This window comes from Ammospiza caudacuta, chromosome 16 (genome assembly GCF_027887145.1).
Source record: "Ammospiza caudacuta isolate bAmmCau1 chromosome 16, bAmmCau1.pri, whole genome shotgun sequence".
Taxonomy (NCBI): Eukaryota; Metazoa; Chordata; class Aves; order Passeriformes; family Passerellidae; genus Ammospiza; species Ammospiza caudacuta.
The window spans coordinates 508,438-579,699 of NC_080608.1; the positions used below are offsets into that span (position 1 = coordinate 508,438).

At 45.8% G+C, this 71,262-nt stretch overlaps 1 protein-coding gene and 1 long non-coding RNA gene across 3 annotated transcripts; both read left to right on the forward strand.

Annotated features, from left to right (window-relative positions):
* The first annotated feature begins 20,243 nt into the window (after positions 1-20,243).
* LOC131564877 (uncharacterized) lies at positions 20,244-58,533 on the forward strand. 2 transcript variants are annotated; one of them, XR_009275416.1, is made up of 4 exons: positions 20,244-20,321; positions 23,786-23,901; positions 38,768-38,926; positions 57,366-58,533. It is a non-coding gene; the product is annotated as an uncharacterized LOC131564877 (long non-coding RNA). The 2 variants fall into 2 exon arrangements; XR_009275417.1 differs by lacking the exon at positions 57,366-58,533 and adding an exon at positions 52,515-53,175.
* A 7,560-nt stretch (positions 58,534-66,093) lies between these two features.
* Positions 66,094-67,929, forward strand: TLX3 (T cell leukemia homeobox 3). Its single transcript, XM_058815495.1, has 3 exons — positions 66,094-66,523; positions 66,906-67,149; positions 67,719-67,929. Exons 1-3 carry the CDS (start codon positions 66,094-66,096, stop codon positions 67,927-67,929), a joined length of 885 nt encoding a protein of 294 aa, XP_058671478.1.
* Positions 67,930-71,262: the final 3,333 nt, after the last annotated feature.

A 71,262-nucleotide genomic window follows, 5' to 3' on the forward strand; every position in this document is an offset into this window, starting at 1 on the left:
ACAGCAAACAAAAATTCAGTACTTTTACTCATGATAGAACGTGCAGTTTTTAACTATTCACCTTTGTCCAGCTCTAATGAAAAGTATATACCCATTGCTGTCTGAGCCACCGAGAGCTTTCAGGGTAAGTGATGATAATCTATCAGAAATAATTAAAACCCGACTGTACAGAGCTTTCTTGCCTCTGTGTTTTTACTGAAATTTCAGCACCACATAAGGAACAGATTTTCAGTGTCTTTTCAAGGATTTTGGAAGCCCATTTTTCTTTACACTGTAATGGGAATTGGATAGCAACTTTGAAAGTTTTGTTTAAAATGTAGGAGTTGTTTTCCATCTTTTCTGTAATGCAACTACGCTTGTAATATCCTTAATTTGTGACCAAGACTGTTCATAAATTTACATTCCCAATTCATGTAATTCTTAGATAAGCTTAAAAGGTTTTCACTCTTTAATTATTTAACAGGCAAACAAAGCCCCAAAACAGCCACCTCAGCCAAATTTGGTGCTTTATGGCAGTCATCCCCTCTTCTGGCTGGTAGCAGCTTAACTCTTGCAACTGCTTCTTTGGCATATTCCCAGCTCCCCTGTGCATGGGGGATTCAGCAACCCATGTGTGAGCAGAAATTCCTGTGTTCCTGCAATTCCTCTGCACTGTGATGGTAAACCTGCCATTGCCTTTCAGAAAAGAGGTTCAGGGCCTCCTGGAAAGAGGATGGCTCATCTGAAATTTCATGGTTATCTCCTTTGACTCTGTAACTTTTAGTTCATCTTTTAACTCACTAAATCACTTGAGTGACAAAGATAGAGGGACCATGGCCCCTGGATTTAAGAGCTGTCTTGCTGTGATTTCTCTGAGATCTGTAAATTTTTCTGCTCTTTTATTCCTTGCTTCTCTTCCTTACATACTGGAAAACTGCTTTTTGTATTATGAGATTGAGCTCTACATCTTTAGAAGCTTTCTCAGATACTTATATAAAGTTTTGCGAATGTTTCTTAAAAAACTATATTTTATGTGTGTTTCATCTTACCTGATACTGGCAAGGCCAAACAGAAATGGGAATTTCTGTGATTGCCTGTGTTCACTCCAGAGTTCTCTCCAGCTTTTATAGTGTTGTTCCATCTTTCAGCATCCAGATACAACCCTGAACCAAAAGAACAGATGCAGACAAAAGTACCCTGAATGTTGGATGAGGAGACTTTCTTCCTTTAATTTTCCCTTCAAGCTGTCACCATGGCTTCTTGTTTTTCTTTAAATGTCTTGTAACTGAAGGATAAAGATTCTGCTCTTTTGCAAAATAGCCTTTTTATGGTTTTGATATTGGTGTCAAATCTAGGTAGTTCAAGTTCCTTTCTATTGCTTTGTATGGTATATACTTGTTAAGGATTTAATGCAACTATAAACATCTCCAGAACTCTCCATAGTAGGGATAAACTGTGAATTATGGATTTGCTTGAAGGGGCTATTTCTTTAGGGCAATCTGAACCCATATAGCTCTTCATAGAGATTTTATAAAGTAAATCAATGTCCATCTGTAAATTTAAATTGAGGAATTGCTTTGGTAATTGCATTGTTATGTGTATTTTCCTGAGCAAATAATACTAAACATTTAGATGCTTGAAACTCTGTTGAGCGTAAAACTTCCTGAAAAAAATAGTTTATGTGTTGTATACATTCCGTAGCCTGTGACTCTGTAAATTCAATAATCAGTGCTGATTTTAAGGTGTTTTCCATCTCTTCTTCAGGTTCTCTTCTCTCAAAACTGAAATCCTACTGCATCACAGTATAAATAGCTGGTGCTGATGATGTCTCTTACTTCACAGTCTGTCATCAATGGATGTGCCAGCTGAAAGTGAGAATCATGGTGCACATTCCACAGCCAGGGAAAGTGAGCAGACAAAGCTGGGCTGCCTCATTTCCCTGACACCTTGGGGCACACCTGGCTCCCAGGGCAGTGGGCACAGCACACCCTGGCAGAGTCCTGGGGGGTTTGGACAATGCTCTCAGTCACGGGATGTGACTTTTGGGGATGTTCTGTCCAGGACTTGGACTCAGTGATCCTGTGGTCCCTTCTGTGATTCTGTGGGTTTGATGTCATGGTCAGGAATAGGTGCCAGGGCTCCCAAGCCAGGAGATCATGGGGCCCTTTTTTTTGAGCAGGCTGGTATCCAAATGCAGGGTGTTAGAGAATGGACCAAGCTCTGCTCACTGGTGCCAAAATCAGGACAAGAGTCAATAGGCACAAACGGATTCCCAGGAGTTCCACCTGCCCAGGGGGCAGAACTTCGATGTGCAGGGGCTGTGCAGTGTCCCTGCCTGGAGACATTGCAGAGCTGTGAGCACACCCTGCTGTGCCCTGAGCTCTGGCATGGCCCTGCTGGGGCACGAGGTGACACAGCTGAGCCCTGGGGTCCCTCAGCCTGACCCACTCTGGGATTCTGTAACCTCACTAGAAAAATTACATTCCTACAATTCACTGGCAGCAGTTTTCCACTTCCATCCCAAGGCCAATGCCACCTCTTCCCCTCCTGCTGGGTGGAGCAGGTGAGCACAGGAGGTTCCCTCCCAGCTCCCTGGGGTCCTGCAGCTGTGCAGGTTCTGCAGCTGTGCAGGTCCTGCCTCTGCCCCACCTCTCACCCTGAACCTGCTGAAGGCAGTGGGGCTGCAGGGTGTCAAAGGCACTTGACATGTCTTTTCATTCCTGGTTTGGGGTTCCTCAGTGTCACTGATGAAGCAATCGTGACTTTTCATGTGCATTTTCATCTGGGTTCAGATATTTTTGTGAAATTTTTGTCCAGTCATGGATGCTAACTTGCTCTCTGTTGGAGCCTTTTGTAGCTTATTCTAATTAATATTCACTTACCATAAGTTGCAGAAGAATGTTTGTTCCTGGAGTGTTCAGTCAGACAAGCAAGAAGATAGAAAAAAAACCAAAAAACCCTGGTAGCAGTGTTTGATATGACACAATATTTAAAGGTGTATGACAGATAATAAACCACCAGGGCTCACGAAAGCAACTTTTCAGTAATTTTCTAGAGGGGGTTGTTACACAAACAGAGGGGAAGGCACCTGGAATATGACAATTGGTATCATTTTATTTCTCCATAGAACTCTAATACTGTAGGAATAATTTTAATATATTTCCTTGGGTTGAAAGATGAGTGTGGGTTTTCACATTCCATAAGTGAATTTTGTTTAATGAAAACCATACAAGGTGTACTTCCATATGCTGACTTGAAATACCATTAAGCAGCTAACTTGATATTTTAAATATGCATGTGTTTATTTTCTCATGGCATCACAGAAATCAGACTGGAAAGGACTTGAAACATTGCTAAGGAATTCAACAGAACCAGAATGAGAGACATTTATTTCATTAACAAGATTTATGAAGGAACTAATGAGCTCTCTCCTCTTTTCTACTGGATACTTATTGCTTCTGTAGGGTTCAGAACACTTTCAGAATCCCCATGAAATGTAGCTCAGGGCCCGTGACTGCGGGTGCTTGCCTTGTTATTCCTGTGCTTCCCGACAGAATCACCTCACATTGCTGCACAGCCAGCAAGCATTCAGCATCTCCTGCTGTCTTCTGGAGGCTTGGAAAGGAATGGATTCTCATGGGAGCTCTCCAGAAGAAGGGTCAAGATACCCTGTTGGTGCAAATAATCCTTTCCAAGGCTGAGAAGTCAGGGTAGCTTTCAGATTGCTCACATTATATTTGCAATAAATGAGTTTCTGCTCGTGAAATAGACGCAATAATATCAGGACCTAGAAAGGATGAAAAAGGAGATATTTAATAGTCTAAGTTCTCTTGAAGATAGGCATTGGGGTTTTTCTTTGCAGAAACTGGAAAACTGTTGTGAGAGCGGTTTCAGACCCTGCTGTGTGCTCAGGCTGTCCAGCAGCACTGTCCTCTTCTTTTAAATGAATAAACTTCTTTATCAGCAGTGTAAAGTGTTGAAAGACCAGCAAAAAGAGAGATCAGCTGAAGAAACAAATACCCCCAATGAGTTCCATTAGAATGATTCCAGGAGGAACTCTGAGAATGGTTGCTCTGCTGCTTGGAGGGGTGGGGTTGAGCCCAGGCAGCTTCAATGCTGCTTCACTTCACCCTGAGCTTGTATTAGTTAAGTTTAAAATTGTGTTCCCTGGCAAACCATAAAAGATTTCAAAAGTATTAGACACCCACTTTTGTGCTGGAATTTAATATGCAACTTTTTATTGGAAAATAATCGTCCTTGTCTGGCGAAATCCACCATGCAATATTTCTGTTAGTAGGCATAATGCAATAAAGACAGGGAGGGCTATTTATCACTACAAATTTTGAGGATTTCAGGATTCTTTTTATTATTTTAATATATTTCTTTGGTATTAAATCAGAAAAATGATAAATTACACCTGTCGAGGCTGTTTTTCCTTTTTCCCAGAATATGATGTACAACCTAATTTCACTGGTCATTTTGGCTTTTAAAGATATGTATTTTTTCCTATTAAAAACTCTACCAATAGGGTTTTTTTTAATAATAATACTGAAGTACTTTTTATTTCAAACATACGAAGTAGTTTATAACTACTTCCTGGCATTGCAAACTTTGGCCTTTTCACGTTATATTTGGAGTTTTTTTAAAGGCTTTAAGTATATATTACTTTGAAAGAAATAGTGTATTGTTAAGATGCTAGATCCAGTGGATCAATTTTCAGTATTTGAAATAGATTAAATTGTGGCTCTTCTGAAAGGTTAAAGTAATAATTTATTTCATTTCAGTACTTTCCTGTACACCAGTCAGCTTTTACACAGTCTCAGAAGTTGGTATTTTTCTTTTTTGATGTGTATTATAATCTTTTTCTAAAGGATAAAGTAGAATTAAAAGCAAACCATAATTTCAGCAACACCACTACTGAAAAAAAGGAAGAAAAACCATAAGAAGGTATCAACAAAGGCAACAAATGATTAGGGTTAGTATCAGGGTTTCCATTACTTTCACAATTATCCCAGGTTTGCATATTTCGAAATATATTAGTCCAATTTGATTTCAAAGCTCAGTTATTTGAATTATAAATCATTATGTCCCTCCTAGCTGATCAGTTGTGAAATATCTTTGAATTCATTTACATAATGGAATATGTTAGTCTTTCCTTTATGTTTGTGAAGCCAAGTGCTCTCTCATACATGTTTAGTTCTTTCTGATAATTAACTTTTCCACTCTCTGTTTTTGTAGCAAAATAACTGCAGTTTTATTATCACTGTGTGTGTAACTTAGACTGAAATAATTTTAGTCTCTCAAATGTTCTCAGTCCCTGTGTTTGTTAGCCTCATGTTATTAAAGACTCTGCCCTATAATTGGGGGGAACCAACTATGAAGCTTTGCAAAATAAAACCCTGTTGGATGTTATAGATTGGCAGAGAAACAACCCTTAAAACTAAGTTAGGAGATTTTCCAATAGCTGGCAGCTATAAAACCTATTCTTACAATGTTACCTGTTTCAAAAAGAGTTTAATCTACTTAAAATTGAAAGGAAAATTGTTTATTCTTATAAAAGTTAGCGAAGTCTTTGGTCAGTGATGTGCAGGGATGCACAGTGAAAGCACTCAGAAGAGCCCAGTGGCAGCAGTGAGTGTGCTGGGGGTTTGTGGAGCATCTGTGAGTTCTGGGTGTTCTGGGACACAGTGCCAAAGACCTTGCTGAAGTCAAAGTAATCAACCTCCACGGCTCTGTTTCAGCTTTGGTGAAGTGTTTGACATGGCTTAGTATGGATGGGATGTATTTTTATCTCTTGTAACTGAAACAAGTGAGATAAAAGTAAGTGGGTTCACGTGTCTCTTTTGTGTCTAGAATATATACCATGAAACGTAATTGCTTTAATTAATAACAGATGACAGTCTTTAATGTCCTAAGGAATATCTCTGTTGTATATATTTCTAGATGAAATTCAGATTGGGTTTGCCCAAAGTCCATCAGACCCTTTGCTGCCAGCAGCAGCTTTGGGACCCAGCACAAAGCCCCTCTCGCCCTGGGGTTCGGTGCAGGATGCAGCTCACAGATTTTGTCAGACCCTTCAGCAGGTTAAGGAAGTCCTTGAGCACAGATTGTACTTTGAGGGCTCTGTAACTGAGCTGACCAGTGAGCAGCAGTAAGTTATTGAATGTATTTCCTTTGCTTTAAGAAAAATCTGGAAAGGCCTGTATTAGAGCAGAGCAGTTCAGGTTACAAAGCTGGGTATTAGGGACTGAGGAAATGGCAGGGCTTGGATTGCCAGTGCAACTGTAAATACTGGCATTGTTACAGAGCAGTTTTAATTGCAGGATCACAATTACTTCTCTCAGAGGATATTTGGCTCTTTCAGTTCAGAAGATGTGTCATCCTAGCTTCAAGAAAAGCTACTGCTTACTATGATTTTTTCTTTCCAGGGTGTTGTCTGAATTTGTCAGTCCCTGTGACTGCTCTTCTGGCATTTTCTGTCATTCCTACTGTTGCACTGGGGTGAGTGATCTGGTCTGGGCAGTATCCCTAAAGGTAAGGGGCTGGAATTAGGCCTGTGTTACAGATGGCTGTGTGAAGTGTGGAAACTGAACTGTAAAACTCACACTAACTCTGCACAACCAGTTTAACACACAAAAGACTCCTCCTAATTCCATTTGTCACTTACCTTCCCAGAGTTTGCCCATGAAGAGAGAAGGGAGAGAAGCCCTATAGCCAAGAGCCCTTTAAAGAACATAAATTAAATTCCTACTTTGAATTAGTCTCAAGGGGAATGAACGTGGGAGAAGCCTGCTGGCCTCATTAGGGCCTAAAGATGAGTAGGTGAGGGCTGATCCTTGTGCAGATTCCCATTTCTAAAGAGTTGTCCACAGTTACTTGTTTGGGATCACAACAAAACAAAATCAATCCAGACTTGCAGGATACCTTTCAGCTGTTGATCTCTTTCCCTTCTCACAGCATCTTGTGTCTCCTAAACTCACATATTCTGGAACAAGTGAGGCAGTTACACATAATCCCAATGCAGCCCAGGTTCATTTCCAGGGCAGCTTCATTCTTTATCCCAAATAGGTAGAGGCAGGAAAAAACAGTAAATGAACGGAAAAGATTACCATTTAAATGTCATAAACTAGACATGTGAAAGCATCTATTTTAATATTGTTGTTTTAAATTTACCATTTTCTAGCTGTTGAATCTGGATTTTCTTATGTGAATATTCTTGTAGGGCAGTGAACAAATGCTGCAGGTTAACAGAGGAAATATCAAAAGGAGAAAGATGTGAAATGTGGACATGAACCAGTCTTAGATACAAGTCGTTTGAAATCAATGATTTGTGGTGTCTGTAGCTCAGTAAAAATGTGTCCTAGCTCAGGTTTTTGTTGCTGTAGGTCCCATGAAGTTCTCATGATGTGAGATTTCTCTGTGAAAGCCTCAGAGCCTGACCCTTCTGAACACGTGCAGAGATGAGGCCTTTGCTGGTTTGTTCTGGTTTCTTTTCCTGTAGGTGAGGATGAGGATGAGTCTGAGAATTTCCTGCTCCCCCTCACAGTTTGATTTAAGGCACCACTCAAATACTCAGCAGTAGTTTTGAACAAGAAGAAACAAAGGCAGGTTTATTTCTATTGCAGGGGAAGAAACAACGTGTGGGACGAGCTGAGAGTGGGGCAAACATTCAGCAGCAGCCTGGCACCTCTGCACACCTGTGCATGTGTGTGGCTGTCTGTTCCTGAGTACATCTGTTTTACTGGGAATTCACACAGCACAGGTACAAAGGCTGTGAATACTATCCTAGATAAACTTGGTACAAAGATTTTCAAAGGCATTGGGATTTCTCCAGTGTTTTGCAGATCAGGGGACCCCATTTAAGGCTCATTTATAATCAGAGACAGATTTTTCTTCAGTGATAGATTATCTGTTCCATATTCCCCTTTTCTATGCAAGTATCCTCTTTGTGTATATTAACATATTTATTTGGGGGTATGAGGAGACATGTAACACACTTGATAAAACACTGCTGGTTTAAAGTATTTTTTTTCCAAACAAGAATTTATTATATAAATCAAGACTTTATTAAATGGCTGGGCATATATGTATAAATTGGAACGGGTCTTGAAGTATTGCACCCTTAAACTGAACCAAGTGATTAGGATAACTGATAGCTAAATAAGGTTTTTATGTGCCTGTGGGAGCCATATTAGGATTGATTTGACAAGGCAGTTCAGCTGTGGCAACAGTCATAATATCTAACACAACATTATGTTTTATTAGTAAAATCCTTAAGTGTAGCAAGCTGTTTGTGTCAAAACAACAGTATATTTTAGGGAAGAAAAAGACTTACTGGATACAAGGTGCATCATCAGGAATGATAATATATTGGAGCACTCTTGCATTAAAGAGACCTTCTTCTGCCATCACTGAATCAATAGTTAACTGCACACTGGAGTGCTCACTTCAGCTAAACAGGGTCATTTTGAAGAAATCCTAACAGTTCTTTTTAATTTGCTATTTTAAAATATGGTGGCAACTCAAATACTGCTTCATAATATTTATCTGCTTTTTTCACAAGGAAATAAACAGTTGTGCTGGAAGTATTGGTAAATAATTGGCTGCAGTATGTGGCTGGCAGTACCAGAAGATGTGCAGTTCATAGTCATTGCTTGAACTAGGTTTTTAATCGTACTAAAGGTTATTTCAACAGTTACTTAATTCTGGTTTCCTCTTTGTTGTTGCTTTATGTATTTAATTGTAATCCCTTTCCATGTATAAAATAGACTCAGTTCACCTGTCCTGGATTCACCTCTCCTGTGTTCAAGTTATAAATCCTCGAAATTAGAACAAGCAGGTCATTTGGTGACATAACCATTTCTGTAAAAACTGGATTCCTCTTGTGTGAGGATTCAATTTATTAAAATAATTTTGCCATTGTCCTGTCTGGATTGCTTGAAACTGTCTTAGTAGAGAAATTTTAATGGAGTGCCAGTGATATATTCCTAAACTAGCAAGTTCTTAACGACCCTGGAAAGTGACTGCTTGATTACACTTTAACGGTATTTGCAAATAAAATCACAAGTAATTAAGGAGAAATCTCCAGGCTTTTGAGCAAGTTTGATGCATGATAACTGCCTGATTCAGCTTCATCTAGAGTAATGCTGTGTAGACAAGAGCTACTGAGATCAATAGCAACATAATGATAGTGGCAGAATTAAGTGAGTAACCTGAGAACTGTGTCTCCACAATGCATGCAGCTGCCACCAGCCAGGGCCACACAGTGCACTCCTGCTTCCGTCCTAAATGTTCATCAAAAGACGCCCTGCAGGAAAATGGAGTTAGATGCTCTTTATTGCTGATCGTGTCTCTTGCCACATTTATCAGGGAAATTGGATTAGCAGTTGGCAGCTGCAGGTAGACAAGGTTCTGCAGTGATTAAATATGCAGCTTGGCTGCATTTGTTGTGACAGACCTTTAGTAAATTCTACTGTAAGCACCATCTGTCTAATTTGTATAAAGAAAACTTGGTGCTTTAAGCTACTGATAAAGAACTAAATGCTTTATCATAAACAAAACTTTTGCTCTAAATTATCTTAAACGCAATTTATTAGGTTAAAGCTATTTTTTCCTATCATAATAAATAAATAATACATGCAAAAGTGCTTTCAGGTACTTCATTTTGCAAGTACTGAAAACAAAAACAGTTCAGTTCTTCAATAAAATGCTTAGTATTGCAATCCATGGGGAGATGACACTGTTAAAATATCACTATGAAAATGGTCCAGGACTGCCAAATTCATTTAATTTGTGGGTTTTACTAGGACTTTTTAACTGGCTAGGGGTTTTTTTTAGGTTTTTAATATTTCTGAAATACACCACTGAAAAACAGTTGTAACAAGAGATCTTTCTTTATAAAATACATTTGTAATCATTATATCTGCATACTAAGCATATGGTTAGGTTTCCTTTTCAGGGATATCAAGTGTAATTGAAGATGGCTGAAGTCATTATGCATGTTGCTTTCCTTTTTTCTTTTTCCTTTTTTTTTTTCCTTTGTTTTGTTTTGCTACTTTCTTCTTCGTGTTTTTTATACTAATAGGAAAAACTTCCCGTATTAAAACAGTGCCTAATTTTCTCCTAAGAATGTCAAGATTTCTCCTGACAATATGGCTAAGGAATGTATTGCCTGGGCAGTTAGAATCTCAGTAGTACTTTGTTTATAGTTGTGACATCATCAGATTTGCTACAAATGCATGGAAAAGGGATCTGAAGAAAAAGCAGTTAAATAGCAACATGCTATCTTTAGCTGGTTTGTAGAAACTCCATGCTGTTAAATTATTTAAAATCGTTGATTTTCAGCTTGCACACATTAAAAGTTTTCACACTAAGTGCCAAATGTTGCAAACAGCACTTTAACAGAATGATTTTGCTTTGATCCCTGTAGCAGTTCCTGAATAATTTATCACAGGTTATTGCCTTAATTCTGGAGAGGGATAGAGCAATAAAGGCAGATGAAAACACTCCAGTTGAAACACCTTGGGGCCTGCTCATTCCTCTGACACGGCTCTTTTGTTGGAACTATTTAGAGGTTATTAAGATGTGTCTCCAGAATTAAGAGTATGCTGTAAGGATGAAGACAGCCATCTTAATTCTAAAGACAAAGCACAATGACCCTTCACCTTTTTTTCCTTTGTTGTTATTATATAGTAGAATTATGAGGGTAATATTATAGCTGCACCCAGTAGTGCCACTATAGTTAAGGGTCTGTCAGACTTTCCATTACCAGCCCTGTTTTGGGGGTGGTGGGTGTGAGCAGACTCATGTGTTTTAGATGGCCTCAGTCAGACACTTGGCACATGTTGGCAAGTCAGAGGGGCTTTTCTGGGAATATTTACATCTCCAGCTCCTTTCCCTTGAAAAAAATTCATTGAGAAACAGGCTTCAGGACTCTGAAACCAAGTACCTGAATTTATTTTAAAAATAGCTTTGTTATAATTAAATCTTAAGGAAACCTGTCACTGACATTCAGGGAAGGATATTCTGAAACAGAAATCTGCACAAAATTGCCTCATTATCAAGAAGAGGACTGTATAAACCCCCAGAATGCTGACAAGCTCTTTTTGCTGGGTTTCCTGTATTTGCTGTTCTCTTCTCCTCCTCTCACTCTTTGGGCACCGCTGGTGAGGCCATTTGCTGTCCCATTGCCCCAGGAAGGGCTGGGAAAGGAGCAGCAGCCTCAGCTCTTGCTGCCATCACTGGGAAGTTTGCAGGACACCCGGGATCCCACGGGATGGCACACAAAAAGCAGATGTAAAAGTATGTAATCTTGTTTGTCATTAATACATTTTATGCACGTAAGTACTACTTGATTACTTACAATGGACTAAAACTAGATTCTCTTGGGATTTTAGGAGATTGGGGGATAGGTTCTTACTCTGTGTGAGGTAAGAAAACATGGAATCTAGGGTGATTTTTGTTTCTATTAGAGTTTAAGGGTATTTTGTACCAGTGACTTAACTGGATCAGGATGCATCTTGGGATTGTGGAGGCTGTTCTGTGGGCTGTTTATCTGGTGCTGGCTGTGGCAGTGTGATCTCACACAACTGAGTTCTGATGGAATAATAAATCTATATCTTAGATCTTGCAGATTGAGGTAATTTATTAAGAAGTGTGGTTATGGGCTTTTTGATAACAATATCTCAATTTTAATAATAGAAAACAAAAAAATGTGGTTTATGTAGTAGTTGTTGTTCTTTCACTGGAATTTGGGGTGTCTGAAGCTGCCCAGTGTTCCTGTAGGTTTCCAGAAACCTGGGGCTGCAGTTCAAACAAAATTTGGTATCTACTTTAATTAGTCTTTTTTTAAGTCTCACAGCCAAACTGTTTCTTAAATAGATTTGCAAAAGAGCATTTTCTTAAACTATTTTTTGTGGAGACAGAATAAACCAGGTGGTGGCCTGTGGGTTGGGCTGTCCTTCTCTCGCCCCATCCCACAAAGGCACACCAAGGGAGCTCTTTGTCCCCAGCAGTGCCTGAACAAAGGTGAGTTCTTGTCTTGCCAGGGGCTGTGGTGGCTCCCCTCCTCCCGTGCCCCAGACTTGCATCGTGCAGCCTTGTAATCTCCTTTTTCTGTGGCTGGCATGGGCAAGGGAACCAAAATCAGAGTGGACTATTTCCACTCCTTGTATCTGTTGCTGCATCCCTGGCTGCCTTCAGAGAGATGTATAAATAATTGCTGCCAAGTTCTTTTCATTCTTGATGTTTTGGCCACCTTGTCTGCTGAACAGTGATTTTCTGTGCAGACAAAGCAGCACACCAAGTATGAAAATACAGATGACTATAAAGTTACAATTTTATATTGCATCTTCTCAGTATTGAACACTTCCTCTCTAGTGATTTCAGAGTCCCATTAAAGTTAATGAGAGTGGAGACCTCTGAGCATCTTTGTGAGTTCAGGCCATTTCAATGCACAACAGAAAGGAAATGCAAATATTAAAATCCTCTCAGCAACCTCAGTAGTCTTTGGTAAAGAACTCCATTTGTCCTGGGACAAATCTGTGTCTATGCCACCCAGGTCAGCCAGGCTGATGAGTCTGTATATGAAAAGTAGAAATTAGGCCTGCTCTGAGCTCACATGGAGCATTTTACAAGGCATCAGACATAATTTGTTCTTTATGTGATCAAGTAAAATGAATATGTAACTCTTATGTTTTGTATTTGTCAACACTATAAATATTGCAATGGTAGTACCAAGCAGTACATTACTGAAAACCTTGGGTTTAAAAAGGAAACTCCTTACTTTTTTCCATGGTTCTGTGATTGTTTTTTTTCCCAGACTCTGTAGAATGGTGACCTTTTTTTGTAAAAAGAAAAGTACAATCCCACCTGCAATTTAGAGAAGAATACTTATGTGTGAGTAAATCAAAAAGTTTGTTTTTGTTGTTAAAATATTTTTCCTTCACCGGTGTTTCTTATTGATGTCTATTAATTATCCTGAAAACATCCCCTTGGTAGGGGCTAATTGTCTGCACACAGCGTGGCCTGCAGGGGAGCAGGTAGGATTCTGCAGCCACACTTCATCAAAGGGCAAAAAGTGCATCTCAGAACTAATGTTAACACAGGCAGAGCTTTGCATTGTTTCCTCTAAAGTAAGAAATCATTTTTTGAAGAAAACTTACTTGGAAAATTACTTAAAAAAACCCCAAGAAAACAACAAAAGATATGTTAAAATAACAGTACAATGGGAGTCTCAATGCAGCCTTAATTGGAGTTTGTTATGAGTATCAGTTAGTCTTACACCATTCAAAATATTACAAACTTAAATTAACATTTTATTGTTATTATCCCTTTAAATATATTAATACAGGAAGCACTTTTAAGCGTTAATACATAGTGTTCATATATAATGTTTTCATTTGCATTATTCATTGTGAGAGCATATTGAATAATCCAAGGCATTTCCTAAGCATTTTCCTAATATCAGCACTAGAAAACTTGTGGAAATCTTTTTTTATCCGAGGACCTTTGTGTTTTTTCTGAAGAAAAAAAAAAAAAGCAGATTGGAGCAAGACATTTAAGCTAATGAATCAAAATCAGATATGTGCCCATTATTGGCTGATTATTGCTCCATCTGCTCAGCGCTAACGTGAAAATCAATTAGGGAGTCTGCTCCCGCTGGCAGCGGCGCTGGGCACGGAGCGGCCCCGCGGGGCGGGATCGGCGCTGGAGCCCCGCACACGGCGGGCTGGGCCGGGCTGGGCAGGGCCGGGCTGGGCTGGGCCGGGCTGGGCTGGACTGGGCAGAGCTGGGCAGGGCCGGGCTGGGCCGGGCTGGGCCGGGCTGGGCCGGGCTGGGCCGGGCCGGGCTGGACTGGGCAGAGCTGGGCAGGGCCGGGCTGGGCTGGGCAGGGCCGGGCTGGGCTGGGCCGGGCTGGGCCGGGCTGGGCCGGGCCGGGCTGGGCAGGGCAGGGCCGGGCTGGGCAGGGCTGGGCTTGGCTGGACTGGGCCGGGCAGGGCCGGGCTGGGCAGAGCTGGGCTGGGCAGAGCAAGGCTGGGCAAGGCCGGGCTGGGCCGGGCAGGGCAGGGCCGGGCTGGGCTGGGCCGGGCGGAGCAGAGCAAAGCAGAGCAGGGCGCTTTCCTCGCCCTCACACCGCCAGCCTAGAACACATCCAGGGCACTTCCTTTCCTGTAGGAGCGATGAGCGGTAGAACGGTCGGGACGGACGGAGAGCAGAGATCTCTGAACCAGCTCCTGGAACTTGGGGTTTATTGCAAAGGGCCTGGGGGCAGGGCCCTGCTTGGAGCTGCCAAACACAGCTCAGAGCAGGCCCCAGAGAAGTGAAGAGAGTGGGAAAGAGGAGGAGAGAGAGAGAGTAAAGGAGGATAAGAGGGCAATGTTCCCGTTGCAATACAACAAATCTTCTTCTGTGTTGAATATTCTGATTCTCACTAACCAATCTGGTACAATATACAAATCCTATAGCATTTACATACAGCCTATAAGAATCATTACATTACCACACTGTGTTACATTTTAAACCCTAAAACCTCCTCTTTGGGCCCCTCCTGCCAAGCTGCAGGGTCTGCTCTGACCCTTGGGTCTGTCTGCAAGCAGAGGGTGTTGTTCCATCAAAAGGGGATCACCTTCAGCAGCCACACCATTGTTTTCCAGTTGTTCAGTAACTGAGGTATTCAAACTTGCTTTCATGCCAATCTTGCATATAATTTCTATATTCTCAAAATCATAAGGCTTTCCTGTTCCACTGTTCCATCTTCCCCAACACTTCCCTTTGTACATCCCTAATGTTGTCATAGAAAAAAAACTCCAAACCCGTGTCTTTCGTTGCAAACACAATGTACCTACATTTGGTTTAACATCAAAAATGCTTAAAAACACCATACAAGTGCTATCTGGGGAGATTTCTTTCTCTGGTATGAGTCATGTCTTTAATTTAGTCAGTTACTTTCTATTTATGTCAAGTCTATTAATAGCCCAACACCTGCAGTTGTCTTGATCCAGAAGAAAATGGACTTTTGCATACAAAATCAAAACCTTTACATTGTAATTTTCTTCAATAAGTAATGATAATGAACTCTGCTTGCTTTAAATATTGTGTGCATTTTTAAACTAGCACATACAATATTGCCCCAGGGTGTTTTCTTAACCCTACAGAGAAATGCTTTGTATTTTTATAAATACAGTAGCTGTAGCTCTTTCTCAGGCACACAGTCATGTTGGAAATAAACTGCTGAAATATGTAGTGAGGGATTATGAAAATACTTGATTTATAATTTAGATCTCACAAAATTATGAAAATTAATTATGTATTTGTTTTATGGAAAAAATAACATTTAAGAACAATTACATTATCTACAAGAAACAAAGCTTTAAAAAATATTTTTATTTAAAGTCAGTTGTGAAGCTCTACTTTTCACTAATAATCTTCTTGGTTAAGAAAGGAAAATGCATCAATATTAAGTCACAAGTAGGGAATTATCCTTTCAGGACTGCCAGGCTGTACAGGAGCCCCGAAGATCTGAGCCCCTGCCATGCCTGGATGCTGGGGAGTAGGATCCTGATGGCCACTCAGAAAATCCCTGTTTAAGACCCTTACAATCCTGCAGGGATTTTGTCTGTGGAGGCTCAGTAGTAAGAAAGTAAATTCAAAACAGAAAGCAGTGTAAGCTTTATTTCTCCTAAAATCAGTGGAAGGCATTCCTTATTTTCAGTTTTAGAAGACTGGAGGGGGAAAAAAACCCACAACAACAAAAACAACAACGAGCCACCCAACTCCTGAGGCCAACTGTGAATTAGCATCTCATTTTCTAGTGGGCACCACTGGGTACATTTGTTAGTGCTATTTGTGCTTGTGTTACCCTGAAACTTCATAAAATCAGGAGCACGTGTAAAAGCAGATCAGTGCTGCTTCCATCCCAGATTGGTTTGACTTTGTTTTGCTTTGTGTACCACGAGTGTCATGCTCCTGTGCAGAACTGCAAACCTCCAGCTGTGGTAGGAGTAATCTTACCATCTTACCTCTGCTCCTCTGGAAAGAAAGGGATGCACCCATGGAGATGGCTTTCTGTGGAAGGCTCCAGGACATACAGTCCTCAGAACCCTTTCTTGATATTTAAAAATTAATTGAGTCCTTCCACTTCATGGATTAAGCTCATTTCAAATAAATAAAAACAGAATCCAACTTTTGGATTTCAGTATTCCACATTCTCAGTAACAATACGTGGACATGTAGCTTTGTGTGCAATTCAAGGCTCAGGCCTTCCCAGTTTCTTTTCCTTTGCACAGGTTCAAAATGTTTTTCTTCATCCCCTTCAGCTGTCAAGGAGAAGTGCATGGTTCTGTTCAGTGGATTTCTCCTCATTCAGACAAGTCCAGCTGCATCCAGGTATTGATCCCAAGCATTGCAGCACAATGAGCTGCTATGATCACAACTCTTATTTGCTGTAGTTAAAACAAAAAGGTAAATGGGAAAAGAAGGGAGGGTCAGGTACCAATTTTATTGTATTAAGTTTAAATATCCTTGATATTAGCATGTTTCTTTTTTAGTTTCAAATATATCATCAGAAAATGGGCTTAATAGCAAAGAAAAACTGTTTTACAAAGAGTTTTCTGTTATGTTTGAAGCCCCAGTATTTCAATATTGAAAATGGAAAACAGTATTATAAAAAAAAGTCTGTTTACTTACATTTGTCCAATTAATAAACAATACAAAGAGGCAAGAGGTAAAAGACTAAGCTTTTAATATATTTTAAGGTGATGTTTATTCTGTACTGAGTACTACCAGAAAAAGTCACTTAAAAATCATTGTTAGAAGAATGTCTTGATAAACTTTTCAAGTGATTGTAGGAAATACTTTGGGTCTAAGGCCTGTCTGTAAGAAAACAAATGACACTGGGTAATCTCTCACCTGATCACAGTGTTTAGGATTTAAGCTTTGTCCAGTAGATGGCAAAAATGAGCAGAAATGATTTCTTTGAAGTCCTTTTGGTCCATGGAAGAGAGAGGGGGAAGGCAGGGTCACTGTTGTATTTTAGCACCAGGATGGAGTTGTCTGGCTCCTGGCTCAGAGGAGCATTGCAAGTACACCAGGGCTGTGCTGGGCTGCCAAACAGGGCTGCTCTGTAGCAGCCTTGCTTATACTAATTGAGTTTCTCCAGCAAATCAGGCTCCTTGGAAAAAGGCCAAAGGCTTTTCATAATTGTATTGACAAGAAAATGAATATGATAAATGGTGTTCATTCAGCTGAGACAAGATTTATAGTTTTCCTCTGGCAAGGGATGAAGAGAAAATATTTATAATAATAGTAAAATTTGTTTTTAAGTTGTGTTAGGTGATCTCTCAAAAGACTTCATTAAAATATTTCCAAATATTTTAAGCAGCTTCAGGTGTTAAGTGTAGCATCCTCCGAAGTATCCAGTAATGAACAATAAAAAAAAAAACCAAAACAAAAAACAACACACAAACAACCAAACCAAGAAAACCAACCCCCTGGATATGAAAGTCATTTATTCTTCCTGAAATATTGATATGTCAAGCTGTCAATGACGATTGCAGTACCACAGCTTGGGAAAGTTTATTTGTCTTTTGTATTCAGAACATGTGGGCTCTGTAGTTTGTGGGTCAGGTCTGAATGAGCAGGTGTGGCCTTGGCAAACCCTGAGTACCCACAGGTAGACAGGCAAAACCTGGTTTTCCCCAACAGTGGTGATTCTCCTTAGGTATTTTAGTCTACTTCCAGGCTGCCTGGGTAAGACGTTGAGTGTTTAATCTGTTTTTTCCATACTAATACCAGAATGCAGTCTAAGGTCCTTAGCCTGGAGTCAGATGCATCCATGAAAATTCAGTTATAAGTTCAGGGAAATATCCGTATTTTTGTTTTTTCACTTAGTGTTTCTTAGTTAGGTGGGAACCCAGAGCAGTCCATTCCTGTGCTCCTCGCAGCTGATGCTTGGGTTTAAGGATTTCTGTTCTCTCTAAAAGAAAGAGGTTGCAATAAGAAAATGGGTCAGAAGAATGAAATCATTAGGTTTACTCAGAGCTGCAGTCAGCTCAGTCACACCTGATGTCTGTGGGTGAGTGCATGAAGCTGCCTATAGAAAATATCTGAGTGTACACAGACTCTGAGCTCACAGAAAAATGACCTGCCATGGACAGGGGTCATCTCATGCTCATTTCAAACTTGCAGTTGAGCTGGATACTGGGCTGGCTGATCCTGTGCTGCTCCAATTGTGGATTACTGGGACAAGCAGGACAATCTTTTCACCAAACTGACAGTGTTACATATTTGTCCAAATTCCAATCATATTTCTAACCAAATAAAACCATAAACAGTAGTAAGATGGCTTCTTCAACATTATTCTGATTTTGAAGAACTAAATTTTTGATTATGTGTTTTAACTATTCAGGTTTAGGTGCAAGCTTGAAAGAGCCAAACTGCTGCAGAGACTGAAGTTTCCTAATCACAAGAAGAGAATGCATTTCTCATGAGGCAGTAATCTCTTTGTAAGAGCAGTTATTGCCCACTTACAGGGACTTAAACTTCAGTATTGTTTTTTGCAGCTTGAATTCCTTTGAGCTTGAACTGACTGCTCAGGTTAAGTTCATGCCTTAGCCAGATTCCTTGAAGCTTGTGGTTAGAAACGCTTAAAAATAATACTCTGCTTAAAACCAATTTATTCCATCTTATTGGATTTATAAAAGAAGCAATAAATTGCCAAAGCCTTTCTGTTGACCCTGACTTTTATAAAATTTGACTGTAGTTTCCAGTCTTTCCTGGTCAATGAATATGGACTCAATGCTTCAAGTTTCTGAATTAAGAAGTATCCTGGATGTATCAGCAGCCTTTGCTGCTGGCTTACATTTTGCTTGGAGGGTTTGCTGTCAATTTACTCTCCTTGCCATGAAATCTGAAAAGGTGATTGCTTTCTATGCCATGAAGTTGCACAGTGAGGCTGTGCAGCGTGGCAGCCTCTCCCTGCAGTGCCATGGGGGTGCTCACAAGGCCGAGGAATGGGGATGGCTTAGGAGAAGCTGTAACACAGCTCAGTTCTGTAGCTTACCTGGCATCTGCTGCATTTGGAGAATGACCACCCTCTCCTGAGAGTGAGCTGTATTGGAAGTTTACCTCTAAAAATGCAGCTGCCTTTAGTGAGCTTTCAGAGGTATGAGATGATGTGGGTCATCTGCGCCCTTTGAGAATATCTTGGGTAAGTGAGATTTGAATTTAAATCCCAGTTTATTGCTAGACAGCTCTCCATGGTGTGCTTAACTTGTTTGTTGGATTCCAAACGTGAGGAACTCCATAAAGGAGAGAGAAGCAAGGTCTAAAGTACATTTATCATGTCAGCCTCTTCCCCTGTATAGCTCAGCTGCAGAGCCTGGGGCAGGTGGCTGCAGGACGCAGCAGTGTGGAGCTGCCTCAGGCAGCAGCAGTCCATCCATCCATCCATCCATCCATCCATCCATCCATCCATCCATCCATCCATCCCTCCATCAATCCATCCATCCATCCATCCATCCATCCATCCATCCATCCATCCCTCCATCAATCCATCCATCCATCCATCCATCCATCCATCCATCCATCCATCCCTCCATCAATCCATCCATCCATCCATCCATCCATCCATCCATCCATCCATCATCCATCCATCCATCCATCCATCCATCCATCCATCCCTCCATCCATCCATCCATCCATCCCTTCATCCATCCATCCATCCATCCATCCATCCATCCATCCATCCATCCATCCATCCCTCCATCCATCCATCCATCCCTCCATCCATCCATCCATCCATCCATCCATCCATCCATCCATCCATCCATCCATCCCTCCATCCATCCATCCATCCATCCCTCCATCCATCCATCCCTCCATCCATCCATCCATCCATCCATCCATCCATCCATCCATCCATCCATCCCTCCATCCATCCATCCATCCATCCATCCATCCATCCCTCCATCCATCCATCCATCCATCCATCCATCCATCCATCCGTCCGTCCATCTGTCCATGCAGTGCTGCCGTTGATTGGCAGGGCTGTGGCTGGGCTTCATCTCCACCCCAGAGCAGAGCTGGGGCTGCATGGCCTGGAGGTGTGAAACCCTTCCTGTATGTATATATATGTAAATCCATTGAATTGTACTGTGTGATCAGCAAATGTGTGTGTTTCTTTCTTTCTTTCTTTTAGAAGTGAATCCATTGTTGTGTTCAGCTCTGATGAAGATCTGAATATTTTTCTGTTATTTTTAAAATCACAGCATTTAAGTGTTGATGGATCATCTCCAAACAGAATTCTTCCCTTCAGAGAAACCAGGAAAGTGATGTGTCCGTTGGTAGGTATTCATTAATGGTTCCTCTGCAGTGTAATCCTTTGCCTGGCTTGTGATGTACAAGTTCTGTGAGTTGTTACTGCTGAGCAGGGCTGGATTTGGGGAATGCCCAGCAGGACTGGGAGGTGCTGCAGCCAGAGCCACCTTGGCAGTGCAGGGCTCAGGCCTTGGGAGCTCTTGGTCCCTGGCCTGGGGTTCGCCCATCTACCAGGGCTGCTCGTGTCCCCTTCACCCCAGGGCTGCTCGTGTCCCCTTCACCCCAGGGCTGCTCGTGTCCCTTCACCCCAGGGCTGCTCATGTCCCTTCACCCCAGGGCTGCTCGTGTCCCTTCACCCCAGGGCTGCTCATGTCCCTTTACCCCAGGGCTGCTCGTGTCCCTTCACCCCAGGGCTGCTCGTGTCCCCTTTACCCCAGGGCTGCTCGTGTCCCCTTTAACCCAAGGCTCTCTGGCAGCTGCAGATGTGTTCCAGATGTGTTCCAGCAAAGATGCACCTACTCATGAGGTGTTTGGTCCAGGCTGATTGATAGGTGTGGGATGATTTTATGGATTCAAATTATATTCCAGCTCTTCCAAAACATAACAGCTCTACCCTAGAGCACTGTTAAAAGTGTTTATAATAAGTTGCTCCATTTTACTACTGCCACTCATGCCTGCAACTGCAACAGGTCTCTGACACTAGCAGTTGGTATTACACCCCAACTGACATTGCAGATGATTTTGCTTTCTCAATATTTAGAAAGGAACATTACCAAGTTTTTGTAGAGAAACCCCATTTGTAGTTTGTGTAAACTGGAAAAGCCATTAATGACTTGTTTCATTTAAAGAAAGAAAATTGGCCCATCAAAGTTGCTTTTATTGCATTCATTCAGACTGATTTTGGGGTCTGGAAATTGTTTGTTACATGGCTGCCTTTATAAAAAACTTCAAATGTGATGTTCCATTTGATCTGTCAGACATGGAAACAGTATCTGTGCAATGCCTAAAGCATTTATTTGTAACAGAAAAAAATACACACAAGTAACTTTCAGTTTTTGCAAAATAATTTTTGTTTCTTTTGCAAATGTACTGTGTTGTAAGTGACCAAATTTTTTCAGCTGTGTTCTTAAGTAAATTTCTTAAAATTATTAAGCAAAATAAAAACAATCTTTGAAAATGTGTGAAAGATAAAAGGCAAATCTTTAGCTGATCTAAAAAAATATAAAGTGTAGTCGTGATGATGATTCAGCCCTATTTGTCTTATGGTACCTGATCCCACTGCAATCATATTTTCCTTTTTAATTTTTTATTTTAATTTATTTCCATCAGCATTTACCATCCTTTCTGCACTTAGGAAAAACATAACCATATTATTGGGCATCCATTCAGCTCAGTTGTTGGCATCAAGTTTCTAAACCTTGCTGAGTAAACCACACGAGTTGTTTTCAACCTGCTTCATTCCTAATTCATGCCCAAAAAATCCCCAAAAACCTTTGTAAAGAAACCTTCTGTTTTCAATCGCAGCTTTTATAGTGTGTATGCAGTTGATAAAATTTCCAGCCCTAAGGTATTGGTAGCTCTTACACATAAGGACCAGACAGCATTTTCTGACTCATGCTGGGATTTAATTGTGCAGTGGGAAAGGGAATCTGAGCCCAGTGCAGATCTGGGAGCAAAAACTGAGCACTAGAGCCGTGGGGCGTCTGGGAGCTGTGTCCAGAGTCTGATCACCCTCTTTGCTAAATTGTGGGAGAGATCCTTAGGACTGTGTGGCATCTCCTCAGAGGTGTTCCCCACAGAAAAGGGGAGGTGAGCAGAGAATCAGACTGGGCTGGATTGGAGGGACCTGCTAAAGGTCACTGAGTACATCCCCTGCAATGGGCAGGGGTATCTTCTGTCCCCAAGAGCTTTCTCCTGTGTTCTCTTCCATGTATTTCATAACTGCTTTCCTAGGGAAGGATGACATTTCACCCAGCACAGGTTTAAGAGTACTGTGCTTAATCTCCTCCAGAAGAAACATTTAAAATCACCCATCAGCTAAAAGCAGAGGAAAAATGGAGATGTGGGAAAGAGCCTCCCCCAGTGTCTGTGGAGTTTATTTTGCTTTTAAGCACATGCATGTGAACATCAGGGTCCCATCAGTGATCCCTCCAGCACTCAGGTGTGATTTAAGAGGAACTGTGCGGCTTTGCTGTTGGGTGAGTGACTGCCAGGATTTATTCTGGCCAGAGCCCACTCTTGGGAATCCACCCCAGGATTTATTCCCACACGAGCCCTGCCCATGTGGGAGCAGGGATTTCACAGGATGCAGCTGGCACAGCTGGACAGCACAGCCTGGCCATCACCCTGCTGGGCTCTGGGCATGGAGTGAGCCTCACTCAGCCCCATTTCACACTGCTCTGGGAAGGTTTCCCTGCCCACTGTAAATATTTCAAGATACTACAACTGATCATCACTGAATAATGGCTGTCGGGATTTTTAGCTTTTGTCACCAAGTGGTAGTTTCTGAGATTTCTGTTCCAGTGTGCAGAAAGATGTAACTTCTGGAAATGTGCTTCATTAATGAAGTAAAATCTTTTGAACTTACAAATTCTTATGAAAGTACTGATGTAAAGGAATTCTGCATTATTTTCCAATGCCTTCCTGAAAATCTTAATAGTTTTAACAAAAACTGTAATCCATAATAGTCTATGATCTTTTAAAGTGTATTTGTCTTTTCAGCCTGTGTAATCTTGGCAGACATCTGGGGAAAAACAAACAAGTAAACCAAGTGATGATCGTAAAATTCACTTTGGGTTCTTGAACAGTGTTTCCAGACCCTGAATTTTCCAATTCTGAAAAATTGTGTGATTTGCATAAAAGAATAAACTCATACATGCCTTCTAATCCTGGGGTTCAGTTTTCAAGTTTTCTTCTGTACCATTCTTCCAAGTAACTTAAAATCACAAAAATAGTTGAGATTCTCTCACTCAGCATGATTTTATGATTGAAGTATTCGAAAAAAATAAGAGATGCACAGCAAATGTCAGGAGATGACAGACAGAATGTGCTCATTTATCTTACCAAGTCAGCCAGACCTCTTGTGTGTGTCTGCAGCTTATGGTGAGCTCCTCAGAGCTGATCAAAGACACATTTTAACTCAAGTTAGATTTGACTGAAATGTATATTACAATAATTTCCTTTTTAAACTGGGAGAAACACAAGATGATGGCATGAAGCAGAGGGGGAAATAGAAGCGAGCATCTCCTTCTTTCCTCACACTGTCCTTTGCAGGAAGGTGCTTCCTTTCAGTCTCTTTGTCAATTAATCCACTGACTGAGAGGATTGCCATAAACTCTGCTCAGGCTCCTCTCATCCCTGTGAAGTTCTATTTTCCTCCACCTGGAGCCCTGGTAAACCCTTGTCTGAGCACCTGGCTTCCAGCTGTGGGGCTCTCCCCTCTCCTCCTTGCTATGCCCTTGACACTGAGTTTCTGTCTCTGGCTCTGTAGGGAAAGACTTGGTCCCTCTGCACAGACAGGAGCTCAGCCTGGCTGCTCCTTTTTCTGAGAAGAACAGAACATAAAGCAATAAAAAAATATGGCTTCATGGTATTGTGCTTCCATTGGTAAGTGAAATTTAAATTTGTTTTAGAACAGGATTTTTCCTCCTCTTTCATATGCAATGATACACAGAAAATGCATGTAAAGGTATTGTTTTCAGGAATTTCATTTGCACCAAATGAAACACAAAAATTTCTGGTTAAGTCCTAGGTCAACTGGGAGTTTTCTTGCTATGTAAACCTACAGGTATATAAAAATGGGATCTGAGATACACCTCTGTCCAGTCAACACTTTGACAAGGAATTAGTGACAATGAAGTGAGGTGCATCAGGTGATTCTTCTCACCCACGGTGGTGATTGCTGACATCATGTGTGTTCTTCCTGAGCGTGGACTACACCAATCAAGGCAGTTTTGGGTAACACAGAGATACTTCACACATATGGCATTCTTCAGGTGATGCAAATCAGCTAAAATTTATATGTGGCTTTGTTCTGTGTGGGTCCTGTACTGTTGTGTGCAGGAAATAAGTGTGGAAATGACTGAAACAAACATTGGTCATCCAGTGTGTTGCTTTCTTTCTTTCTGTCTTCAGTTTAACCCGTTTGTGATGTCTATTTGTGTCTGAATGATCCCTCCATTTCATTTCTCTAAGAGCTGTAAGGTGTGTGCTTGGACTGAAGAGAGAAGGGGGGAAAAAAGGGTAGAACTCTTTGGGGAGGGTGAACGTACACAAAAGCTTGTGAGTCTGGATGGTGAAATCTTTAGTATTAGACTGGAGTAGAGACTCTTTTGTCCCTAGACTGGCATATAGTGATTTCATGTGTTTGAGTGCAAAGCAGAAGACATCCCCAAATGCCTGTTTTTAAGATATGCACGTATGTTCAGTTGTCAGGGAGTAAAATTCAAAAGATGAATTTTTCTGTAGCTTTGAAGAGGAGCACCTCGGCGAGTGCTGAGTTGTGCGCACAGATCCAGCTGTGCGCTTGGGGGAGTGCTGGTGTGTCCTCTCCTGCTGCTCATTTATCACTGATCCTGTGCTGCAGACAGCTCTGAGATGCCTTTGCTAATGTGATCTGCTCAGAAGATGGGAAGCCTGGTGTAGGATGCACTTAGTCAGGCAATTATCCTTGTTGGGGCTCCACAGCTTCTTGGCAAGGGCTGTTGTGTCTTGTCCATTACGGCTGGAGCCGGTCTGAGGGAGCAATAGCGATTTAAAATAGACAGCAGAGAGACTTGAGAGGAGTTGGAATAGTGTAGTTCACCATTCTTTATCCCCAATATATTTCACTTTTAATTCTGTATGTACAGGTCTCCTTACTGTGTGTTTTTGAACTCCCAGTGGCACAGGAATGTTTCGATGCATCTTGCGGCCATCCATTTTTTGTTTTGTGGTTTCTTTACATTTTAGTAAACCTCTTCCCTTTCATTAGAAGAGGCTGACATAAAAATAATATTTTCAATATGCTGTTTTTATTTATCTACATTCTGTCATGATATACTTTGATGTAAGTTTTTAATTTTGCTTCAGCTTTCAGCTGCTGTAGCAGTTACTGCTAAGGGTCAGCAAGGAGGTTAGCCACAGTAGCACAAAACAATTTCCTGTGCTCACAGCTCAGGTAGCATTTGGATGTGGATTAAATTTTACCACATTTTCCAGTGGCCAGACACAATTATTTCTAATGAGCTTTAAATTGCTTCCAGAACATGTATTTCAAAACTTAGTGTGGTAATCCATTCAGTGTCAACTTCATAAGATAACAGGTCTTCTTCAAAATTTTGGTTAAATGGATTCTTGCAGTCTAACAGGTATTTCTCAGCAACAGCTGATCTTGGCAGTGGCGTGCTCAGTGCTCTGAGCAGCGCTGCTCTGCCCTCCTCATTCCTGGAGTGGTGGTTCCACAATATATTGTGCTGCATTTCTAACTCGTGTTTCAGAATCGCTTTCTTTCAGCAAATTTATCTTGGTGCTGGACACACTCATTGTGCTGATTTGAGAGCTTTTTTGCACATTTTGTTGTTATGGAAGCCTTAAAACACTTTTGGAAGCTCTCTCTCATCTTTATGATTCACATTTTCCTTTTCTGCTGGGCACTTCTTTGCACTGCCCAGCATTCTGAATGCTTGAAGTGTAGCTCAAGCCATCTTTATGGGCAGTGGTGAATAATAAAAATAGGAAAGGGGGAAAGGCAAAACTGGCTTTTTCTCTATAAATATGATAAGTTCTCATAACCTTTGTTTAATCTCACCAAAGTCTTCATCTAATTCAACATGTTAAAATATGATTCAGGTGCATTATTACCATCCAAAGTGTTTATTGGTTTGAAATTGGTTAGAAGAAGCCCTGCTGCAATGAACTCAGCCATAAGGAAATCATTCTGTGGTACAGCTTATCCTACGTGAAAAACACATTGACTCTCTTGTGAAAATTTAAAAGTTTAATAAAGGACAATAGGAGACAAGGACCATAAAGCAAAGGTTATTGTCGGGTGCATCTTGGCACTCAGCCAGACCACCCTGTTACCTTTGGGGATACCCCTTAAATACCTTTTCCCTTACACCAGCCTGTTGCATATTCATAGACCCTTATGCCTATCCATAAATAGTTTACATATTCCAGGAACTATTTTACATGGTCCCTTCTTGGGTCTGCCTTTTTAGAGCGTGCATGTTTCTTGGCTGTGGTTTTGGCTCCTTTATCACTTCCAGTTTGGGCCTTGGTCCACACTTTCTTCAGATGATGAGTGCTGATAGTTGGCAGATCTGTAACAGGTGTCCTCATCCTGTGTTCATTGGATGATATCCCATCCAAGCAGGCATTTTAACACAAGCATAATTCTATCAGCTATTTCACTACTATGTCCAAGCTTAATTAACAACAGGAAAATGATACCTTTATAGCAAAGTTACTTTAACATCACACATATAAAATCCATTTTAATATTTGCAAATGCCAATATTATAATGTATCTATAACATCCTGTAAAAGCAATGAAGGAGAAGAGCTGAGAGAAGCAATGAGAGAGAAGATGCTGACAACCTGCATCCAGGGGAGGGAGGGAAGGGGTGGCCATGGTCCTGGGCATGTTCCCCAGAGCCCCAGCAGCCCAGACTGCCCTTGGCTGCCTTGGAACTTCTGCACAGACACCTTTTTCTTCCAGCATCTGTGGTTGTACTGTGGAGTCTTTCAGTAAGTAGCTCATTAAATTGGCACCAAATTCAAACCTGCATTTCCACTCCAGCAGTTTCACCAATATCTTTTAAAACCGTTTCTTATTCCTATCAGAATTTTGTATCACCCCTGAGTCACAGAGAGTTCATAATTTGTGTGAGTGACATTGCCATGAAATGCAGGGCAAAACTTTGGGTTAAATGAAATTACTGAGAATTTTGAAAGCCAATGTATTTTAAGGTAGTGAGATGCAATTTCTCCCACAGCAAGAAGAAATTGGTACAAGTTGGATTTTTTCATTTGATTTTTAACTCAGCAGTAGCACAGGGACTTCAGTGATTAGTCTCTACAGAGTTGTTTTGACAGGAGCTATGAATTTCAAACACAATTTTTGAATTAAACATGTCAAAGGTCACTTTTATGTTGATTTAATTTCTTTAAATGGTTTCTTTTAACAATAGGAGTTTATAAAATTGTATTTTGGTCTTCCACTACAGGGATTATAAATGTAAGTATATCCTCAGTAGCTGAGGAGTTGTTCTTGACCTGATTCCAAGTACCTCTGTAAATTAGTTTATGTTCAGTAGTATCCATCGTGTATAAAAATATTCCCCTGAAGCTCCTGCTAAATGCTACAAGTAGTTCATTCTCTTTTTTTACCTACTCAGGCCCGGCACTGTAGTTCATATTTTGTTCAATAAATGCTGAAACACTGCTCTGCACTGGTGCCCTGATGGGGCAGGTGCGGGCAGCGGCACCGCCGGTCCCTCAGCACGGCTGCCCTCGGAACCAGCTGCTCCCACCCTTGGGCCCGTTGGAGATGGATCCATGAGCACAGGACGCTTCTCCAGCAGCCAGAGACTCAGGCTCCTCAGTGCCCCTGGGGAGGGACAGCCCCGTGTTCCCCTGCTCCCTTCCTGCACCAAATCCCTCCTGCTCATCAAGGGGTTTTAATTACAGGGAGGGGCTTTTCTGAAGCAATGAAAGTGATGGAACATCAGCAGTTGAGGATACCTCCTAGAATTCATGGTCCCAATCTAAGGGGTTCCTATGTTGTATTCATACTGTTGTTATCATATTTCTAGAGTCCCAGCTCTCGGGCTGCCACAGCTCTCAGCTGTCCTATCTTCTATCATGTCAGGGTCACCACTTGTTATCATATTTCTAGAGTCCCATACCTTCAGGGGGGTTTTACTCACGCACAGCTCTTCACAGCAGCATTGCTGCTGCTCCTCCATCAGGGCTCCTCCAAGGCTCTCCCTGACCAGCCAGCCCACCCCCCCTTTTATCCCAGTTATCTTCATTAGCCACAGCTGCCACCCAATTAAGGACATCACAGCTGCAGCCCATTTAGAACAACTAGGATTGGGGCAAGGCCACTTATACAATACCTGTATTTTAATAGGACTCCTACTATATTCCTAGGGTTTTTCCAGCTTCTTTCCTCATCACCCATTTTTTTTATCTCAGCTTGCAGTTAATTTCCATATTAAGTACATAATTGTCTTCTTGTCAACTCCTGAGCTCTTTCATTGCTTTTTACACCAAGTAGTTGAAGGACCTGTGGCTGCAGGATGTAATGCTTCAACAGCTACAAACTCAAGGCTCTTCCTTTCTGAGATCCAGAACTTTGCTTGTTTCTGAAGCCAGGTATAAGTTTGTGTTAGTAAAGTTCACATTTTCAACAGAGAATTTAATAGTGGAGAAGAGCAGCTCAGGTTAATTTCAGCACTCTTGCTTTTCTGTCTTGTTTGTGCCCTGATAATTTTACTCTTCAACAATGGTTTCCAAAACCAGTGTCTCTCTTCCCACTTGATCTCACAGACAGTTTTGTATTTAGTTTTATTGTTTTCCCCCACGGAATTTGCAGTTCATTGGTCTTCTCAATAACTAGCCCAAGACTTGTCAAAAACATTAATTCTAATTAAGATTATCTGTCTGGGATGTATTAAATAGTATACTGTAGGAAGCTAAATGGAGTTTAAGTTTTTGTAAGTGAAATCTCTTATTTATGTAAAGTATTAAAATAAATTAATATCCAGGTACACTATAAGACTTTTTCTGCTATGTTTTACTTTTCAAAGACCTTTTAGATTCTGCTCCTGTTTAGTAACAGGGATTTAACACCCTTTGGAGCTAGTTTCTGTGCAGCAACAGTGTCTGAAATGGTCTCTCTTCCCCAGTTACCCTGTGTTCCTGACTGTAGCATTTGGGATAAGAGAGGTGCTGCAGTGCCATTTACAAATGTGAAAACCATTCTGGATTCTCATTCGTAAATTAGCTTTTGTTTAATTAGGAAGGCTTGATTTTATTTTGTGATCATCTTTCCTAGCTAAATATTTGCTTTCCTCTTCCCTTCTGTAATTCTAATTTACCATTCCAGCTTCTTACAGACCTCAGTTACTTTTTAAAGGCATATTACCTGACAGTATTCCCAGTCTTTTTATTTTTTGCATCTGCTTTTCTTTTACACCCTAATGCATAAATGTCCTTGTACTTGCTAGAAGTGGTGACCAACACTAGTGTTTTAAACAGTAGCTTATGCCTTTCTACCCTACATCAGGTGACACCAAATGGGTGGTACTCCAGTGCATTAGGTGTTTGGAAACAATGATTTCCCTTTCATTTTTTTAATTGCATGATGTAAATTTGTCATTGCTGGTAACCAGTACCATTAAGAGAAAGAACTGAAATGAGGCAGGGAGATGATTTGCAGGTGGGAATTTGCTTGGATGGGAAGGAGAGCTGTGCAGAGGCTGACCCACTTTAAGGTTAGGCCTCAATATGTATTAAATGATGCTCCATCTGTGCAATCTCAGGCAAGGTTTTAGGGCATTTTTTAATTGCCTACTATAAAGTCACAACTGCATTGTCATAACTCCCTCTACCAGCGGGCAATGTTTGGGTTGTGAACCAGCACAGGTACTGCCCACTTAGCTCAGTGCTCCTTGATCCAAGCTGTCATCACAGCCAGGACAGCACGGAGAGCACAGGAGCTGAGCGTCTCAGTGTGGGCTGTAGTGCTGTTCTTAGTGAGAATCCTTTCAAAAACCTACAGCTTTGTGGTATTTTCCTCTGGTTAAAATTGCCAAGAATGATGAGTAGTAACAAAGGCAAGTCTGGTATTTGGGTTCTGTGCAGACCAGGTTTGACCAGGTCACATCCAAGGGCTCAGTTGAGTCAGGCTGCTCTGTGATGGGCAGGAGCTTTGGCTTTGCTGTGCTCTTGCACTGCTTTAGCTCACTTTCATTAATTGCCTCAGCTTTGAGAAAGACTGTCATGAAGACATACTCCCTCTGGGGTGCTGTGAAGATGAGCATTAAATTGTTACAAGGTACTAAGAAAACATGGTAATGAGACCTTGTGAGTACAGGAATCTGTACGGAGGATTGCACTGGGATCTGCTGCACGGTGGATCCAAAAGTCATTACTGCTTGTTAATAGCAACAAAAATATTTACCAGTTGCTGTTATTTTTATATTATGGACGTGGAGTTGAATTAAAAAGCCATTCCCATTGGTGACTGGTAAAACAGAGGCTTTTGAAAAGGACATGTTAGCTTTCTGAGGAATACATTTAGGGTGTGTATACGTCAGCAAGGGGCCCGAGAGACCATTCTGGTAGTGAATCAAAACCAGATTTTGCTGAGTCTGAGGCATGAGAAACTATAAAACCATGTGATGCAACTCTGCTCAGATTGAGGAATTCATGCTGATAGACCCAGTCATGGTCTGGCTGTACATCAGTGGCAGGGATTCAGAGCTTTTAATTTTAATTTTGCATACTAATTGCTTGGTGGCTTTTAAACTCTAGTCATGCTTACTTAACTGATCTTTTACATCTTTTGCATCTTTACATCTTTTACATGTTTCTTCCAAATAGTAATGAAAATAGTGGCAAAAAATAAGTTTAGATAGTGCCATCAAAACATTTTAGATTTGCAGCTGCTTAAACAAGTCAAGTCCCTTCCTTCCTTCCTTCCTTCCTTCCTTCCTTCCTTCCTTCCTTCCTTCCTTCCTTCCTTCCTTCCTTCCTTCCTTCCTTCCTTCCTTCCTTCCTTCCTTCCTTCCTTCCTTCCTTCCTTCCTTCCTTCCTTCCTTCCTTCCTTCCTTCCTTCCTTCCTTCCTTCCTTCCTTCCTTCCTTCCTTCCTTCCTTCCTTCCTTCCTTCCTTCCTTCCTTCCTTCCTTCCTTCCTTCCTTCCTTCCTTCCTTCCTTCCTTCCTTCCTTCCTTCCTTCCTTCCTTCCTTCCTTCCTTCCTTCCTTCCTTCCTTCCTTCCCTCCCTCCCTCCCTCCCTCCCTCCCTCCCTCCCATGTTATCAGATCCTCTCTCATGGGATCAGGTTCATCTGCTGAAATTCAAGGGCATTTCCATCTGTTTCTCTCCACTCAAATCTGCCTTATGTTGAAATTATGTCAGCTTTGGTGTCTTCAAGTTGAACAGGGACGATCACTTTGACAATGTACTTCAGGCCTGTGTCAAAATGCTGTTTTCAGTATCCCACAGTGACCTGCTACTAAGCAATTACTCATCTTGGGAGTTTTTATGTGAAATATGAAATAATACCACCACAGGCTTTGTATTGGTATAATGAGAGGGATCTAGAACAGCTCAAATGCAGTTTTCAGTTCACTTACCTGAATTTATTTATATAATGACATCTGAAATACAGGTATGACTGAAGTGCCATGTGAAACAAGAGCTTTTTGAGAACTCTCACTAGGCTTGTAAAAGAGAGAAATGCAATTTTTTTCTCTTTCTATACTTGCAAACCCATTTTGTTTCCTGCATGCACTGTAAAGCATCCTCATATATCCAGCTACTCTGCAATTAGTTTCAATCTGTGAATTGTCACTGCACTGTGTATTCCCCATAAACTGGGAAACTTTAAAATTAAAGTACACCATGTTCCCACTTCTCCACAGGAAAACAGCAGATCTTGCATAATATCTGCCTGAATTCAAACTGTGACTTTTTCTTTATGACACTTTCATTCAGAGCTGTCCTTGTCTTGTAGGAGGGGACAAATCCAGGGTAGTTTATTTTTGCTACATAAAGAAAGTCCATGGAAGTGGTAAGTTGCTCTCAGTTAAGTCAGTGTATGGTCTGTATAGTCAAACATGCCCAACGGGAACATTCCCATATATCCAATGCTTAATTCCCTAAACAAGAATCCTTAAGAGGAAGATGATGGTTGGATTGGACTGGTGGGCTCAAGCAGGGACCTGTGCCAGCACACAGCCTGTTGAAGGAGCTCACTGAGGCACCAAAACAAGTGTCTCTCTGAGGTGGTTTGGGTTGTGATAGATCTTGGTGAGGTTTCCTGCAGAAGGCAAGACACACCTGGAGTCCTGAACAGAGCCATCCCACTCTTCCTGCACTGGAGCTGTGGCAGATAGCAAAGCACTCGAGTGGGTTTGGAATATCCTGAGCTTATTATTTTAAACTAATAGCAAGTTATATCCAATGGTAAATTTGAAAAGTTGAAATCTACTGAAGATAAGAGAGTATTTTGTCTTTCAAAATATTCTGATTTATTGGGTAGTTTAGAATTTATAATGTCATCAAATCTGTAAGATCATTCTTCTGTCATCTATTAATACTGTTAATATTAGTCAATGGTAGTATCGGTATTTTCTATGAATGTGTACTCCTTTTTTCAGTAATATCCAAAACAAAGCCACTCTTATAACTCATTTTTTGAAGTGTCTCACCCAGGATCATATGAGTTTCATTACCTGTTTAGAAGTAACATCTTAGTCTGTATTCTGACTTCAGTATCTGAAGGACTCGCTGCAGTAGGGAGGAATTGCTTTTACTTGGCTACAGAAAGAATTTAAGTATTTAGATAGCTCAGGTTTTCAAGGCAACACATTCATGTGTATCTTCAAAAAAATAATAATATTTTAAACAATGGAAGATGTTGAATTTTGATGTTTGGAATTTGGAAGATGCTTGGATTTTGAATAGCCAAAGAATGTGACTCTTTGGTTACTGGATAAATTCTTTTAAACCTGTAGATTTTTACAGGAAGTGTTTTTATACAAGCCTGAATTTTTAAACTTATTAATGTGCCTCTCCTGGAATCGTACTTAAAACTCATGCATTTGTTATACAGAAGAAAAATATTAATGTGTGTACAGGTATCTGTGGGGTTTTGTTTTATTTGATCAGCATTGCTGTTGTGTAAATAATGCTTGTTCTGCACAGCTGTGATGTGATTTGAGGAATGTAAAGGTATCTGCCCATGGAAAAAAGAAACCAGTTACTCAGTACTTCCTGAAAACACTTCAGGGGAGAATCAGAGCCACAGAAGCACACCTGGTATGATAAAGCACAGCATCCGACTGCAGTTCACTGAATTCGCTTGCACTGTTTAATTAATGCTTTTGAACCAGATGCCTGTCCAATGTTTGGGGTTTGGGCTGGGGAGTGCTAGTCTAAAGTAATTTGGAATATGGAGAAGGAGACAGCATTTGGAGGAAGAAAAAATAAATCATGCAGTAACATTCTGGTCACCTTGGAATACTCTGCAGTTTCTGAGAGGGAAGCTGTTCAAAACCTTCGGCCAGATTTCTTGGTTAGGGCAGTTCTTGGGGGAAGGACCAGGAGCGCCCGCCGTGAGCGTGTGGAGGGAGCTGCGGCTGCCGGAGCTGCGGCTGCTGCCCGGGCCCGCGGGAGGCTCTGGCTCTGCCAAATACACCAGGCAGCGCTTCGGGAGGGGATCCTGCGCTAAATAGTGCTAAATACACCAGGCAGCGCTTCGGGAGGGGATCCTGTGCTAAATAGTGCTAAATACAGCCGGACAGCGCTTCGGGAGGGGATCCTGTGCTAAATAGTGCTAAATACACCAGGCAGCGCTTCGGGAGGGGATCCTGTGCTAATGAACCCTGACAGCGCTTCGGGAGGGGATCCTGTGCTAAACACAGCCGGACAGCGCTTCGGGAGGGGATCCTGGGATCCTCTGCTAAATAAACCAGGGCAGCTTCGGGTGGGAGCGCTGCGAGGGGAGCGGGCAGGGAAGGGCTGAGCAGCCCGAGGAGTGTTCGGGTCATTCTGCTCCAGAACAAAACCCGATGTTCCCGATATCCCGAGGGCTTTGTCACAGCGGTGATGGCCCTGCAGGTGGGGATTCTGCCTGAACCCGACCGCTGGGCCCTGCTGTCCTCCACACCTCTTCCATGGGACACACTGGTTATGTTCATTTCCATAATTCACTGGCATACCATGTTTACTTTTAACATCTTTTTGAAAAGCAAATGGAACTAACTAAAAGGGGGAGAAGAAAATGTAAAAGCTAAATAAGCTTCACTTTCAGGTGTTCTGTTTATTTTTCCCTCTCAAAAAGTGTTGATCTCTCGCTCAAGGCGGGTAGGAGGAGTAAGAAAATTGTGTCTTTCCAGTTTTAGCTTCAAACTTTTGTGGTTTTAGGCATGTGGGAGTTTAATTATCAAAAATCATTGAGTTTTTTTTTTTTTTTAGGAACACTTTAGAAAACGTATATACTCTAGAATGCCTAATATTCTGCTGAGAAAAGTAACAGCAAAAATGTTAACAGCTCACTTTTTTATCGTAAGCCCTAGATCTGCTTATCCAATGCTCTCCTTCAGTTCCTCTCAATGTCCTTACAGCACAAAAAAAGTACAAACATACAAGGCCAAAACACTGTGGAGTCTCCATCCTTGGAGATATTCCCAAATACTGGAAAAAGTCCTGAGGAACCTGTCTGGTGCTGACCCTGGTTTTAAGAGGGGGTTGGATGGACAGTGGTCTCATTTGGTTCCTGCCTCCATCTTTAGGATCCTGCTGCTCTTTTTCACTTGTTTTCATGTTAGCTCCCCAAGACATGTTTTGCTTGTGTCCACTGCCTGTGCTTACTGCCCATGATTAGTCAGCTGAAAAAGGCTTCATTTTTTTAAACTTCCATGTTGCAGTGACAAACTGATTATTTTTCCTTAATATCATGTATCAAGAATTAATATTCAAGTCAGCCATTAAATTCTTAATTTGTGTTAAAGAAATGTTATTTTCCATACTGCTGTAATGACATGTCCAGAAGAACTATTGGACAGTTTATGGCTCTTAATGTTGATTTGATTTTAATCATCTCAATAGTCTCACCTGTCACTGTATTTCCTATTTTTCTAAATGTTTTATCCCTTTTAAAATGTTGGTATTTGGGACATTATTAATTATCAGACAATGAAATTTAAATTTACTTCCTCTGTGCTATTTGGCCACATACAACCTTGTGAGTAGATTCAAGCATTGCCTTTTTCACTGAATTGTATCAGTGCCACAAGAACATCTCAGAATAGTAGGGCTCAAGGCTATAAGCCATGTGAGGGGGAATTGTGTTTTAAACTGATTAGAACATACAAGTCATTTTCAGAAATGTTTATAAAAATTAAATAGCTGTCTTTTTTATTTTAAAAATCATACACAAGGAGATCACTTCTCTTTCACAGAAAAAAAGTATGTGACATTTTTCTCCATTCCCTTTATGTATGTGAAACCTTTGAGACTATCATTGCAGTCAGCTGTAGGACAAACATTCCCCAAATTCTTTTTCCTGAGGAGTGCTCATTCTGGTGCTGAGTAAATACCTTTCTTGATTCCCCACTTTATAAGGAATATGTGTCCCTTCTGAGGCACCTCACTGCAAATCAGCTGTAATGGAAGCCCTCATCCCAGCTTTTATTGGGAGGATAAACACTGCAGCAGTTCCCTTCCAAAGTGTTTACCTGGCTTTCTCACAGCTGACTCAGTGGATCAGAGCCTTTTAAGGCATTCTGCCTGGCATTTTGTCACTAATCTCTGAAAAGCTTTTCTAATTCTCATATGATTAATAGTATAGGTTGCTATTCATTGAGGAAAAAGTAAAACATTTTTTTCTGTCTTGCTGCCTAATTTAGATGTTAAATTGCTAAATCCATTTACTTTCCAGTTTTAGTCTCAAAGGCAAATAATGCCAGTATTGAACTACAAGCAGTTGATGGACAAAGAAAATACCACTTAACTCCCTCTCCTTGCCAAACCAAAATCTTTTAATTTGCAGAGATTCAGCAATGTCATTAAACTACTGAAAAACAATTTCCTTCCAGCAGGTTGTTGTCGTATTGCTGAGACCAAAAGGCATCATCAAGTCCTCTGAGGTCTTGATGTCTCTTCTAAAAAACAATATAAGCCATTCTAAGATACATGCTCAGCCTGCAATTGAATGAGCTGATGGCTGATTGGAATTACACACATGAGGCAAAACCACACAGATAACAGAGAAGTGCAGGTAAGGCCCCAAATCTGAAATGAACACCTGCTAGCAAGGCAGAAATTGGTGCCACAGTTGCCATCCATGTCCCCTGCCCGTCCCTGTCCCCAGCTGGCCATCAGGGAGGTGCAGAGGGCTCCGTTTGCCTGACAAAGCTGCAGAAGTGCTACTGCTGCTCCCTGCTGACACACCCAGAGCTGGAGGTGGTGCCTGTGTACCCACGACCTGCTCGCTTCGTGATCCAATGATTTGTACCCAGGACATGGAGCTGAGTGGACCAGAAATGAGAAGCGTGGTTTGACTGCATTTTTACTGATTATACCGAGATTTTTCTCTGTTTCCTTTGTAATTATATCTTTATTCTGTCTTCTCACCCATTTATCTGTCCATAGCCTAGAGCTGGTAGCTCCTCGTTGCTCCTGTTTGTTCTATTTATTTGGTTGGCTTGTCTCACTAAGATTTAGTGAGAACATTGTTCTGCAAAGCACAGGGTTCCACATGCCCAAAAGAGTCATTCAAGGGAGTTTGCTTGACACTCCCTGTCTGCAATCAAAAGGAAAAATGAGCATAGGGAAGCATATTTGATATATAGTTATGGGCAAATTTAAGTAGCTCTTAACACTCCTATCAGATTCTCATGAGCAAATGATAGCGTAGACCTGTCTGCTGTCCTGCTAAAATCACTTACTGTCAAGTGTAAAATACCTACTTGCACAGTATCAGCATGTTTAGAACTACTGCTGTTTTGTAAAGTGATGATAGTGATTCACTTTGTATTATTCAATTTAAAAAGAAATAGAGTTAAGCACTGGTTAGGAAATACAGCAGAGCCCTCCTATGAAATATGTATTTTCAAATCTCTCACTTGTTGTTATTGATGGTGATTCAATTCCACCATGAATTGCATTTCTAGTTTATATGCAGGACTGTTTTGGTTAGGAATGCAACAGTACCGGGTTCTGTGGCCTTGGCTTTGTGAACACTCAGCTTTGGACTCAGCTGTGTTCCAGCAATGTCCTGCCCTCTTGTACCACTGAGTTCAGCCCTCAGAAGCTCATGGGTCCTGTGGAGACAGAGCTGAGAGGCTCCAGCTCATTTCTGTCAGCTGTTAGGTGACTCCCAGCTCCTGCTGCTGAGCCAGCTGGTTGCTTTGGGAGATCAGGCCTTAGGAGACTACTTCTTCTCTGGCTAAATGTCCCTTTAGTGTTTCCTCCAAAACACCCTTGGCAAGATGCTGTTTGGATTTAGATGGTGAAGGGTTAATAGTGTCAGCACAGAGCTCAAAGCGTTAAATAGACACAGATCAAAATACTCCAGTGTCTAGAGGGATGTGTTTAAATGAACACTGCAAGGTTGGCAGGCCTCCAAATTAGCATAGCTTAAAGAATTCAAGGTACATTTAATTGGATCCTTCTAATCCCTTTTCCCTTAGAATGAGCATTTTAACAGTTTAATTCCTTTTGCAACCCCCACATCCCCTACTCCAGTGACCCATCTAAAATAAATACTGTGAACTATAAAAGGCCTAGAGAAGTTCTTGCTGAAGCTAGTGGCAACAGGATGGAGCCCTCAACACTCCACTCATGGGGATGGGATGTTTGGAACTGCAGAGGGTATCAGGGCTGAGCTTGGCACCCAGCAGGTTCAGCTGCTGCCTGCACGAGGAGCTTCAGGGGCTGTGTTGGGATGGAGTTGGCAGCTGTGGAACAGGAGCTACAGGGTGGGGGCTGGAGGCAGCACAGGGGGCTGTGTCTGGGTGCCCAGGGAGTCCCTTGGGTGCCAGGTCAGGGAGGTGGCAGTGGGCAGGGGAAGGTGCCCCACTGTTTGCCAGAGCAAGGCAAGGGAAGAGTGCATGAGAACCACAGGCCAGGACACTGCTTTTAATGTATTTGGTACACTTTGGGCCACTTCAATTACTCATGAGTAAGTGAACTGACTGACTGGCTGTTTGTGATGACCTTTTTACTGACTTCAATGACCCTTGGTCAGTGTTTGGCACCTGACATGGACTGTAAGCTCCTTGGGGCACAGAAACACTGGGAAACCCTTCTTGAGGAAAGCCTGGAAAACAGCTCTATTGGGTTTAACCCTTTCCTCTCAGTAGGCAGATCAAACCAGAATTTTAGTTTCCAGGAATCTGCAGTCTTCTCAATGTGAAACTGCATACCAGTAAAATGTCAGCGCTCATCCTGCCAGAGGATGAGCAGCCAGTGTTCATACGGTGCTGAACGAGGCTTGCTGCAGCCACAGGATCCTTCATGTAGATATCCCACGACATGGTATAACATGAATAACCAGCTCCCCAACAGCAAAGGGGCCTTAGTAAAGCAATCTTCAAAGCTGCTCAGCCCCTCTGCCAAAATCAGACTGGGTGATTTATCATCTAGCCTAATGTCAAATAGATTAAACTTGGAGCTCTCGAAGTACTGTGAAATGTCATTATTAGTTATTTTTTTATGGAAACAATTACAAAACTGTTTCATTTTTTACACAGATACAATTGTGTCCTCCAGCTGCTGAGCTACTTTAGACTACATTGTCACCTGCTTCTTCGGGCACTAAAGACAAGAAGACTCTCAGAGGTAGAGACATTTCACAGGATGGACAGGGATTGCTCCACTTCATGCAGCAGAACCCAGAAGTTCTACACCAGGTGAATTCACGTCTTTTTTATGGGGTTTAACTATATTTCTGAATTCTCCTGGGTTTTGCGGTACTTAACACCAGGTAGCAGCGGCTGTTTAGTGACAGAACAAATCTCCCCGCTCTGGGATGCAACCCCTGAGTAGCTTCAGCTGTGTTCTCATGACAACCAAGGACTGAAGTTATTTTTTGTCACACTGAACAATGTAGGCCCTGTACTTGTCTGTACAGCATCTTACAACTGGGTGTTTCATTTTTGCTGATAAAAAAAATGTATGTGAGATCATCAATACATTTCTATAGACAAATGGGAAATAAAGTCTCTAAAGTATTTTAGGAGGAAGAAGAAAAAATTCTGGCATTGAACTACACATTTTGGTAATGAAATGTGCAAACTGAATGTCTATATGCTGTCAAGTTTGAATATTTTATTTTGCAGTAGATGATTCACTGGGATTTTTTTTTCTTTTAAAGGTAAATACAATAGAAATTAAATCTCATGCTTCTGTAAAGGAAGTGGCCTCTGTAGTGCTTAGGAGAGATTGCCCCTTCTCAACTCCCTCAGGTTTTCACAGCCCAAGTGCATTACAGAGAGACCAAGATGTTTATAGCTGCAGATCTCCACATGCCACGTGCCCTTAAATTCTCACTAAACTATTTGAAAATGCTGATTTACAGGAATCTAATGTGGTGGCAGAGCTGCCATTTAAGGAGGTGTGTTTCACAGGTCAGGAGGCTTTTAATCTAATGCAAATGACGAGTGTGATCATTTGTGTCTCCCTGCTAGCTGGGTGTCATTTGTAAAAAGCCTGGCATGCAGTCACCAGTTGTTGTTGGCATTTGCTTGCTGTTCTAATTGAAGTTGAAAAGGAACTAATGGTGGCTAATATAATCCTGGCACTATATTCCGAGAATATTAATGGTGTTTATTATTGACATCATTACCAGAATAGGATGATTCCCTTGTCATATTACAGGTTCTTATGTTTTACACGGCTGACAGGGCTTTCCTGGAAGCAGCAGTGGCGTTTGGGGCTGCTGGATTGCTCCACACTGCACCTCACGTGCAGTGATTGAAGGGGCAGAGCAGCAGGCTGGTCCATTTGTGGCAGTCCTGATGTAATACTTTGTCTGTTAATATGCAGTAATCTTTCACTTTACAGCATATGACTAGGCAGCGATCTGTCTTTATTAACTTCAGATTCTGCGGAATACGTTATATTTATTTTGAATGCCGGCTTTCACATACTCTTTTAAATATTAATGGCTGGTCTCCAGCAGTCAGCATAAATATGATTTGCATTAGCACTAGTCATATCATATTGAGTGCCTTTGATGTCAACTATTCAGGGTACTAATATCTGACATCATCTCCCGAGGTCACTGACAACTTTGACCTTTATTCTCATGCACAGTTTCTATAGTCTCAGAAGCTCTTTTGAATTGATTTGAAATTTTGACTCTTCCCTTTATGAGGCAGTAAAATTGATAATTATTCAGATGGGAACTGAGTACTGAGCAAAAAATCAATTCCACCCGCTCTCTGCTGCGTATAAAATTACTTCTGAGTCTGCCGGACTGAACGGATGGCCAAGGTAAAAGCAGCAGGCAGGAATAGTGGGGAGGATTAGCTGGACAAAACTAATAGCCTAAAGGGATGGCTTTGGAGATGAGGGAGTGTGTCGGTTGGGGGTTATTATTAGCAATGATGGGACTCATTGATCATATGTTTACATCAGGTTTCCATTGGGTTATAAATCAGCCCTGAATAGAAGCGGAACCCAGGGCCTGGTGCGCTACCGGGGGCACGGCGTATTAGATTATTCTCACTTTCACACTCGGATGAAAAGTGAGACATTGATTATTCATTGGCTGGCCATTAAACACTGGGTTTATGGACGATTTGACTATCATAGAAGCTAATGAACAAGACTGCTGCTTCCTAACCAGCGGTTTCAGTTTTCAGGACATCTGTTTGGTCTCAGTAATGCATAACCCTGTTAAGGAGCGGGTCACAGACGCTTAACGGCGCTGAAACCTGCGGCCTGCTGCCAAAGCGTGCTGCACTTTGGGGCTTTGGCGGCTCCGTACCTGGCCGCTCCCAGCGGGGGCTCGGGGCTGCCGTGACAACGACCGGCCCCGCTCGGGCCCCGCAGCGCCGCCGGTGTGCCCCGGGCCGTGCCGTGCCGAGCCGTGCCGTGCCGGGAACTCGGGCAGCGCCGGCCCCGCGGCCCCGCCCGGCGCGCCCAGGGCACGGCAGCGGCTCCGCCGGCACGGCGCGGTACGGCACGGTACGGAACTGCCCGGCACGGCACGGTACGGCCCGGCACGGAACTGCCCTGCACGGCACGGCCCGGCCCGGCACGGAACTGCCCGGCACAGCCCGGCACGGCCCGGCACGGCACGGCCCGGCACGGCACAGCCCGGCACGGCACGGCCCGGCACGGCACAGCCCAGGGTGGGGGCCGGGGCCGAGCGGCCGTCCCGCCGGAGCAGAAGCGGGCGGTCGGTGCGGGCCGGGCCCGCGGGCGGCGGAAGGGGCCGGGGCTGGGCAGGGGCGGCTCTGCGGGCCCGGGGCCCTCCCGCAGCAGGAACCGCCGCCCGCCCGGCCGCGAGTGTCCTGCGGCATCACTGTCATCATCATCACCATCATCATCACCATCATCATCATCCCCATCACCCCCATCAGGCCCGCGCTGCCCAGCGGGGCGGTCGCGGCCCGGCCCGAAGCTGTGGGATCGCCCCCCTCGATCTTACCTTGCTCCCTCACGTGTGACCCCCAGCAGCGCGGGGCTTTAATGGGGTGCTGTGACTGTACAAAGAGGGAGCGACAGAGAACATGGAAGTGAAACAGCTCCGTGACGCTCAGGAGCAAGCTTCGGCATCCCTGGGAAACTCAGCAGTGGCTGCTGGCTCTGGCCGTGCCCGGGCTCGCCGCCCCGGGCTCGCAGCCTGAGCTCCATCTGCAGAGAGACCTTGGTGAGGGGATCTTACAGCCACACCCAATTAATGTGGGAAGTAATTTCAGATGTATGGGTAGAACACAGTATTAAGTTCACTGCACTCAACTACTGATGTTATGTTCTGTTCTAAGCACTTTGATAAATAGTTTTTTAAAAAACTCCTACTTTGTCATTTTTCTCAAATTGAGACTTGAAGCCTCTGCTGCTTCACTTTATAAATGAAAGTGTAATTTTTGGTCTTAAGAAGCTACCTTTACCTTGTCTTAATGCTGATCTTGCTGGACTCTACACATTAGGCTGTTAGTTCAATTTTTGTGTCGTAAAATACTATTCCTTTTAGTTCTTTCCATGAAAAAAAGTCGATGAGTTTTGTGGCATCTTTCACCTGCAGTTCTAACAAATGTTTATGAACAAGGCAAAATAGGTAAAGAATTCTTGCTTGCATCTCTAAAATGATTCTGTGCTGGCTGCAGAGGGGATAAATGGTTGAATAGAAACAGGATTTCAGTGGCATTCCAGTATTCACTTTCTTTCCCGGGTGTTTCCTGGGCAGGGATGTAAAGTACAGGGAGGCCAAGTGAGGGACGGCAGTGCCCAGTGGTTCCTTGCTGTGCACCATTTTCAGGAGGATCACGTGGACAATGAGCTGGGTTTTCCATGAGCCTGAGCACTGCAGCAGGGTTTGGGTTCCCCAGCCATGGTTGCTCCATGTCTCAGCGCCAGCGCTGGCAGAGAGGTGCTGTGGGGCTGGGGCTGTGGGACGAGCCCGAGCTGAGCCCTTCCAGGGTTCACCATTTCAGGGGGCAGCAGGTGGGCAGTGCTGGAGGAGGGGACGGTCGGCAGGGACATGAGAAGCGCCAACATTCCCTGCCAGAGGAGAATCTGGTGGAATACAAGGGCTGGAGAGGGACCTCTGGACAGGAGTGTCACAGTAGGTAAGAGGGAAGGTGTGCAGGTGAGCAAAGACCAGAGCCTGGAGCCAGGAGCCAGGATGGGATGGGAGGTGCTGGGTGGGAAGAGGGGCTGATGTTCTGAGGAGCTTGCCTGGGCTGCCCAGTGACCAAGGCCCCAGTGATGGGAGGCACCGAGTGAAGCAGCACGACAGGCACTGCCTGCAAAGTGGAAACCAGGAAGCAGAGGTGCCAGTAGCAATGAAAAGTCAAGTGGCATTACTACAATGAGAAAGTATTATAAATTGCAACTTTCCTTCTTTCCCTTTTACATAGTGAAATAAGTGATATTTTTGTTTTTCAGATAAAGCTCAGTGCTGTATACAGCTAGTGTGGAGTTATGCACAGTAATAGAGATAAAAACCTGCAGTGGAGCTGTGTTTATAACACGTGCTTCATGGCCCAGGCAGCAGCACTTACACATAAGCACATCACAAAGAATCTAATTGGCACTGGCAGGGGGTACTGGTGTGCAAGATGTTGAGTGCCTAAGACCCTTGCTCATATTTGTGAGCATACACTTCATCTTAAGAGCAGATCAAACCCACAGGTGTGATTGTTCCTATGCTTAAAATCAAATGTGTTTAAAGGCTCAGCTGAATCAGGAGGAGGGTGCTCAGCTTTTGCTGGCTCAAGGCTTGAAAGTTGTGATAAAATAGTGAGAAGGATTTTCCCTGGGACATCTGTTTCAGCCTCTTAGCCCAATTTAAAAATGTTATCCAATACTACCATAACTTTATTAATTGAAAGGGATTGCGATATACCAGCTGTAGCCAAACCAGCAGAGATTTGGGTGGCTAAGCAACAGAAAAGGCATCATATTGAGTGAGCCAAAATTCAGTCTCAAAGTCATTTACTTTAGCCAGTGACAATACGTTTAGACTCTAGTGTTTCGATTTGATTGATGGTTTAATATCATATATAATCTTTTTAATGAAGGAACCCATTTAAATATGTTAACATTTGCACTAGTAGTCTCCCATGTACATAACTGCATTTAATCATTACTCTGATTGTTTTTGTGGTTGTGTAATTTGCATCAGCAAAATAACTATGTCAAAGCTGTGTTATATTAATGAAAGCTACAGTTGCTTCTCTTTTATACGTGCTTCTTACTGTTCACGTATAAAAACGGCAGCAATCCCACTCCCAAGTATATTGCTAAATGTATAGTTATCACTATGTGTGCTGTCAATTAACAAACGAAAAAATTAATGAGCTTAGTGTCTTTTCTAATTCCACTTTGTTTAAAGCCTCATTGTGATTCGTTATCATGTGAACGGAGTAATTTAATTTTAAGACTTTTAATGTTAAAATACATCATCATTAGTGATCTATCGGAAGATTTCACGGTCTTAATAATGGCGCTAAATCAAATTGGGAATCCCCTCTCAATCATCCGGGCTGCGCTGCAGTTGGCAGAGCGGTTTTGGGCTGGGGAGAAGTCCCGAGCGCGCTTTGTACCAGCCCGGGAGCGCACAAAGCCGCGCACGCCGCGCGAGGTGTGGGCGCCGCAGGGCCCCGGGCCAGGCAGCTGCTCCGTGTCTGCTTTTGTTTATCCCTTGCTGGTTTGTGTAGCCTTTAGGCCAGCACATGAAACAATCGCTTCTACAGGGTCAGCTGCTGGTCAGAAGCAAAGCAAGAAAAGGCTTTGCCTTAAAACGCCTCAGCCGTCGCTTCAGCGCAGCTGGCACCTGCTACTGGTGCGCAGCGGGAGGGTTAGGGGTCAAAGAGGCAGTTGTTCTAAACTCAGTGATGGCTTAAAGGGACTTGTAGATTAATCTGCTTTATTAACTTCTGTATATTAGATAACTATTGCAGTGAATGACAGTCCGTCTTTCTGAATAAGTCCCTTCACCTCATTCTCTTTTAAATTGGCTTTTGAGTAATGAATATTAAATAGAATACATTTCAGGGTAATTAAGTGGAAACATTAGGATGATGTTGTTTTACAATCATATCTATAAGTTTCTTGTGTATTTATCTTGCAATATTACTATTCATTGCTTTTTGCTAGCAGAACAAAAAGCATAAATGTTTCAATTAAACGAGAGGAATTGGCTGTATTTCTCACTAAACTCGTGTCTTTGTGCTGCATAAGTATTTTCAAAAAGCAAATAAGTTTAGGGAGAAGTATAAAAATGTTTTATTCCTTGTTTACTCCCTGCAATGTAATACTTTACTTGGAAATGTTCAATTTTTGCTGGCTGTGGTTCTGTTATGATAATAAACACTAAGAGGTGCTGGTTTGGGGAAGGTCAAAAAATATCACTGTTCCATAGAATCTAACTAGTGATATGAATAGCACCAATAATTCTGTAAAGTTCACATTATAATTCAAAATCCAGTTAGAAGTGATGCTTGCAGTCTGGAAAGAAAGCAATATCTTTGCAAAATGGATAGGGAAAGGTAACAATCCATTCTGTGATCTGCTACTGGCAGATTTGCCATGTGAGTGATGAATCTCGCTGTGAATGAACTCCCTCCTCCATTTGGAAAAAAAAAAAAGTAAATTTAAAATTCTAGAATAGCTGCAGCTTACAAAGATGTTAATTGCTGTTGGATCTGAAGGCAGCAGCCGAGATGGTGCTGGTGTGGAGGTCCAGGGTTGGATGAGGCAGTTCCTGGGCATTCTGACTGGGAGTCAGAGCAGAGACAGGTGAGGGTTTGTGCCCAAAACTCTGTAAGTGACTGGCAGACCCTAAATATGTGTCCCACTTAACCTTGGCAGATGTCTGATTTTCAGGACTCTGGAACTGAACCTCAGAATACACATTTTTCATGGGCTAATTCTGTTGGTTTTGTCTATTTGTGATCCTGAGAGATATTTGTGTGCTCGAGATGTCTTCTGAAGTCATGACCTCCAGCTGGGTTTTATTCCTTTGGTGCATACTCAATTGGAGTTTTTACTGAGAATTGAGATTCTTGAGTATTTGCATGTCTTTTGCATGTCTCCAAGAAGCTTCACAGCTTTAAAATAAAATAGAGTTTAAAAAAAAACCAATGTCACAATGGCTTGATGAGATCTGAGCATGCTGTTACCTTCTCTCAGCTTAGCACAGCATTGTCTAGGTAAGCTGAGTTTAACTTGAAGAAATCCTCCCTTTGCTTTGCTGGGCACATCAAATGAGAGATTTGAGTGTCTGGAAGAGCACCACACACAAAGGGCTGCAGCAACATGGGCTGTGACCTCTCAGTAGAACCATGTTTTTGAATTCGTAAGTCGTTTTCCTTTAAAGAAAAAGAAATAGAAAAAATTAAAAATGAAGTGTGTGCAACCATTCTTTAAAATCTTTTTAGCATGACAAGTAAAGTAATCTTCCATTGATACTTAAAAGTCCATCTGCAGAAATTCAGGCAGAATGTTAGAGAGATGCAATATCTATTGAAATGCTGAGTGTCAAACTGCCAGGGTAATGTATTTAGTATGAAATATAATATTCAGTGCATTTTGTTTTGATGACTGCATGAAATAGCCGTGTGCTCTTAGCCTTTGTTGTTGTTGTTGTGAAAGATGATATTCACTGCCAAGTGTTGGTGGCTGCTCAGGACACAGGAGCAATCTGCTTATTACCAGCTTTATCATCTGTCTTTGTGTTTATTTGCAAAAGCTTTGGTTACAGTTCAGTTCATCAGGATAACAAAAACACTTTTAATTGTTCCACAGAAGAAATTAGAATCTATTTATGAACAGTTTGAAAACAGAAGAGGCTTGCAATCTGTTAGGCAATGGGTAATTAATACTCATTTTAGGCTTTTTAAGTTGTGTGCTGATCCAGTGCTCTGCTGGAGCCAGCAGAGGGGTCACTGTGCCCTCCAGACCACCCTGGCACAGTGGGCACAGCCCAGCTGCTCCTTTCTCCCACCCTCATTTCCTTCAAGGGGTGGTTTAAAGCCCACCCTGCTTCTTGTTCCTGCTAATCATCTCCATATCAATTGATATGGTTAAAATAATTACCCCTGTTCTAATTGTCTCTGGTTATTATTGCTGTGTGGGGGAAGCCTCTGGCTCTGCTGCTGGCATGTGTCCATGGAGCTGAACCCAGCCCGAGCCTGTTCTGATCCTGCTCTGAGCCTGTTCTGAGCCTGTTCTGAGCCTGCTCTGAGCCTGCCCTGGGCCTGTTCTGATCCTGCTCTGAGCCTGTTCTGAGCCTGTTCTGAGCCTGCTCTGAGCCTGCTCTGAGCCTGTTCTGAGCCTGTTCTGAGCCTGCTCTGAGCCTGTTCTGAGCCTGCTCTGAGCCTGCTCTGAGCCTGTTCTGAGCCTGCTCTGAGCCTGCTCTGAGCCTGTTCTGAGCCTGCTCTGAGCCTGTTCTGAGCCTGCTCTGAGCCTGTTCTGATCCTGCTCTGAGCCTGTTCTGAGCCCAGCCTGACCCTGTTCTGATCCTGTTCTGAGCCTGCTCTGAGCCTGTTCTGATCCTGTTCTGAGCCTGCTCTGAGCCTGTTCTGAGCCTGTTCTGAGCCTGCCCTGGGCCTGTTCTGAGCCTGCTCTGAGCCTGTTCTGAGCCTGCTCTGAGCCTGCTCTGAGCCTGTTCTGAGCCTGCTCTGAGCCTGCTCTGAGCCTGTTCTGATCCTGCTCTGAGCCTGCTCTGAGCCTGCTCTGAGCCTGTTCTGATCCTGCTCTGAGCCTGCTCTGAGCCTGTTCTGAGCCTGTTCTGAGCCTGCTCTGAGCCTGTTCTGATCCTGCTCTGAGCCTGCTCTGAGCCTGCTCTGAGCCTGTTCTGATCCTGCCCTGAGCCTGTTCTGAGCCTGTTCTGATCCTGCTCTGAGCCTGTTCTGAGCCTGTTCTGAGCCTGCTCTGAGCCTGTTCTGAGCCTGCTCTGAGCCTGCTCTGAGCCTGCTCTGAGCCTGTTCTGATCCTGCTCTGAGCCTGTTCTGAGCCTGTTCTGAGCCTGTTCTGAGCCCAGCCTGAGCCCAGCCTGAGCCTGTTCTGAGCCTGTTCTGAGCCTATTCTGAGCCCAGCCTGAGCCCAGCCTGAGCCTGTTCTGAGCCTATTCTGAGCCTCTTCTGAGCCCAGCCTGAGCCTGCTCTGAACTCACCCTAAACCTGCCCTGAGCCCTTACTGGAAGGTGTTGTTGTAGGTGAAATTGATGTTCTGTCCTCCCAAGAGGATTAAATAATGTGTAACTCATCACTGGGGTAGAGATGCTTGCAGGGGACCCCAGCTCCATCCTGTGTCACCTCTCAGACAAGAGGGCTGGCTGTACAGACAGAGAGGCTCTCACTGTGGGGACTGTAAAAGATGTAAGGATCTTAAGATGATTAAGGATCCTCAGAGATGAGCCTGTGCTGGAAAGCCCTGAACCTGTCTGCTTTGTCATGTGCTGCTAAAAGCAGAGAGGAATGGGTAATAATTTTTTTTTTTTTTTTGTGAAGTTCTGAAAGAGCTCAGCCCTCTGGTACATCAGACCATCCTGAAATTTCTGTTATGAATTATGACAGGTTGTGCATTCCACAGGTCCCAGTTAATCACAGTCCTGCCATCATTAAAAACAGCTGTAGCACCATATAGTTACAGCCACTTGTTTAGAAATAGCTGAATCTTAAATAAGCAGCTTAGATTAATATAAAATGACAGTCTAGTAGCTGTAACTTAAAATCTCTGCATGCTACCAGCTAAAAAATGCAGATTAAGGATTGATATCACAATCTTAAATTATTCCAGCCTAAGGTGGAATAACTTGCTGTCTAACAGGGAGCACAGATGGATAGGCAGGAAGAAGCTGTGCAGATACATGAGTTTGTAAACATCTGTCAGCTACAGCAGGTACCCAGATACAAAATCCTGCACTTCAGGCAGCGCATGAGCATGTGACATTCAGCAGAGGGTTTACATGAAATTCTGCACAGACAGGAGCAAGTCAACACACCCTGGAAGGTAATAATTAATGAAATATATCCTTCAGAAGGAGGAGGGATTTCATTCATCAGGCGTTGTCAGTCCTGCTGCTGTTAACTGTTCTGCTCCCAGAATGTGATGTAGCCAGCCCTTGGACCAAGCAAAATTGCTCCACCCTGTGAGACTCAGTGCTTTCCTGTTGGGGCAGTGTGCACTGGCCACTGGCATCACTTCTGCAGCTGTGGTGGGTGTCAGCATGGTCTCCCCTGACAGAGGTGCACCCAGTTCTGATGAATGAGACTGGATGTGTGACAGTCCTTCTTGGAAAAAATTCAGACGCAACGGCAATTTGAAAATAACACATTCTGTCATGTAGGAATGGGGTCTCAGACAACGACTGTTGGAAACCCTGCTGGGGCAGGGCCGAGCTGTGCTGTGAACAGCGCAGGTGCAGACTGTAGCTGCTGCCCCTGCCCAGCAGAGCTGTGGTGGCTCCATGGCACAGCACAAACCTCTGCTTTGTAATCCCATCAATGCCCTGCAGGGCAGATCACTGCTGGCTAAAGGTGGGGAACCGGGAGGGGAAGCTTTGGAAGGAGCTCTTTGCACTCCTGCTCTGGGTTATTGTGCTATTAACATAAGAACCAGACCACAATGGCTCTGGTGCACATGGCAGGGGCTAAACCTGTCCTGAGGGTGTCCTGAGAGTGCTCATGCTCCTGTTTATATACAAAGTCAGCTCTGACCTAAGTTCACACACTCTTATTTTAGGACTATTTCTGCTGGCTGATGACTTGGATCTGCTTCAAGTGAATTCCCACACTCAGCCCTTTGGCCAGTTCTGAAGATGTGTTGGGAAATGCAGAGCTCCACATTCCCTGTAGCTGCTCCTTTTTCACATCACCCTTTTGGACACTGGGAGAATGGGAGTCTCCCAGCAGGATGTAAAACTGCTGGGAATGCCCTGTGAGAGACACATTTGAAGAATATTTCAGTCCATCAGCTGCTGGCACATTCTGGTTCATGGTGTGCAGTGTGTCTCCCAGATGCCTTGTCCTGGCACCAGGATTGGGTTTTTTCTCAGCCATTTGCTTAGTTCTCATAAAAGCAGGCAAAAAGAGCAGTGCCTGTTGAACTGTTGCAACAGAGGTACAGAATTGAGTCCCTCACACTTTTTAGCTTCAGCTGTTGAATCCTGAAATTTTAGTTACTAATGTTTATTTAAATACATATACTGGAAGTGTGCATAAAGAGGGTGAAATGCTACATACTCTGAGGAGAATCTGGAGGAATCTGGTCTGGGGGGGGATGCCAGGCTCGGCCTGAGGGCAGTGGAAGGCTCTGGAAAGGGCTCTGGATCCATTGCCTGGGCTCATGGACTGCCCGTGTTTCCTCTCCTGCCTCTCCCTCCCTCCTCCTGCCACAACCCCTCTCTTCTTCCTGTACATGTCATGGAAATTGGCACCAGGCTGGGAGGGACTGGGGAGGGAAAAGAAAGGAAATATGAAAGTCATAAGGGAGAGGAGCTGCAGTGTCACCAACCTTCCATGCTGCTCTGGACAGCTTGATAATATTCTGTCTTGGACTAATGTGGTTTCATCATGCAGGGGAAAAGGCACGTGGTTCTTAAACTCTTATATATTACAAAGCTCAGCTGATGTGCTGTTTCTGACAGTTAAATATTTTTAGTTCAGGAATAATGGGCTTATTCTTGCTTTCAAGATAAATAAAGGCTTTATTTTCTGCATTTCATCTGGAAATTTTAGCTTTGAACATGAAAAATATCAATATGAAAGCCAAACTTTCTAGTAAATAAATATTTTAAAAAACAGATTAAAATTTAAAGTAGTTAATAATCCTGGAGTATTGAAATCTTCCTAGTGTTATTAGTAAATTATGATCTGTTCACTGATAGAGGAAAAATTGGTGATGAAAGAACTAAGAATTCCAAAGACATTTAAGTTAGTAATTACAGATCTTAAATTAAGAGCAGACTCCAAAGCTGGAGCTTTAAAAACCCACCAAATCTGATATGCTAAACAATGAAAAAAAAGGTGATTTTTCAGATCTGAATGGAAACAATGAATGCTATTAGCCGACAAGTATTTTGTTAAAATCTGTGCATGTTCCCTTCTAAATCCTTTGTAAAGAAATACTCATAGTGCTTTCTCTGGTGTTACTGTAATGGGTTTTTTGCCAAAATGTGTTTTTTTGCAGCATAGTAAAGGATCCATCCAAACATATGGCAAAGAGAAGTGAGTTACAGGACTTGCAGTGTTGCAAATGTTCTGTTGATAACCTGGCACAGCAAAGCAGCCTTTGCAATGGAAGGGCAGCTTCTCTTCCAGCTTCATTGCTTTATAACTTTAAAAGTGCTTCTGTCCCAACAACTGGCTTTGTTACAAGCTGTGAAGATGAAAACCTAGCGAGGAATGAATTATAAGGAGTCATAATTATTCTTCATGTTTGGAAAACAAGCCCCTATTGGTGCTTGTGCAGAGGTTTGGAATAGTTTGCTCTGGTTCCAAAGCAGATGGAACAGTTTTTGGCCTCTGAGTAATGGAGCACAATTGGTGTCATGCATAACTGTGAAATCAAGTGAAGAACTGGCCTTTCCCATGACAGACCATGTGTTCCTAACCTGGATGCTGAAATGATTTGTGGATCTCTGTGTTCCAGGTGATTTGTAGTGCTAGCATTCATCTTTTTCATTTAGTGAAACATGCTGTTTGACTTTGCCTTGGCCAGTTATTACAGGCTAGTTTGCAGTGTGGCAGCTCTCTGGAGACCCTGCTCACAGCTGCTCATTGGCCTACAAGAAAGGATTTAATGATTTTCTACTTCTTCTGTGTTTGGTTTTAGGGTGTGGATATTTTATAAATGTGAGTCAAACTATTTACTGGTGACATTTTACAAGTTTTCTCTCTGTTTAATCTCTAACTAATGTTTTTAGGTTTGTATATGTTGTGGCCTTTGGCGTTTGGGACTATCTCAGAGCATTTTATCTTTAAATGGATTCCATCGTTATTTTGTAATTTCTTTGTACAAGAATGGTGCCAATCACTAAGATAAGTCTTATCCTTCCCAGCTAGACACACCAGAGGTACAGGAGTAGAGCTGAACAAGCAGAGGGCTCAGAGTCAGAGCTTTGTGGGGCTCTAAGGCAAAGTGAATTGTGCAGCTTCTGCTTAGGTGCCAACCTAAGTGTGTGAGCTGCTGGATCTCAGTGCTTTACAGAGATGAGAAGTGGCTGCATCCCTGCTCTAGAGCTCTGTAAAGCAAGTCAGAGAATAAACTCAAATGTCTAAACTCTGAGGCAGGGTGGAAAGGGTACAGGTTTAAAGACCTTTTGCTGTAATCACAATTGCCTTGGTTGCAATAGGGGGTGTTCCTCTCCAGTCCTGGCAGTGTCCTGCACAGAGAAAGTTGGATGTGAGAAAACCAGAACCTTGAAGAGCAGCCTGGGTTTTGTCTCAAACTCGTACAGATTGCTGGGCACATGTGTTGCTCTCTGGAAATAGTGTGACAAGGGGGAAAATCCTGGAGGGAGCTTCAAAGCCTGTACCTCAATTAACTCTGCTCTAAGTGTCAGTTCACACTTCAGGTTTTATTCAACTTTGGCTTTAGAGATGAGCCTGGGCAATATTTTTTTTCACTTTCTTCACTTGGTAGTTTTGATTATAGAAATATTTGTTTGGAAGAGGGACTTTTGTAATACCATGTTCATATAGGAATCATCAGTGATTTCAGCAGGATTAGTAAAGGTTTCATGCATTTTTCCTTCTCAGCACATCATACAGCTTAACAACAGCATCCATGTTCATGTAAACTGTCTGACTCTTCTTTCAGGTGATGTCAGTCCTAATGATCACCATCATCTTTGGAGACCGAAGAAACCAATGGCCTGTGTCAAGATTGCTGCTTAGACTCACACTTCTTAATGAGAAAGTGAATGTTTAGGAAATTCTGCCTGATCACATGCCAAAATAGTAAAAATAATCACTACACATAGAACAGAGCTGCCTGCTGCACTCCCAGTTGCCATCTCTGTCCCTGGTCCTTGCTCCATTATGCTCGTGTTAGGAATGAAGAGTGGATTTCAGCCCATGCACTCTGTAAGCATCTTACAGATTGTTCCCAGAGGTTGAGTGGGTCCATTTCGATGAAAAATCCTCTCAAACTTTTACCTCAACCTTTACACCCAACCTTCGATCCTGCAAGGATATAATTAACCTTTTCCTAATAAACTTTGTTTTCATATTTCCAGAATTAAGCAGAAGTTATGCAAGCTCATCAGGCTTTTAGACAGAAAGATAAAACAACAACACCATGCAAATCACATCAGAAAAATTGCTTCCTCAAAAAATAGTTAACCAGTTTCCTTCTCTGAATGGTTTCCCAGGAGCAACTGGCTTTGGGGGGGATAATCTGAGTGCTCACACTTAACTACTGGCATTGATTGCAGTTTGGGTTGTGTGCATCTGTGGCAGACTCTGTAAAGCAGGAAATAGGCTGCAATTCACCCTTTCAATAAAATCTAAAGCTGTGAATTTGGATATGCCCATCATGTTTCCCTGGTGACTTCCTAGGGACGCTGTTCTGTGGGATGGGAGCCCTCCGAGGGACAGCCTTGATCCAGAGGTGTGCATTGTTTGTGTGGCAAGGGGTTGTTTCTGAGAATATTGACCTGTTGTCTGTGCCTTTCTGCAGAGCTGGCTCTAACTTTATTCTGAATTGCTTTATCTCCTGGGCACTCACAAGCCTCAGTGTATTACTGCTTTGGAGAATGAATTGTCTATACAATAAGAGGGCGCTGGAAAAAAAATCAGACACTAAGATTAGCAGCAACCGCGTACATTAAAATTCAAACTGAAATCCCAGCCATGGAAGGAAACTAATAGAAGAAGAAAATATATCAAGAAGAGAAGCGCTGTCTCATCATTCACCTGTGCTGAAGGATCCAATTTTAGCCATATCTAACAGCAATGTCATTCATCTTCTTGGTGTGTTACTGTGATTTAAATCCAAGCTCTATAAGAGAGAGCAGTTCTTTTAAAATGATTGAGAGGGAATAAGGGTAAATTCAGTGTTTAGGAAAACTTTATGACATCACAATATTATACTTTACAGATGGAAGCAATATTTTCTACTTTGGAAGGAAAACTAATCATTTTCTATCTGCTCTGAGTCACTGCCTCATTATAAAAGTGAGATATAAGTAGTTTTCTGCACTCCCAATCTTGTTCAAGACGACACTTTTGTTTATATAATGCTTCTGATTTATAGTTCTTAAGGATTAGCCTGACTACATATTAATTATATGGTTTTGATGCTTCAATATAAGAAGAAATTAAATATTTCACTTGAAGATAAAACCATGGAGCTGTAAATCACAAGGAATAAATTTGTGACTATCAGAATATTCTTTTTACTGAAATTAGACTAGTTCTAATGATTATGTGTTTTGCTTAGCAGACATGGATATGTATAAGCACCTTTACTTAGGAACAAGTCTTATATTTCTTTTGGAAGAGTGATGAACAGGAAATAGGATTTGCAATATTTGTATTGCCCTTTTTGCATCAAGGTTATTTATTTCATGTTGAAAAAAAGTAGGACATGTACTTACATATAACTGTAAAAGTAATCTTTTCTTGGCTCATTCCAGTGCACTGCTGATATATTCATTTGGAATGGCTTCCTTTACTTCCTTTACTGTCTCTACAGTTCTTGGGAAATAGCAAGCATGCAAGTTACCAGGTCTTACTGCTCCTTCCAGAACTGCTTTTTTGTTTTCATGAGATCTTCTTTGCCTATAATTGATTTCAAAAGGAAGGCATCATGTTTACTGGGGGACTCAGAAAAATTGGGATTGACACATGCCTGCACCAATAGGGTTAATTATGCCAAAATGGAATCATACCCACAGCCCACCCTACAACAGCACTGCTCTCTTGAGGCAGCAGGAGCTCAGTCTGGACGGGCATGTTTGGGAAGCCCAGGGCTCAGCTCAGCTCCGTGGTGGTGGCACATGGGTGCCATGGCATGCTGTGATCAGGAAGGGGACACACAGATGTAATTCTTTGCTGTTGCCTGGGGATGCTCTTAATGCTTTCCATTGTAGGGTTGAGTTAAGTTCTTGGAATGCCTTTTTTCTAAAAATCACTTGTGGACACTGGCCAAGGTCTCAGGATTGTGGCCTCCTCTAGTCTGGACTCTGCCCTGGTCACTGTTGTTGAGGTTTGGGGTTTGGGGTTCGGGGTTTGGGGTTTGGTGTATGGCTGGGGTTTGGAGTTTGGGGTTTGGTGTGTGTTTGGGGTTTGGAATTTGGGGTTTGGTGTGTGTTTGGGGTTTGGGGTTTGGGGTTTGGAGTTTGGGGTTTGGTGTGTGTTTGGGGTTTGGTGTATGGCTGGGGTTTGGAGTTTGGAGTTTGGTGTGTGTTTGGGGTTTGGGGTTTGGGGTTTGGGGTTTGGTGTGTGGCTGGGGTTTGGTGCAGGCAGGTCCTGTGTCCTTCACACCTGCTCCCAGGGGATGTTCAGAGTGGTTTGAGTGTTGCAGGACCCAGCTGGGATCAGCTGCTGCCTCTGCTCCCAGTGCTGCTGCAGGGGCAGCAAAGATGGTGACACAGGGTATTGCTGGTGTGAGAGGAACTGTCCTGGGGGCATGAAATTGGCCAAGGAGACATTAAACCAAAAACTCCCTCCACAACTGTGGAGTTGTCAGGGCTTAGCCTTAGTGTTACAGTTTTATTACATTTTCTTTCACCATCCCATATTTTTGCCTATGTACAGACAACTGTAATTTTGATGATAATGACGTGTGATTAATTTGGGATTTGTTTAAGATTTAAACTGGTTTAAACCTTTTAAATGTTTTTTAAAAAATCTGGCAAACAAATCCCAAACTTCTGTGCTTTCTGATGCTCTGTGTGACACCCTACAAGTTACATTAACTTCAAAAGTCTACTACATTTTGCATCCTAAAAGCTGATTCTCAGTCTGCCTTTGACAAGTTCTCACGTTACACACCTGAAATTTGTGGAATACGGGTAATATTCCTCTGGAGTGCAATATCAGACTGCTCAGGAACTTTGCCAGGTACGTGGGCACAGGTTCATCAGAATGGTTCATTCTCCTCTGAATAATTGTCTGTATAAGTGCTTTTCCCAGGGATGTGCTGATGCCCAGGGCCATGACTGAGGCTGTGACTGACACAGCCAATGTAATAAAGGCTGAACAGGGTTATTTGACTTGCTTGGCTGTGGTAGCAGGTCGGTGGGCAGCACTACAGTCCCCTCCTGTTTCATATTTCTAAGCTAAATCAACATTCTTGTGAGGTGCTAAAAAGTTCTGCTTTAAGTAGCCTGTAACTGTGCCAGAATATGATGGGAAGAGAAATACAGGAAGTGATGCAGATGCCTGAGCTTCCCAAGAGCCCAGAGCAGATGGCCCAAACTGGCACCACCCTAAAAAGGCTTGAGGAGTACTCGAGGATGCTGCTGCCACCTCTCCAGGGTGTGTTGGAGCTGGTTGGGGGCCAACACCCACTGCTGGTCCCACTTCACCTCAGCCCTGGTGGCTGTTAGCTTTTCTGTGAAGCAGGAGGCTCCTTTTAACTGCAAATGCTTAAAATTGAGCAGAAATCCATTTCCATTAGTAAGAAAATAAGCACAATCATTTAAAAAATAGGACTAGAATAAGGAATAACTTGCTAATTGCATCCTGTACCTGCAGACAAGCCCCAGCTCACCCCACTGCTCCAGACACCCCCGTGCAGTGGAGGCAGGCAGGATTATTGCCTCTGATCTGGCAAAGAGACCTTTGCTGAGATCCCATCAGTTTGCAGGCACCTGTCCCCACAGTCCTGTGCAGGAAGGAGCCCTCAGGAGCTGTTTTGGGGAGACTTTATTAGCTTGGCTCTTGTGAGCCAGCAAAGCCTGACACAATCACAGCAAAGAGCATGGAGGCAACAGACAAAGAACATTTGAAAAACTCTTAATGTGGAGTGCAGACACATCTGGTACTTTAAATCGTTTCTGTGTGGGTTTTGGATTGTTTTGGTGTTTGGGTTTTGAAAAAATAGAATCACAGAATGGTTTGGGTTGGAAGGGACCTTAAAGATCAGCCAGTTCCAGCCCCATTGCCGTGGGCAGGAACACCTGAGCAAACACCCAGATTTGGGTGGGGACAAACAGCAGCCAAGGTGCTCATTGCTGGGGAGGAGTTCATGTCTGGGCTCTGAGGTGTCCTTCAGTCCCAGGTGATGTTGGCAGACAGATTTCACACCCCAGCTGCAGGTGGTGAGCTGCTGGGGGTTTGTGTGTTTGTGCTGTGCCAGAGGGGTCTGCTCCCACCTGTCACCAGCCAGGCTGGACTCTGGCATCCTCCCGAGGGGAAGGTGGGGCTGGCCTAAAGGCACATCCAAGGAGCCCTTGGCTGCAGGCTGGGGAGGAAGGACATTTCTCAGCCACGTGAGCTGGGAAAGCTTCTGGCTGCAGTCATTTCTCTGCTGGCTCTCAAATGTTTCGCTCACACATCACAGAACTGGCTCTTGAGGGCACCTGGTGATTCTGCCGCTGAGTCTTCCTCTGGTTTTCCCTCAATTTAATACACATTATAGTTTCTATTTTTACCATCTCTCACAATGTATCCCCCATAGTCAGGTCTCCTTTAACCAAATGTTTGGTGTCTGCTTTTCCAGGTCACTCAGAGCATGCTGGAGACATGTGGCCAAAGCTCTGCACTGCAAAGGGGCCTCCAATCCCAAGGGCGTGGATCTGATTTGACAAGGACTTTGGAAACAGAGAACTGACTGACAAACCCTCTTGGAAAGTGCTGGGACCCTGTTATTTGTTAGAGAGATTTTTTACTCTTGTGAAAACTATTTTTTAAGATATTTTCTGCATTTTTCAATCTCTAGCCTAAATGTAAAGATTTATAATAGTGAAAACAATGGAAAATCAGCCTTACTTTGAAGAATGTTTTCAGCCTTTCTTATCAAAATTTATAATCCTGTTGTTTTAGCTTTATGAAACAGTGTAAAAATAGTGTATAACTAGAGAAAAAAAGGATATGCATTCATTCTGAATTTGTGTCAGTTCATGATTCTCAGTTCTGTACATAATAGTAAATAATATCTCATCAGTTCAAACCTCTAAGCTCACTCTTGAAGACACATTTGTTTGAAAATGAGATGAAAGCCAGTACAAACTTTATATGACACCTTTTCAAACTATTTTTCTGCAAAATGTTCTATATTTCTTTGTAGCACAGGTGGTTAATGACAATGAGGACCACAAAGAAGACTGAAAACAAGCATTTTTAGGCTATAAGTGTAGCAAGAAAATTGAATGTTGCACAGAGTGGAATGAGAGAGGATGGAGCAAGACTTAGTGAAGTACTGATGTGTTATTTCACAAGTACACATTTTCCATGTCTTTAGAATCAGGAAAAAAAGAACCACAGAAGAAAATGGAGGTGTTATAACCCTTTACAAAGCATAAAGTTTATCCAAAACTGCAGAAAAGAGAAAGAGACTTACACTGGGGAGCAGTGGGTGTCCTGTGCTGGCCAGGAGGGGCTCTGCTGGCTGGGGAGATGCAAAATGGATTGAAGAAAGACTTCATAAAAATCAGAACCTCTTAAACCATAACTCAGTGTATTATGTGGAAAAGCTATTATTTAATGTGTAATTACAAACTTGCTTTGGGATTGAGTTGGGTTTTCCATTATTTACCTAAGGAAAAAAAAATTTCACATATTTGTCATGTTTGCTGACATTTTTGAATTCAGTAACATTTCACCACTTCTTAGATAGAATGGGAATTATTAATTGTGGCCAACAGGGAGAAAAAGTTCACACCTGTATTTCTTACAGGGCTTTTCCAGTTCTCTTCTTTGCAATTGTTACTTTTCTGCACATTTTCAGATGGCAGAAAGTACAGCTGGAAGGAAGGTGTTTTGTCAGTTCGCTGTTCACATTTGAGCTCAGTTCAAGAAAGGATTGCAGCCAAAGGCTCTGAGCTCCAGGAGCGCTGAGCATCTGAGGAGTAATCTGTGGGGGTAAAGTGACACATGGAGGCTATAGAAATCCATGGAAGTTACAGTAATCCACAGAGATTGCAGTAATCCATGGAGGCTACAGAAATCCATGGAGATTGAAATCCATGGAAGTTACAGTAATCCACAGAGATTGCAGTAATCCATGGAGGCTACAGTGTGGGATCTCAGCACCTCAGGACTGATGTGCAGAGTGGCCGAGACCACCCTTGGGGGGCTCGGGAGTCCTGGAATGTTGCCAGAAGTGTCTGGTGGCAGGACTTTGATCCTACACAGGAGACAACACCTGTATGAGGATGGGAGGATTTCACTGGGTGAATGGTGAAGGGATAAGTTAATTAGAGTGTGAAACACAGGGTTTAGGATTTTGGTACAGGGGGGTCTAAAGAAGTAAGATGGAGGAATTGGGGCGTGTCCTGTTCTTCTTCTTCTTCTTCTTGGCCTCCATCTTCTGTGGTGATGGTGGCACTTTGGGATTGGTTATTACTAAAAGTGCACCGGTTAATAAGGGTAGAAGGTATTGGGGAAAAATTATAAATATTGTATACATAACTTCAGGTATAAAGATAAGTGACCGCCCCGGGGGCTCTCAGTGTGCCCATGGCTGACTTGCTGTGCCGACCTCTGTTGGGCTGAAAGAAAATCTTTTAGATAAACAATTAATAAACACCGAGACCGAGAAAAGATCAGAAGTCTCTCCTCGTCCTTTGAAGCGCCGGCTCTTCAAGGCCATCCCTGGGCCTTTCCAGGCCACCTAAACAGCCAAGAAACCGACACTACAGAAATCCATTGAGCACGTCTAATGCCTTATGCATTTTTTGAAAAGACATAATTGCCTTGAGGGCTTTGGAATTTTTTTCTCCTTTAAAGACAGTGGAAACAACAGAATGGGAAATGTCAAATGCCACTCAGAGCCCAAGCAATTTCCTCCCAAAGAACCAAGGTGAGCCTGTCTGGCAATACAGAGAGTTGGGGGCTTTAGAACAGGGCTGGTTCTCCCCCAGCAGTGTTTTATATCCTCAGAGGGCAGGGCAGGGCTCACTGAGGCTCAGGTGAGTGCCCATCCATCCATCCCTGTGTGAGTGAGGGCAAGGCAGAGCAGGGCTCACTGAGGCTCAGGTGAGTGCCCATCCATCCATCCCTGTGTGAGTGAGGGCAAGGCAGAGCAGGGCAGGGCCTGCTGAGGCTCAGGTGAGTGCCATCCATCCATCCATCCATCCATCCATCCATCCATCCACCCCTGTGTGAGTGAGGGCAAGGCAGAGCAGGGCAGGGCCTGCTGAGGCTCAGGTGAGTGCCATCCATCCACCCCTGTGTGAGTGAGGGCAAGGCAGAGCAGGGCAGGGCTCACTGAGGCTCAGGTGAGTGCCATCCATCCATCCATCCATCCATCCATCCATCCATCCATCCATCCATCCATCCATCCCTGTGTGAGTCAGTGGCCTGGCTGGGCTCTGCTGCCGGGGCAGGCACTGGGCTCAGCACACTGAACATGGGCCCTGCTTGCAAAGAAGCCTGTGAAGAGCTCAGCCCAGCCTATGCACACCTTACAGAGCAATTCCTTGCCTTCATTAATGTTTTATTGCACAAGGAGTTTACGATGACAGCGAACCTCTCAAACTGCAGCGGGATAACACGCTTCCTCACCAGATTAAAAAATAATGCTGCTACAGGTTTATGTACCGGGGTGTAGACTGCTGTTAAGAGGCACTGCTTTGACAAAATTCTTTTTGAGGTTTACAGAAAGCATAATAAAATATGTAAGTTACATTTCTACAAACAAAAGCTATAACATAAGTTATTTATAAGCATGAGATACAAATGGTATCACAATAAATAAACCTTAATGGATACCTGTGGCATCCATCCTAATGTAATTTGCCCAGCAAAAGTCATATTTAGTATAAAAACCTGGCAGCAGCTGTGTGTTGGTATTTAAAGTAGGGATGAAGGAGGGAAGGAAGCAGCTGCTTCCCCAGGCTCATCCCTGACCTGTGGCACCTCCCTGCTTTCCCCCTCAAACCAGATGTCTCTGTGTCTTTCAGGGCTTGTCCACGATAATAGGATGTTCCCTGTCAGCTTCACTACAGCCTGATTTTATTAAAGGTGGCAGAAAGAAATGGAGCCCCATCTGCCCATCACCCTCTTCCCTTTCAGGGGTAGCTCCTTCCCCAGCACCTCCCTTGAACCCTCTCCTTCTCACCTAGTCTCAGCCATTTGTGGAACGATGCATGGATTCTGAACTGAAATAAAGTTTTGGCTTTTTAAATATCACAGTTAAGGTTACCAACCCCACAGATATGTGTTTTGGAACAGGGATTGAAGCCACTAAGGAATGTTCATTTGTCAGAGGCTTTAGAACCCATTAGCATTGGCTCTCTGAGTGGGGCTGAACTGCTTCCACCCATGGGACACGGAGGACAGGGAGTTTTGCTGTGTGTCTGGACCCCTGGGGAGGGCTTGTGGGGCAGGAGTCCTGATCTCCTCCATCTTGGGGTACAGGGAACATCCCTTGTTCTGATGGGGAAAAGGCTGCCGAGAGCAGAGCTCCATGACCCTGCCCTCCCCTCTGCCTTCATGGGGTGAGGGGAGGCAGGAGGGGGCTCAGCCCTCCAAACCCAAAGCCAGGGGCAGAGGGGAATGACCTTTGGCTCTGCAGCCCTTCCCTCAGAAAAAGAGCAGCTGATTTAACCCTTGTGGGCTGACAGAAAACAAAAGGGGCTTTTTGTCAGCTCTGCTGAGCGCCAGGAGCTGAGTGCCTGAGCGCAGTGCTGCCCCATGAGAGCACAGCCACAGCTGGCACCCAGGGTGCTGCTCCATCCCTGGCATGGGCAGCCAGGCCTCTGCTCTGCCCTGGGGCCTGGTGGCCACGGTGGGGCTCATCACTGACCACGAGGACCCCCAGGGTCTCACTGAGCCCTGCAGAAGGCACAAGGGTCAGGACCACATCCCCCTTTGGAGCACAAACCTCAGCCCTTGCCTGCCACTGCCCTCCACAGCTGGACACATCTGGCTACAGCCTGCCACTGCCCTCCACAGCTGGGCACATCTGGCTACGGGCAGAGTTCAAGCAGCATGTAAGCTGCTCCTGGCTGTCCTGCTCCCCCTCCCCTGCTGGTGCCAGGACACAGATCACACATGTCCCTCCTCTGCATGAACACCAGCATCACCCACCAGCTGCACAGGGAGCTTCCAGGGCTACATGAAAAGCACCGTGTGTCCTCTGTCGTGCTGAATTCCTTATGAGTTGCGTAACCACTCCAGACCATGTGGGGTTTATGCAGCAATATCCATCCAGAAAAGGCTGTGGAGAACAGGACTGGCCTTGCCCAGTCTGAGAGCTGCTGCCAAAGACAGGAGACACAGCAGGAACTCTGGAACTACAGCAGGAACATCTCAGCATCTGCTACTGCTTCCTGGTGCAGGGGGTTGTTTGCAGTGCTCATCAGTGGTTTGATTATCTGCTGCAGGAAGCACTTTTCAAAAGCTGAACGGTGGCTTGGGCCACTGTCAGGCACATGGTGGGGGTCCTGCAAGGATCAGGGTCCTGCAAGGACATGGGGCTGCATTGACACCCTCCCTCCAGGCCCCTCGTTGTTGTGATCCTGAGGACATTCCTAGGGCTGAGGAGTGCCTGCGCACACCATTACCAAACCTGGTGACCATGGCAGGCAGCAGCACATCCCATTCTTGTCACCTCCTGGCAGCCAAGCCGGGAGCAGCTCTAGGTTTCAGGCATGAGTGAGAGAGCTGCCACATCTCTGTCCCCAGTGACTCCCAGTGACACACTGGGATTCCTCTGCCCAGTGACAGATAGGGGACTCCTCTGCCCAGTGGGGCCAGGGAGTGGTGACTCTTCTTCCGCAGCTTTAGTTGCTTTTCTCCCTGCTTAACCCTGTTCCCCCATAGCTCTGCAGGTGACTGGGAGCAGGGCTCTCCAGCCCTGGTCAGTCCCTGTGCCCAGGCGTCCTGGCAGAGCTGGCTCAGGCCCAGGGAGCTGTGCCCCAGCATGCCAGGGCTGCACCGTGTTCCTCCCTGCCAGCACCACACACCTGGCTCCACATCTGGTAATACCTGTACAACAGTACCTGAAATTCTGAAAGCAGAATTTCCTAGGGAATGACAATGCCACGGCAGCCTTCCCACACACCTCCAGAACTCTCCTGCCTGCGTGGCTCCAGTGGTCGCCCGCTGGTGCTGTCCGGCTCTGTCCCCTGGTGCTTTCACTGTCCCCTGGTGCTGTCTGTCACTGTCCCTGGTGCTGTCTGTCACTGTCCCCTGGTTCTGTCCAGCCCTTGCTGCCCGTGTGCTGGGTTAGAGGCACCTGCAGCTGCCTGCTCGTGGCTGGCACTCCCAGGCTGGGCTCCGAGCACGCTCTGCCTCACCGTGCCATGGCAGGCAAAGGCCATGGGCTCTGCTATTCTGTGCCACTCCATGCAAGGGCCAAGGCCAGGACATGCCACGCTTTACCGTGCCACGGCTGGGGCCTGGCAAGAGCCCAGCTGGGTGTGGGTCTCTCACCAGCTGGCCGCTGGTGCCCTGCGCCTGCCCGCGGGTCCCGCTGCCTCTCTGTGCCCGCTGCAGCCAGCCCTGAGCGGGCTCCGGCTCCCCGGAGGGCTGCAGCGTAGCCGGGTGGGGGCTCCCAGCGGCGCAGCAGCACCGCCCCTCAGGCCGGGCCTGCACTGCCGGGGCTCGCAGCGGGGCCGGGGCTCGCAGCGGGGCCGGGGCTCGCAGCGGGGCCGGGGCTCGCAGCGGGGCCGGGGCTCGCAGCGGGGCCGGGGCTCGCAGCGGGGCCGGGGCTCGCAGCGGGGCCGGGGCTCGCAGCGGGGCCGGGGCTCGCAGCGGGGCCGCACACCCGGAGCGGGGCCGTGAGGGAAGCCCGGCACGGAGCCAAGGAGCGCTGCACCTGCCGGAGCGCAGCGGCCTTTGGGTCGGGAGGGGCCGCGGGGCTGTTCGGGGCTGTGCGAGGCTGCGCGGGTTCTGCGCGGTTGTGAGGGTTTATGCGGGCCCTGCGCGGGCTTTGCCCGGGCTCTGCACCGTTGTGAGGGTTTATGCGGGCTGTGCGCGGACTCTGCGCGGTTGTGAGGGTTTATGCGGGCTTTGCGCGGGCTCTATGCGGTTGTGAGGGTTTATGCGGGCCCTGCACGGTTGCGAGGGTTTATCCGGGCTCTGCGCGGGCTCTGCGCGCCCCCCGCCCGCAGAGGGGCGAGGGAGACGGCGCGGCTGCGGGAGAGCTGCATTTAAGGATACCATACGTCCGGGGTTATTAATTATAAAACATAATTAAAGTAAAACTACACAACGTCAACATATTAAATTTAAAAGCTAATATTAAAATAGCGTTAATATTTAATAAGGTAGCTGAGCGTTACAGAGCTGTACGCTGATACTCTATATTTAACTGTGTAAAACCAGGAGAGTTTTCCCAAAGAAAAATGTATTGTTTAGCTGATTATCAAAGACTCTGTGATATATTATCCATTTCACAAAAATAATATAGATATCTTTTTAAATATAGTAATAAAAACATACTAGTGCCTTTTAACTATACTATTACTTACCACCCCTTTTCATATTGTACTATCACAGACACTTTGGAATTGGTTTAAAAGCACATCATTCATTATTCAAAGCTCATCTTTGCATATTATTCCAGCTCAAGTCTGCCAGGCTCCCTGTGAAATCGTTCACAAAATTGATAACAGCAGACACACACGCAATAAAAAGATCGCCTTGGGCAGCCCGAGCTCCCATTATGCAGATCGAGCTGCAATTTTCTCTAACAAAGCCTGCCCTGATCCAGGACTGGGTGGCACTTTATTTATTTATTTATTTATTTATTTATTTATTTATTTGTCCTCCACCGGTTGCCTTTTCTCTTCTTTTTTTTTTTTTTTTTTTAATTTCCTTTTTCCCCCTCTCTCCGTTTCCCTTCTGCCCCCGCCCCGCCGGGCCGCCCGGAGCGGGGCCCCGAGGGCGCTGCGCCCGCGGCCTCTGCACGGCCCCGCAGCAGCTTGCGGGACCGCCTCAATCGGATTAGCTCCGCTCCGGGGAGCGGCGGCTGATGGCGGCTCCGCTGCCCGTCGCACCGAGCGGGGACAATCCGATTAGGGCCGCCGGGGCCGCGGGTGGCATCCGGCGGTCCCGCCGGGGGATTGGGCGTTTACTGGTGGCGTTAATGACGGCCGGGCGAGGCGGGGCCGGGGTCCCTCGGTGCCGTGAGCCGGGGAAACGCTCTCGACGGCCGGGGTCTGGGACGCGCCTCCGTCAGCGCCCGCGCCGGGGAGCTCCGGGCGGCAGCTTCGCCGCGGCCGTCGGACCCCGTCGGGCCGGAGCCTGCTCCGACCCCGCGACCCCTGCGGAGCACAGGGGTCTCAAAAAAGGCACACCGGACCCGCTTTTGCCGTGGGGCCGCCGCGGAGCAGAGCCGCGCGGAACGGGGCCCGCAGGTGCCGCCGCGGGGCTCCGAGCACGGCGCCTGGGCCCGGCAGGTCCGTCCCGCTCGCTGCCGCTGCCGGCGAAACGATTGGGAACGTTGCGGTAATTGAATACAAAGGTTTAAAAACTAATCAAGTCCTTCCTGTCACCGCTCCGGCATCCCGGGCTCGCCCTGCCAGGTGCTGATCAAATGCCATTACATTCTATTAACAGGGAAATTCTATTCCCTGTTTTCATTTCCCTTTATAAGAGAGAACTAAGTAAATGCACCGAGCGTTATTTAATTGTTAACGCCTTGAGTCCCGTTCGGCCGTCAGGGACCGGCTGCCAGCGCGCTCGGCAGCCGCGCCAGGCTCCATAAATTAAACCCAAACGGAATCTCGCCCTGTAGGGCTCCGGCCGCCCCCCAGGCTGGCCCCGGGAACGGCCTCGTGCCCCGCTCCGCGCTGCCGTCGGGGCAGGGGCCTGGGCAGCCGCGGGCTGCGGGGACGGAGTCCCGCCTCGTAGGGTGGCCTCGGGCCGTCGGGGCCGTGGTGGGGCGGGGCCGGGGGCGCCGGGCGGTGCGGGCCGGGCCGGGGCCGGGGCCGGGAGCGGCGCCCCCGACGTGCGGCCCTCGGCCCCGCCCCCGCCCCGCGCGGGGCCATTGTTCGCGCGCCCCTGTGATGTCACCGCGGCGGCGGCGGCCCCCGCGCCCGGGCGCGAGGCCGGTGCGGGGCGGCGGCAGCCAATGGGCGCGCGGAGGGCGGGCGGCGGCGGCCAATGGCGGCGGCGGGGGCGCACGCGGCGCGGGGCGCGCGGCGGCCCCCGGGCGGTGACGGGGCGGCGCGCGCGCGCTCCGCAAAGTTTGGTGTCGGCGGCGGGTCCGGCCGGGCCGCGAGCGCAGCGCGAGCGGCGGCGCCTCCACAGCGGCGCGAGGGCGGCGGTGGCGGAGCATGGACCCGCCGAGGATGGACCCGCCGGGGCCGGCGCAGGGCCAGCACCAGCACGAGCCCATCAGCTTCGGCATCGACCAGATCCTCAACAGCCCCGAGCAGGACAGCGCTCCCCCGCCGCCCCCCCGGGGCCCCGACGGCGCGACCTTCCTGGGCGGCCCCGGCGGCCGCGGCGGTGCGCCCTACCCGGCCCTGCCGGCCCCCTTCCCGGCCATCGCCGCGCCCTTCGAGGACTCGGGATCGTACAGTGTGAACCTCAGCCTGGCCCCGGCCGGCGTGATCCGGGTGCCGGCGCACAGGCCCATCCCCGGGGCCGTGCCGCCGCCCATCTCCAGCGCCATCCCGGCCATGCCTGCCGTGCCCAGTCTGGGCAGCCTCAACTTCCCCTGGATGGAGAGCAGCCGGCGCTTCGTCAAGGACAGGTTCACAGGTAAGGCGCCGGGGCGGAGCGCGCGAGCCGGCTCCCGACAACGAACGGAAGGGCCAATAAAAAATATAAAACGAAATAATAACAGTAATGCGAATAAGAATAAAAGCAAAGGCGGCCGCTGGATGCTTCCCTTCCCCGCGCTCGCAGCGAAGGGAAAAATCGCTCTCCTCACGGCGTGGATAGCGCGGGGCGCCCCGGGGGGCGGCCGGGCCCCGCTCGTCTCCGTAGCTCTTCGACGAGAGGTGGAAGCGGGAGCCCGGGGAGCCGCGGTCCCTGCGGGGGCCGGCGGGGCGCGGGCGGCCGGCGGGCAGAGCGGCGGCCCCGGGGGGCGGCCGGCACCGTGCGGGCGCGGGGCTGACCCCTGTGCTTCCCCCCCGGGCAGCGGCGGCGGCGCTGACGCCCTTCACCGTGACACGGCGGATCGGGCATCCTTACCAGAACCGGACTCCGCCGAAGCGCAAGAAACCGCGGACATCCTTCTCCCGGGTGCAGATCTGCGAGCTGGAGAAGCGCTTCCATCGGCAGAAGTACCTGGCCTCGGCCGAGCGCGCTGCCCTCGCCAAGTCCCTCAAGATGACGGACGCCCAGGTGAAGACCTGGTTCCAGAACCGGCGCACCAAGTGGCGGTGAGTCCCGTGCCCCCGGAGCCGCCCCGTCCTGCCGCTGCCCCCGGCGGCGTCCCCCGCCCGCCGCCCTGCGAGTCCCGCTCCGGCCGGGGTCGCCCCCCTTGCCAGCTGGTGGCAGGCAAACCGTTTGGGGTGAATTTTTATTATAATACGATCATAATTATTATTGTTATTATCGTTATATATTTCTTTTTCGATAGTCCCCCATTCGGAAAACGGGGAATTGTTAGTAAAAACGAGGGATTCTTCGAAATAACGGGGAATTTTTGGAAGAAACGGGGAAACAATTTGAAAAAAAAAAATCGCGGGAATGTTGGGAGAAAAAGGGGGAATATTTGGAAACGGGATTACTGGGTGACGGCGGGTTTCCAGGCTCTCCCCGCCGCCCACAGTCCCTCCGTTGGCGGTCAAGCGGCGGCCGCCCGGCGGTGCTGGCCCCGGAAGGACGCGCCGGCCGCCCCGCCTGGCTCCCGCCACCGCCGGGCCGGCCCCGGGCCGGCCGCTGCCCGCGGAGTCCCGGGCGGAGCGTGGCCCGTGTCCGGGCGCGGGCTGAGCGTGTCCCCCGGCAGGCGGCAGACGGCGGAGGAGCGGGAGGCCGAGCGGCAGCAGGCGAGCCGGCTGATGCTGCAGCTGCAGCACGACGCCTTCCAGAAGTCGCTGAACGAGTCGATCCAGCCCGACCCGCTGTGCCTGCACAACTCGTCGCTGTTCGCGCTGCAGAACCTGCAGCCCTGGGAGGAGGAGAGCGCCAAGATCCCCCCGGTCACCTCGCTCGTCTGAGCCCGGCAGACGGGGCACGCAGCGGACTGGCCCGCGGAGCGCGGCCGGCGGCTCCCCCTGCCCCGGGGCCGCGGCTCCCCCGACGGGGCGGGTGGCGGGGCGGCGAGGGGCGCCCCCGGGGCTGACACCGGGACCGGGTCCCACCGGAGCCGCTTCCCCGAGGCCGGCGCGGAGAGGAGCCGCTTGTATATTTGTGTCGATGTTCCACTAGGAAGGGAAATATGTCACTTTTTGTAAGAAGTGTTAATACTTTAATTTATTTATGCATCGAGATTTTGGGCACTATTAATATGGAATTATATAAAACCTCGATTATTTATATCGAAATCTGAACATAGGTATTTTGTGTCGGCTTTGGAACAAAAGGCTATTTTTTTCCTGTTCTGAGGATAGTGTAAAGAAAAAATACCTCCCTATCACTTAGCGGAGGGGACTCGGTGGAGCCGGTGATGACTCATTAGCTTCGGAAACCCTATTAAACTGAAAAGCGGTAGCTCCCATCTGTCCCAGGTGAAGTTAATGTCAGCTGTAATTTATTCACCGTAGTAATAAGGGCTCCTTCCAGGCACCACACGCCGTTCTGTCCTCACCTTCCCAGCCGATGAGCTTTAGCGCCCCGAAACAGCGCTCGCTTCCCTGCGCCACCGGCTCTCGAGAAAGCGCCTTATGTTTCATAATAAAGAAGATTTGGGGTTGACACAGACCATGTATAATACTTTGTACTTGCCGAGACGTGTAAATAAACGTTTTCTTTACAAATGTCTCTCCGCTCTCTGCCTGCCGCCGCGCCGGGGAGAGCCGAGCCGAGCCGGGCCGTGGCCGGGGGCCGCCGCAGAGCCTCGGCTGCCACGGAGGAGAGAGGCCGAAACGGGGGCGGCAGAGGAGCAGGGAGCGGAGCCGGGACGGCGGGCGGACTCGGAGCGGGGCTGCGGCGCGGGGCGGGCGCGGTTGTGCGCGGCGCTGCCGCTCTCCGCCGGTGCGGGAGAAGCGGCCGGGAGCGATCCCGGCTTTGGGACACGGCGGGGGAGCGAGGGGTGGCCGGGCGGGGGCAGTGCGGGCGCCGGTGTAGGCCCCGCCGGTCCCCGGTAATTTCTCCCCATCAGCTACGCGGTCCCGACTCGCCCGCCGGCGGAGCCCGCTGGTTTTCGTTTTGCTGCCTTTTCTGCGCCGCCAGCGGGACGGCGGTGGCTGCGGCCGAGGCTCCGGTCCTCGCCCCCAGCCCCGTTGTGCGGGGGGATTTTTAAGAACAACCTCCCGTAGTTCTCGGGCCCGGGTGCCTCGGCCTCCAACAACGGAGGAAGCTGCAGAACTGACATTTTTAGAAAGCAGCCGCGACCAGGCGGGTTTCCCCCGGCCACGGGCAGGAGCCGGCGCTGCCGCGGCCGCGTTCCCGCAGAGGGGCTCTGCCGCTGCCTCGGCCGCAGCCCGGCCCCGCTCACCGGGAGGCTGCGCGAGTGGAACGGGCTCGCCCGTCCCGGCAGTCAAGGACCAGGCCCGGCCCCGGCAGTCAAGGACCGGGCAGCCATGCAGGACCAGGGACGGAGAAAATAATTTGCCTAACTGGTTCTTAGCGGTACCAGGGCAGGGGCTCCGGTCGATTGCGTTTGTCGGGGGCAGGCTGTGGAGGGCCCACGGCAGGGCCAAATCCAGTCACACCAGGATGATGGTGCTGAGCCCGACCGGTGCCATCCGCCAGCCAGAATGTGTAGCCCAAGCTGAAACACCGATTGAGGGGAGGTCTCGAGATGGGGAAAAAAATTAAAAACAACGGGGAAATCTATACCGGGCGACGGAGTGCGAGGGACGGCCGCACGCCGGTCCTCTGTCCCCAGCCGCTCCCCGCCACCGCTGCGCCCCGGCCCCAGCCCGGCCCCGTTCGCTGCATTCGTTTTCCGCCGCCCTTCCCGCGGCCGTGCCGGGGCTGCCGGCCCTCGGCCTCTCCCTCCGCATCAGCATCAGAGGGAGAGAGCCCCGGGTACCGCACACAGAACTGCCCGAGAAACCCCAGTGTCGGTGAAAGCGGGGAAGAATCCGGCTCCGAATGGGGATGGAATACACGGGCACACACATTCACGTGTGTATTGGTCTTGCGTTCTATCTGCACCGTCGAACATCTGTAAAGTGCGTTTTGTTCAATACATCGTTGTTCTTTAACTGCTCGAACATCCCACAACTACAAGCCTCTACGCTCCCGATTTCCCTGCAGTTTTCCCCAAACTGCTGTAAGCCCAGGAGCAGTGTGTTTGCGGAGAACAAAACGCTGCTGCGCTCTTCAGGAGCCGGCTTTGTGACGGGCGAGGATGCTGCGCAAAGCCACGGGGTGCTGTAATGCCCTGTAATGAACGGCAGTGCCGAGTGGGTCCGAGCTCGGCAGGGACAGCCCAGGAGGTCCCCTCGCCACTGCTGCCCATGGGCTGTGCCGCAGGCAGCGAGACCGAGCCTCAGGGCACCCCAATTTGTCAAAGGATTTCATAAATCACAACCAAACTTCCATTTCAACCATCTGAGTAGCCATCAAATAGCGGGATTTACGTCCCGGGCGCTGCCTTGGGCTGGCTGGTGTCCGTGCCGGGTGCCTTTGTTCCCGAGGAGCTGCCTCCAGGTGCATTTTGGGCTGTGTGAGGACGAGGGGCGCAGGCTCCGCGAGCATCCGCGGCTCCTACGGCAGGAGAGCGGGGGCGGTGCGGGGGCTCGACGTGCTGAGGGGGGCACAAGCGGGGGTTCCCTCCAATTACTCTGCCCAGTTAATCCAGTGCTTACAGGAGCCTCAGGGAAACACCAGTTGGAGCAAACACGGGGTATTTGTCCCTGTGAATGAGAGCAGTGTTCCCTGCCGGCCTGGTTCAGGTGTGACAGGATTGTCTGACGATCCCTGCTGTGTCTCTCTGAAGGTCTGTCAACAGAGAGAGAGATGCCTGAAGGGACCTGCACAGACTTTAGACCCTACCAGCTTGAGCCTTTTCATCCCAGGAATTGTAATTGTGAAGCGTTTGGGTGCCCGGTGGAGGAGAGGACACATTTTTGGGGTGGGCTGGCTGTTGTCCTGATCCTGTTGATTGTCCTGCCCACATTTTGCACTTGGGCTGTGCTCGACAGCTAAAGTGGAGCTGTTGTGTACGGGCAGCAGTTTGACTTCCCAATTTCTGAAACACCCTTCTGGCAGCACCGGCCCTGCTGGCTGTGGGGGAGCACGGGGGAGCATTGTGTGTCTCTCACCCCCCCATTCATCACTAAATGCTCCTTTACGTCCGTGGGAGACTCCTGAAAGGGCTCCAGTCAGCCGAGGAAGAGATCCGTGGTGTGCAGGCAGGGCGAGGACAGCAGGAGCTCCTG

Excerpts from the sequence above, each read along its gene's own strand:
- TLX3 (XM_058815495.1), top strand. The coding sequence starts at position 66,094 with ATGGACCCGCCGAGGATGGACCCGCCGGGGCCGGCGCAGGGCCAGCAC. Across the intron at positions 66,524-66,905 it reads CGTCAAGGACAGGTTCACAG|CGGCGGCGGCGCTGACGCCC; the intron begins GTAAGGCGCCGG and ends CCCCCCGGGCAG. Across the intron at positions 67,150-67,718 it reads AACCGGCGCACCAAGTGGCG|GCGGCAGACGGCGGAGGAGC; the intron begins GTGAGTCCCGTG and ends GTCCCCCGGCAG.